Raw genomic sequence first — 60,948 nt, forward strand, 5'->3', positions numbered from 1 at the left:
AGCGGCCCTGCGGGTTGGTGCAGCACTAACAGTTCCCTGAACACTGCAGGAGGAGTTCACATGCAGGTGTTCTTCTGGCGTCGCGTGTGAAATATCTTCATCCCAGGTACAGTCAGTGGCATATGTTTCAGCATGTTATATGAATATAGTTTCATGGGTTTTATTTTTTTCAAGCGCTAAATAATCGCGATGCTCACGTTTACGAGCCAGCATCATTATAGTAGTCTATTGGTTACCGTTTTACAGAATCTATGATACTTTAATTCAATGTTTGAGAGGTAATCACCATAACCAGCAGGACAGCATCGGTCGGGCACGCCTCCTTCAGCTCACGCCAACGAGCAAACGCTGGTCCAATATTAATCCTCGTCCTGCCTTTAATCCCATCACTTTTTAGTTTCCTCTTATTGTTTTCCTCCAACAAAACCTTTTCTTTCTTATGTGTCTGTGCTGCTTCGGACATGACTATATTATCCGACGAACAAAGTTGGGCTCGCACGTCCGAATTTAAGGAAGTGCGAGTGTCGGTGGAAGTGACGTATATGCCGTAAAGCAGTCGAATTTTGTAGTTCTTTTTGTTCTCGGGTTACTACCCAAAACCCAAAGTTTAAAAGTACGATTAAAAACGATACAGACCCCATCAAGCTATGGCAGACGTGTCATTCAACCTATTGTAAGTCGATGTATCATCACAAGAGTCTAGAAAATATATTATGAAGGTTGAAACGTTACCTAGTGCTGCTTAATGTTAATCAAAGAACAAAGAAAATCACTCACTGCTCTTGACTGAAATAATATTTGAAGACAAATGTATAATTTATGCAGTGAAAACTGAAGTGATATATTTATTACATTTCTGTATATAATTATTCCTGTCAGAACTATCTGAAAATATTAAAGCACTGTTTATGGTTAAAAAAAAATGAAAACAACTTTTTGTCCATTTTTACAGAGCAAGTATATCTTAATTGGTCTGACTGGGCCAATAGAAGAAAATCAAGCCCTGCTATACTGAAGGGCAGGTAAATGTGAGATTTATCATATTGTGTTTATGTGATGATTGTTTTAAAGGTGCACTATGTAGTAGTTTTGCAGTAAAGTATCCAAAGACCACTAGGCCAGTGTTATATATTTTGTTCATGTTCTTACAATATCTCAAATGGCTCCAGCGGCCTTGCTCAGCTCCATAACACTCGGCCCTGCTCTGCTTCATACTACAGTAACTTTAATAATCTCATCCATGAACATGATTTCTGATTTTCCGAGACCTATCCTGATTTCCCGACCTATCACATTTCCCAAAATGTGTGAAATTAGCCTGGATGCCAGCCGAATTTACCCCCGCCCACAATTTTTTTAGGTCGGGCGGTTCGGTCTGGGCTTGATCCATAGAGGAGTGATTATCCCCGAACAGAAACTGTTGGGACCAATGAAATCATCAGGGCGGGCTTTAGACGATGACGGACAGATGATCAACAGTAACGTAATCATGCACGTCATCAAAGGGGCTTGGATTATATTTGTTCAAATCCTAAACGGAGAGCTTGTTTGTATATGCATTCACCTTCACAATTTCTCTCAGAAATGATGATCATGTTGGGTAAGTACTCTGTGTATCATTAAATTATTTTTTTTTACAACACCGGCAAAGATCGTTTATTCCAGCGTGCGTGCAGACAGGGTCGCCAAGTTTTTACAACAAAATCCGCCAACTACTAGCCCTAAACAATAGCTTCTCTGGGGGTTCTCTGGTAAAAAATGGCGTTTGGGGGGTAAAATGTGTGTTATTGTGGCAAGGTTGTCTGCTAATATTCACACTCATGGGTCTATATATCACACAATAGTCGCTTCAACTCGCGGATATAGAAAACAACCCGTGGGAAAAAAACACGGGCTTGACAACACAGTGCAGTTGAACTCTGTTGACATTTGACAACTACCGTAATGCGTCGCTTCGTTGCTCTGATTGGTTGTTGGTCTATCCAATCGAGGTCTTTCCTGGTTCGGTTGAAACACGCCCCATAATCACAGCCCAATGGAGCAGTTTCAGACTCATATTCTGACTAGAACTGAGTATGACCACGTCAGGCTAGTGTGAAATGTGAAAGCACAGTGAGCTTGTGTGGCTTCTGTACAGCACACTAAAATACACAAAATAAGTATGTGTGAAAGTACATGACAAACGGTTGTGAACACATGCACAGGCATGTTTATCTTTCAGGCTAATCAGAATAAAACATTCTGCACATGCATAAAGTAAAAAAGAGGGTACAAATACCTAACTGTGTTTTTAAGCAACAGAAAAGGCCTGGAGAACAAAAACACCTGCCTGTGGTTACCGCAGGACATGCTGCGGTAGGCCTATATGTTGTTTAGTTATACTGTCAGTGCCAGCTACTAAAATTACTTAAACCTGGTAGTCAGTCACAATGTATACACTACAATTTTTTTTTTTTTGATAATGATAAAGACAAAAATAACACTGTAGTCCTTGATGAAGCCGCATAGTTTAAACAAAGCTACTGAAGTCTGTGTGTTTGCTTTGCATCCACCGTGTTGCTCAGACTACAACCTTGACCATGATGCTGCTTTACTCAACCTGGGACAAAGCTAGTAATAGAACGAGAAGCTTGAAAGGGACATTTGGACAGTTGTATATGGTTTATGTGAATCATTGTGCTATATTTTATTTTCAATTTTGCGAAAATTGTTTAGTTGTTCTCATAGTGTTTTGTCATGCGTTTGGGTTTAGATTGAGTCTTCTTCCTTCTATGACCAGCAGATGGCGCCAGAGTAACATTGTTATTTTAACATCCGTGAGAAACAAATAATTCATTATTTTGAGGACAAACTTGGAAGGGTAATGATAAATGTCAACAATAATAATAACAAAATTAATAGAAATGATAATTAAAATATTAAATATAATATAAATATAAAGTACATTCATAATATATGTATTATAATGATATAATATGCAATATTTCATACTGTATGTTTGTGTGTGTATATATATAGTCTTATGGTGAACATCTTAATTCTGAATTTTATTTTATTCATTTAAATAATAATGAATATATATATATTTAACCAAACCAAACTCTGTTCATCATATAAGGTGATTGTCTCTCTTCAGAAAAATTTGGACTAAACTGTTGAATTCAAATTTTTACAATCTCTTTTTGAAATTTTTGAAGCCTCAAAATGGTATTATTGTAGCTGTGAATTTTCGCGTAGTGTTAGTGTTTAGATACTCACTGTTAATTGTCAAATATCTTTACCTGCAGTAGTCGTTCACAAGCTGCACAGCACAACTGAAGTCCCTTCGACCTTAAAGGGATAGTTCACCCAAAAATGTTTATCTGCTTACACCCAGGGCATTCAAGATGAAGGTGTGTTTGTTTCTTCAGTAGAACACAAACTAAGATTTTTAACTCCAACCGTTGCTTGTATAATGCATGTCAATGGGGTCTAATTCTAATTCTCGCTTTTATTCACTCAACACTCATGGCCACTCAACTGAGACGGCGTTATTGTCAGTTACTGAAGCCCTGCGGCTGGCTAAAGCTGCATCCAAATCATCAGTCCTCATCCTCCCTGATCTATCTGCTGCCTTTGACACTGTGAATCATCAGATTCTTCTGTCCACCCTCTCATCACTGGGCATCACAGGGACTCCGCTCCACTGGTTTGAGTCCTATCTCACAGGTAGGTCTTTTAAGGTTGCCTGGAGAGGAGAGGTATCCAAAACACATCAACTGACCCCGGGGGTTCCTCAGGGCTCAGTGCTTGGACCTCTCCTCTTCTCCATTTACACTACATCATTGGGACCCCTCATTCAGGCACATGGCCTCTCATATCATTGCTATGCTGATGACACACAGCTCTACCTCTCATTTCAACCAGATGATCCCACAGTAGCTGCACGAATCTCAAGCTGTCTGGCGGACATCTCGGCATGGATGAAAAAACATCACCTGCAGCTCAATTTAGCAAAAACTGAGCAGCACGTCTTCCCTGCTAATCCCACCATACAACACGATTTTACCATCCAGCTAGGTTCATCTTTGATTACTCCTTCAGGGTCGGTCAGAAATCTTGGAGTAATCTTTGATGACCAGCTGTCCTTTAAAGACCACATCTCGTGTTTCATGAGAAAGACCACTCGTGAATGAGTCATTTCATTTCATGAGAAATCTCATTTCATGAGAAAGACCACTCATGTCTGTCCTTCAAAGACCACATCTCATGCTGATTCATTCATGAATAGAGGTGGTATTTCTCACCTCTGTTCATCTCTCTGCATTGGCTACCACTCGCTGCCCAGATCAAATTCAAAGCTCTGACTCTTGCTTATGGATCTTCCACAAGCTCAGGCACTTGCTTAGCACCCGCACACTTCTACTTACTCCTACGAGTCTACACATCCACCAGAAGCCTTCGCTCAGCTAACGAGTGAAGGCTTGTGGTATCATCACATAGAGGCTTGAAATCCCTCTCCAGAACTTTTTCATTCAATGTTCCTGGTTGGTGGAACGATCTTCCGTCTTCCATGCGCACGACATAATCACTTGCTTCAGTCAAAAGACAAGTAAAAACTCATCTCTTCCGTGAGCACTTAACTTATCATAAAAAAAATAATAAATAAAAACACCCTCTAAACTCTTCCTCCTCTATTTTACTTTTTCTGGTGTTTGCTACTCTGAGTAGTATACAAAAAATATTGGTATTTGGGGCACTTTTTGCGTTTCTTTGCCTCTTCTTGACAGATCGCTTCCTGTACTCCTGAGTCGCTTTGGATAAAAGCGTCTGCTAAATGCATAAATGTAAATGTAAAATGTAAATGTTTACGTGCCTGCAGCTGCTGAAGTTACTGTAAAACACAATTTGGTGGCTCTCAAGTACAAGACGTTCTTGCCGAGTATACATTGATAAGAAGACCAAGAAGAAGATGCAATGAGGCAAGATAAATGTAGAGCTGCAGCAGCTAAAAAAATGCTGATTCATTCATGAATGAAGCAAGTGGCTGTCTACGGGACTTTGAATCATTCACTCAACCGATTCGTTCAAAGAATCAGATTCATTCAGGAATAGCACTTTTTTATATATATATTTAAATATACTACTTTGTCAGTGATGTGTAACAGGCTTGTCAGTGATGTGTAACGTTATCTAGGCTGTGCAGTGTTAGGTACAACTGACAGGGCTGAAGCACTGACATTAGGTCAGCACAGGAATGTTTTAATAGACACCGTTTTAAACCATCTACAAAATTAAAGGTGCACTATGCAACTTTCCGTCCACTGGAGGGCGCCTATTCAAAACAAATACGTAGTTTGATGACGCAAAGTGTGAGCGCAGCATCTTAGGAGATGTGGTCTTCTCATCACAGCCGGTGGAAAATAGGACTCGGGCAGAAATCACGTTCATGCATGCGGTTATTAACGTTACTGTAGTCTAAAGCAGAGCAGGACCGAGTGTTGTGGACCTGAGCACAGCTGCTGGAGCGATTGTTAAACAAATACCCGCCTCACGAATACCGGGACTTTTATTATGACGGGACGGGACACAGTCGCCGGTCGCCTGCACAGATCCGCTCTTCCGGTTATGATTTTGAGGTAATGCAGCTCTGTTTATCATATTAGATACATTTAAGTGTGTTTAAAACGATGTTATGACGTTACTCCGTGCGTTCACTTGTTCACACTGCTAAGAGTAAAGCGCTCCTGCCAAATAAAAGCCGAAACCGAGGGTAACGCAGATATGACGCAATTGACAGCAAATGCAATGCTGAAACGTCCCGGTCCTTAGTTAAAATAGCAATTTTCTCACAATTTACAAATAGTTAGAAACTTCTGGGATATTGTAGGTACTCAACTGAACAAAATATATAACATTGGCCTATTGGTTTTTGGATATTTTACTGCAAAAATACTACATAGTGCACCTTTAAGCTTAGCTTAATGTAGTGTTACCACGTAAATTTTATCACCAGCGTACACAGTTTGTAATAACACATAACGCATTGTTCATTATAAACGTGTGATTATGAATTATATTGAGAACGTCATACATAGAAAGCATGGCATCATTTAACTTGTCCTGTAAACTTTTGCTGCATTTATCATGAAGCATTTAAAATGTTACACTCACTTCTTCTCATTGGCGTAGGCAGAATTTAATTTTTGGTCGGGCCTGGGCAAAAGTGAGCAGGCCTGGGCACTTTCACGCGAGGGGGGTGGGGGGTAGCTACAAAATAGTATCTGTCCACATACAAAACAAGAACAGTGGTTACAACAAATGTTAGACACACTTTATTTCCACTTTTCAAATATGTTCTTCATTTTTATTGAAAATAAACACATTTCCGATCTGATATATGACGAGAAAAGAAAGTACATCGAGATCGTCAAAAGGCGGATTCGAACCGCAGGTTGAATTGCGTCAAAACATTGTGCCACGCACCTTACCCCTACACTATCATGACTGGTCGAGAATAATGGCGTGTTCCCGGCTTTACGGAATGAACATGCGCTTGCAATTGAAATCTCAACGTTACCTGCGTCCTGATGAATGGGTTATTTTTTTAGGATTTTTTTTTCTTTCCTTTTTATAAAATTTTGCATCGCTGCTGTTTCTCTATCACACAACTGCAAACTATAAGCTAAGTGAATAGTTAAACACACTTCATGAAATCAGAGGCGCGAGCCGCTTCACACATGAGACAGCCTGACACAGCTGTCAATCAAATTCATCAAGCATTATGCAAAAACCATACACTGTAAAAAACACATTTTATTTATTTCAGTATTTGAGATGTTATAAGTTTGTAATCACGTTAAAATAATTTAAAGAACTGTTATTTAACAAATATTATTATATTTGTATAACAAACTGGGGGGCCTATCATTATAGTGGGCGGGCCTGTGCCCATCAGGCCCGCCCGCTGGCTACGCTCCTGCTTCTTCTGGAGATGCAACAGGAACACGTATAGTTGGTACCGACCTTTTTTTCAGGAGCAGCTTCTTAGCCAAACCTGCTTTATACTGACCCTCGTTAATAAAGCGGTCTGGTGAGAAATTGTTGGCACGGCGCAAACATGAAAACATGTCGACATTGATCGGGGTAATATTCTCTTCAAAAACAAAAAAAGCTGTTCGGATTTAGGTACATCAAAATGACTGCTGTGTTCTTAATAACACCCAAGAACAGAACACCACAATCGCTTAGACGCAGTCCAGCGTATCAACAATGGCGGACTATGATGAGCTCGCTCAGGGCGGGTCTGTGTTGAAACGGTGCTGTCAATCAACAATCGTGGGCGGGACATCTGACAATGTGTGACGTCACATGGTCAAAAGGCTTGATGTGAGTCAAGATAAAATATATAAGGAGATAAAAAAAACACTGGATGGATTTTTATCATTATAAGATGGTTGTGTACAGGCACTGCCAACACACATTTCCATACAATCAACTTGTAAAAGTCCATGTACCATAATATAACCCCTTTAATGGGAGGTTTCGCAAGCCTGCATTAGCTTACTGAATAAAAACCCTGCCATTTTGAACGGTGAAAATCTAATAGTGTTCAAGAGATCAAAAAACTATCTGTGATTGGGTACATTAGGCCTACTCACCGCTGCAAAAACACACTGTAAATAGATGCATTCGACGCTCTCCAGAGCTCGGACCCTGCTGCTGGTTATCAACTGAGGGTGCTTTTGGTGCTTTAATGGTGCTGCTTAGCACCCTCTTTTGAACCGCGGTCCTGATTTGAATGTGAGTAAATATACTATTCATATAGCACTTTTTATGTTCTTCGTCTTCTAAAGTATCTCGACTGTTTTACTGAGGAGAAACCATATAGAGGGAGAACCCGCTCCAAACGATTCAGTGCGCATGTCCTAATGAGAATCGACCTCTGTGCAACTGCAACATCGACCTTTAGGTGGCGCCACGACAACAGAGTCTGTAGTTCAAAAATGGTAGTTAACAACATGACACGTGGTGACAGCGGTATGGGTATGTGACATGCTAAATATTCTAATAAATAAAATATGCGTAGGCCTATAGATATATCCTTAGATTAAATTAAATAAATCATGTAGCATAGTTTTCATTCTTTAATATTAATTGAGTACAGTAAACGTTTAAATAAATAAAAAACAGCAGGAAAGCTAAAAGGTGATTAAAATAAAAAAAAAAATTAAAATACGTGTATATATAGCCTAATATCTATTTGTATGTTTTGCAGTGATGTTGGCATTGAGCTCCTACCAACCACAAGACAAGCTGTCACGCCTGTACTTGCCTTGCATTGCTTAATTGACCTTTACACGACTGCCTACTGTGGTTAGGCAAGCAAGTTAGTTGTTTTTCTCTGCTCTGACAGCAGATGTAAGATTGTGAGACAGTAGCCTCATAATGTATAAATTCAAAAATAATTTGTACAAACAATTTTAACATTTACTGTATGTTGTTGTTGTGTACTGTATGTTCTGTATATGGCATCACAGCTTAACATACAAAAACACTTCAGGTCTGAATGAAACCGTTCATGCTGACTCTATCAAGCACGCTTTGAGTTTACTTTTGTGTGATTAGGCTAATACCATTAGCTGTTATCTGCAACACAATCACTGCTGACGTGCAGAGATGTTTTACTTGTGCTAATGTGCTTGAAATTGAGAGATTTGCTTCAAAGATAAATTGATTTGATTAATTTTAACTTTTGAATGAACTAAAAAATGTACATGCTGAATGTTATGAAATGCTTTTGGAGCTGTAGTAAACAAGCAATCTATAAAGTTTGCATCGGACACAACCTATTTTCAACTGTCTGCGTTTGACCACGTCAGAACATCTTAAACACCCCCCCCCCCCCCCCACACACACACACACACACACACACATACCAAAAAAGTAGTTTTTGCATGCTAACATGCTAACACCTCCCACAGTTTCCTGTTGTTACTAAGTGGAACTTAAAAAAGGTACCACAAAGGAAAAAAATCGTTACAGAGCCCTTGAATACTTCGGCACAGCACTTCTCTCAAATCCGTGCGTCTCTTTGGAAAATGCCAAACAACGCCACAGACTGTAATATGACACACTTTAGGTATCCACTTTTCACCTACACCTACAGCATTGTGCTGCTGTTCGGTTTCCCTCTGAACGCCGTGTCTCTTTGGATACTGCTATGTCGAAATGGTTTGAAGAAATCCGTTCCAGTGATCTACATGGCCAACCTGGCCTTATCGGACCTTCTTTTCACGCTCTCCCTGCCCTTTCGGATCATCTACTTTGCCACAGGTCGATGGACACTGGGAACCACGCTGTGCATGATTCCAGGGACACTCTTCGCCATCAACATCTATTCAAGCTCTTTGTTCATCACGCTCATCAGTGTGGACCGGATGCTGGCCGTGGTGTATCCCATAAGATCTCGAACGGTCCGGACGGCTCCTGTGGCCTGGGTGCTGTGTATGACCGTGTGGCTGCTCATCGCTGGATTGGCAGTGCCAACTGCCCTAAACCACCCTGAAAATAAGGACGAAAAGTGTAACGTTATGCGTTGTTTTGAAAAATACACAAGTGATGAATGGTTTAAAGGCTTCATCATCCTCTGCTGTACCACTTTCTTCTGTATTTTAGTACCTTTCGGGATTATTCTGGGCTGTACGGTGGCAGTCGTGCGACAGTTGAGAGGCTACAGCATGCCGACTTGCTCGAGCAACACCGAGCTGAGCAAAAGCAAGATTATGAATCTCTTTCTGTCCAACTTGCTCATCTATGCCATTTGTTTTATCCCCTTTCACATTGCTTTCATCCTACTTGGCCTTAGCAAAGTGGGCATCTTGCATGGAGAAAAATCTCAGGATTTTTACTTTAACCTGCAAACTGTTACCATGTGCATGGCCAGCACGAACAGCTGCCTGGACCCCTTGATCTACTACTTCAGCTCAAAGAGAATAAAAGGTAGGAGCAGATGCGATTCTTCGTCCAAAAGCATCGGTCTCGGCCTGGTCCAGAGCATGAGTTGGACAGGACAGTGAAGCAACAAATGATCGCAAAACTTGTGTTGTTGGGGGTAAACAAGAGGAAATGATTGTGCAAAAAAACTAAACCTAAAACCACAAAGCTGACTCACCCAAGACAATGTTGCAAATCTCTACTCGTGCGCATTGCGCAGAAAAAGTTTGCAATTCTGATTTGTTCGCTTGGGCACCCTAATGCTCAGTGGTTAAAAAGAGAAGAAAATGCCAGACGTTGAGCTAAGGTGGTACTTCTTGTAGAAATCAGTACCTACCAATTTGGTACATACTTTAATCTGTTTCGGAAAACATGTAGCAAAAAAATCAACAAAGCTGTATAATTGCTTATCACTGAGAGCCAAAGGTTGTAAATAGACTTTTTGATCCATCTATTCATATTTTGCTTCCTTTTTTACCGTATTAGCTGCATTGTCGTTTCTACCAGCATTATCATTTGAGACTTCTTTTTTTTTTACATTTTGTTTTTGTTATCGAGTTGTACTTTTGTCATACATTGTTAGTAGAAATAAATCAAACATACTTCTGCAAGTTCAATCCACAACTTTTATATCTTCTCATATGATAGTATCAGTGCAATGGTTCCTCACTTTTATCTGACTTCTACTGAGATGTATGAGTACAGGTGTGAAAAACAGTTTGCATACTTGCATGAAACTTACAGGCTGGCAAAAGGAAGTGAAAGAAAAAGTGTTTCCACACCCTCTCCTGTTGTTTCACATGAGGAATCTTTTTTTTTTTTTTGGCTTGTGGTGCAAGTGCACTGAAAGGTCTTTTGCAAGCAACCACTTAAAGTAGCTGTAAAGGTCGACAGAACGCGAGTAGGGTTTCAGCAGTTTATTGATGGATTTTACAAGTGATTATTATTTACAAAGCGAGAGCAGCAGAATAGAGTGCATCGAATCAAACGCCTCAGACAAAACTTGCTACACCAGTATGTGGAAGAGGAACAAAATACATATAAAGGTACAATTAGAAAAAAGTGCAAGCATTATGAAACCAGTCCACCTCAGACAAGGTCTAAGGATCTACCATTATTCATAGGTGAATCTTACCTAAAAGAAATACATTTTTGCACGCCTGTGCGAAGAAGATTCACCTTCAATAGAATTCAAATCAATATGAAACAGCCCATTCTGATCGGTATGGACAAGCTCCATTTAGAGATAACAAAACATTTCAAACCAACATCCAGTGGCTAGTTTTTCACATTTTTCTACAAACTTTATTCACATGTATTAAAGAGCAACACACAGAGTATTTGAACATGATAAACTGCTCAGTTAAATCAACATTAATACAAAGAAATGGATGTCAAGTTAGGAAATCCAAGATAAGAAAACTTATATTGCTTAGATCACGTTCAAAAAACCCACGCTATGACTTAAATTACAGGCTTAAAGTCATACATTTCTAAAATATGAGGTATACATCTTTTGGCATTGAAGACAATTTTCTAATACTGGATTTCTTCTATAACGCAAGAGGAAAGAAACATGTTTGGACCGATGAAACAAACCACAGGAACTGCCAGTCTACACAGACTGAGGCTTTACAAAAATAAAAAACGCAAATCATTCGTCAGTGCATGCCAGACTAAAGACAACGTCTGAAAGTAGTCACAGTTATATTTGAGGAAACTTCCCCAATAATAAAAAAAAAAAAAACATAAAAACATAAACCTGAGTGTGAAATAAAACAACAGACTCCAGACAAATGCCAATCAAAACGTCATAATATAATACAGACAAAACAACATACTTGGGTGAAAAAAGTAATTACATCCTTAAAAAAAGAAGGAAAAAAAACAACAACAAATACACAAAGATGGCATTAGGTAACATTTTGTACAGGTTTATCGTGCTGATAAAGTGCTGTTAAGCTGGACAGATGGGGAAGGGTCGCTTTTGGGTTTTGCTCAGTAGAGTTGAGGAGAAAGGAGGGAAACTACAGGAGGAGTCGGTCGCAAATCATCGTCTCTACGACAAACGTGTTCTCGAAGTGCCGGATGCTGTGGCAGTTCCTGGTCTCTCTCTTATCAACGTCTAAAGAAAGAAGCAGATTCAAGTTGGATTAAACAGACAGTTTCCTATAGGACTCACGTGTTGTTGAAAAAAACCCGAAATCAACATTGTTTATCCATCACAGTTTATGGATTTGTGCTGCCCAGTTTGGGAAGTATTTTACATTACCATTCAAAAGTTTGGGTCTTTTTAAAATGTTTTTAAAAGAAGTCTCTTATGCTCACCAAAGCTGCATTTATTTGATAAAAAAGCAATAAAAACAGTAATATTGTGAAATATTACAATTTAAAATAACTTTTCTATTTGAATTTATTTTAAAATGCACTTTATTCCTGTGATGCTAAAGCTGAATTTTCAGCATCATTACTCCAGTCATTATTGTCACACGAGCCTTCAGAAATCATTCTAATATGATTTGCATTTCTTATTATCAATGTTGAAAACAGTATTTTAGTTTGTTTCAGGGATTCTTTGATGTTTACAGTTCATAATGTCAAGTATATATTGGGGGGGAAAAAAAAGAAAAGAAACAAAAAAAAAACTTTAACCCCACCAAAATGATTTGGTTTGAGACCAACAGCTAACTCAGATGAAACAAATGAGTTCAATAAAACTTACTTTAAAATTAATTTAAGTTGTAAATTTAGACAAACTTAAATTTAACTGACACTGGCCTGGGGTTTCTATTTCCCAGCATGCATTGCCATGACACAAGGGTAAATTAAAATGAAGTGCTAGTATAAATGTTTTTGTTTTAGAAGAGTTTCATGTTTTTTGTAGGGTTAACATCATGGTGACGAGTGGAGTGAACTTTTAAGAACAATACATTTACCTTTTAAGAGCTATACATTTAAAGTTTCATAAATCGCCATCAAAGCATTTTGTTACCAATTAGCACGGTAGCATTTATTGAATTAGCTAGTTAAAAACAAGACAAGCTTACACTACTAAAAATACTTACGTTGAAATAACATGATAATTCTAACTTAAATGTACTTACTCAAACATTTAATGTTAAGAGCAAATTAAAATCCATGAGTACAAAATAAAAATGAGCAAGCTCTGCTTACTTAAATTTGATGCACCAATTACACAATTTGAGTTTTGCCAACTTATTCGGGTTTATAGAGGGGCGATCCTTCTGTAAGTACAAACTTCTGTGAACGAGCACCATGCGCATGTGTGGCTAACAGACAGAGCCCAATAGAATAACAGCTCAGTAATTCTTACTAAAACATACATTTAGCTATAATATTTGCTGCTGTTGGTAAGCAAATGTGCTTTTCCGGGTATGTAGAATTTCAAACCTACAAGTGTATTTTTATGACAGCAGGAACTGTAAAGTGACTATTGTAGGGTAATCAAAATAGCACAATTGTTAGTCTGTTCTTGTGTTTTCATTTTTACTGAGTGAATTTAACCTCGGCTTAAAGCATTCTTTTGTTTAAATTCTAATGTTACAATGTTAGCATGTAATGTGACTTGACCCCTTTTTGCACAATAGATAGATTGCAGAGTTTAAATAACTGTTTGGTTTCGTAACCTTCAATGTGAATATTTATTGTAAAACAATATTGGTCAGGATGTGAAATAATTTTATTAAAATGAAATAGAAATTATCATACGTCGCCATTCACCCCAAGAGAGATGTTTTTTTGGCCATATTTCCCAGCCCTACCTTATAGCATGCTTTAAATGCTGAATTTTCCATGTTTTAGCCATGCAGTAATGATCAATTTTTAGATCACTGTAAAAAGGATATTTAACAATTAGCCTACTTTCAGCCATGCATTAACCAAAATTCAGTTTGAACGGTCAGCAAGCACAACCAACCTAGTCTACTAGTCTTCCTAGACTACCCACAATCCTGCAGAGAGTTCCACTATATTAGTTTAAATGGAAATTATGGACTTATAGAAAGAAAAGGTTGTATTGTTTCTGCATATAAATGTTACCCAACTACACAACCAGCACCCACCTAATGTTAGATGATTCTGTCACTTTATACTGTTAAAAAATCAAACATTAAAATTTTTCACAAAAGTTTAAATCACGGGGCTGGTCATTACAGACATGAAGTATTGTGAAAATGCTATGTGACAAAAGGCGTTTCTTGAAGAGGGTGGCGCAAGTTGTAATTAACAAATGTTGCAAGTCACTGAATTTCTATTTCCTGCGGCTTAGTTCCCAGACACCATCTGCGCATAGATGAGTGAAAGGAAGTCCTTATGGAGCCAAACTACTGCTCCCACACTGCATCACTACCCACACCTCAGCCTCTGTATCAAACGAGAGAGATGCCCCTTTGATCCAAACGACAACTCCCACAGTGCATCAGTGCCTGACGTGCATCACATCCCCCTCTGTGTGGTTTCCGAACTGGAGACGTTCTGTGTACTATACAAACGTGAGTCACGCTCACACACCCACGTTAACACGCATTAATCAGGATGAAGATCAGTGTCAGCATGCCACACGCACAAGACTAAAAAGAACACCGCACATGCCCATTTCTATCTGACTGCAATGCTTCCTATTAGGCCAAAGTACTCCAGCTCGCAAAAAGATGTTGCTCCCTCTTACTATCAGCAACAGTTAGTGTGGTTGATTTGCACAAGATAGGGCGTACAGAAAAAAAGAAGAAAAAACAGGAACAAAATGAGCAGACAGACCGCAGTTACATCTGGTTCATGTGCGTGCGCAGGTGCCAGTTATGAATAATGTATGAAACAGAACAGACTTTTACATTTTCTGAACAAAATGTGTATTTGAAAAAATATCAATGGTGCTTAAATATGCTAAATTAATCGATGATGCTAGTATGTTGTTATACATAAGGATGTAATGAAGAAAAATGCAAGACTTTAAAGCAAGCCTTGTGCAGAATTTTCTCCACTCTTTATTTCGCAAATCTGATGTTTTTATTTAAGTCATTAACACAGCTTTTTTGCTCTTCTGCTCAACAAAGTTACTTTTAATAGACCAAAATATAGAAAAGCTGAAATAATTACAATTTAACATACTTTTCTTGTATTTGAATATATTTTAAAAAGCATTTTATTGTTGTAGTGCAAAGCTGAATTTATGGATCACATAATCCTTCAGAAATCATTCTAATATGCTAATATGCTCAAAAAACATTTCGTATTATTTTCAATGTTAAAAACAGGTGTGCTGCTTAATAGTTGGTGGAAACTGATACACTAATAGGTTGAGTATGCAAGATTTAAAAATAAAAATAAAAATTATTCAGCAAGGACACATTAAATTGATCACGAGTGACTGTAAAGACATTTATAGTGTTACAAGACTTCCATTTCAAATAAATGCTGTCCATTGAACATGCTGTTCAAAGTATCCCCCTAAAACAGATCACGCTTCTCAGCCTTGATGAGCATAAGGACTTTTCAATTATCTTAATTATTACAAAATGTGTGTGCAATAGTGCAAGTTAAACACCAAAGTTTAATACTTGGTGTTAAGGGTTTGCTCAAATAACTAACACAAAGTATAAGCAATGGTAATAATGATAATAAATTGCAATGATAATTTTTTTTATTGCAAATAAAAAAAGTAATGAAACTCACGTCTTTGGCTACTACGGCGTCTCAGCCTGTAAGTCTCTTTTCCATAACAGAGCCGGTGGATGAAGGGTCCCAGCTGGCGCATGTTCCTAACGCGTCCCGTCACCACCATCTCTTCCTGAATGATGTAGGTCTGGGGCAAATACATCCCCCGCTGCAGACACACAAATGCATACAAACGGTCACATGGGATTCCACCAACATTGACACATTGGCTATGACGAATCCAAAATTAGAAATCTGTGTCGCCTCTGCAAGGGAAGTGACAAGTTCCATTTAAGGGTTGTGCACATTTTGAAAAATTAAATTCCATTATTAAAAATAATAATAATAAAAATCCCTGAAATTTGAGGTATTCAATCACCATGGAAACAGTCCTTGTGAATTAAAAAAAAATATATATTTTTTTAATAATTTCATTTCAGATTTTATGTTTCACATATCAAGTCTGCACAGCCAATGTGTGACTCACAAACATAGACCTTTTATTCGAGAGTTACATAAAACTTTATGCAATCCGTTACCTTGACATTGACAAGCAGCTCCCACAGGTTCCTGGGCGGCATGACAATTGTCGTGTTGAGCTCAATGACGTAGCACTTATCCAACGCAATGTCGTAGTAAGCTGTGAGTCCCTGTGTTAATGAGAAACACCTACGTTAAAAACGGCTCTAGATATCGCAAAATGATTTCAAACATTCATGTTTAAGTTTAATACTTCTTACTCAACAAGGACACATTAAATTGATTAAGTGGCCATATATATAATAATGTAATGTTTCTTGAGCAGAAAATCATCATTAGATTTCTGAAGGATCGTGTGACACTGAAGACTGGGTTACAGAATTACATCTTAAAATATATGAATTAGCCATTTCAAATAGTACAAATGTTTCACAATATCACAGTTTTTATTGAGTTTTTGATCAATTAAACCCATATGGGTGAACAAAATGCTGGGGAACTTGGGAATGTGGCTTTCACAGAAACATTTGCATGTACTTCTGTGCCTGGCACATTGCGCTGCATATTAAACAATGATTTCAACAGACAAAAGGTTTCCTTAGAGATGGTTCACAGTCCATCTGGGGAAGCAGCGATGACTAACGGCATCTTTTGTACAGCCAAAGAAATAGAAGGAACTGTACCAAAGCTAAATGGGAAGAACTTCACCAAGTGCTTCTCAGAAAGATCCTCACCCTGTGAAAGTCGTGAATGATGTCAGCCGGGTCACTGCTCCCAAAGTCGGGCACAGGCACGCTGATCTGCTCGTAGTTATCATCCAGGTAGATGCCCACGTTTTCCTCGATCTCCTGCCGTCCGAGTAACGGGGCGAACAGGGGGTCCTCGTACATCACCCGACAGTGAAACAAGCTGTCCTCTGGGATCTGGAGGAAAGAAAGCAAAGCGGTTTAATAGAGGGCACTTGAACAAGTTTAGAGAACTGAAGACTGAGTAAAAGATCTAGCGAGGTGTTGCTATGGTGATCGCTATGGCAATGAACTTTAATAGGCTTGTTTCGTGAATAAAAGATGATTAACGGATCTGATGACGTCTCTCACCTGAGGGCTGAAGTAGTATCGGTACAGGCATACAGACGCCATGATCAAGCCTGACAGGAAGATCACAAGGCCGAGCACGACGCACCAAAGGCCACTAAAGGGAGACTTCTTCGATCTTACCGGAAGCACCAACTCATCCTTCTGGAAAACAAAAATTTACAATTTTTATAGGGTTTTTGGGTCTGGACTGGTTTGTACTTGACAAAACGAGTCAAATATACCATGCATGCTTACTGAATGTTTCATTTGAAAATTATAGGCACAGATCAGGATTAGAGTTTATCCACATATATTATTATAATTTTTTTAAACCAAAATCTGTATGTGCGAGCCGCCACGAATCACTTTTCAAAAGATGATTTTCTAACTCATTATTTTTGTCTTGTTTTTCAGTATAACTACCTCAATATTCTTATGCAAAATTACTAAAGATTATACAATTTTTAATTGTTTCTTTTTGGCTGCAACCATCATGTCGTTCCAAGACCATAATACTTCGGTGACTCTGAAACGCAAATTTAGATATTTTCATTTGTGTCCCCCTATTGAAAATCCAGGTGACCCAAACAGATAAGATATGACAAGATATGTAATGCACAGTATTTGTGTTTATACGAGAACAAAACAAACTATCATCATATAAAAATGTAATGCATTTATCATAAAGAGATCACAATGCTCGGATTAAAATGGATATTAATATTCCCTTTACATTTTTCATTTGCATTTCAAATGTTTAACCTGAGTCTTATGGATTTGGAATGACGTGGGTGAGTAACTGATGACAATTTTCATTTTGAGTGAACTCAAAAGTGAAGTGGGTTTATGCTTAAAAGAAAAAAAAAAAAGGATAAAAGGGAAAACAAGATTATTTTGACACATTGATTCTGACCCAAATCAATCACCCATTTTGATTGATTCTGACCCAAATGACAAATATTGTCCTTGTATTAAGCAAAAACTCAATTAAAAAAATTCCATTCATTTCTCTTATGTAAATGCATCTTGATTTAAGAATCAAATCTTGATTCAAGAATACACGGCATGTTCCAAAATAATTATGCGAGTGAAATTTCTGTAAAATAAGCTTTTTTTAAGTATAAGTGTTTGCTTTTTGTCATATCTTTTGTTTTTAGATAATTGGTATCAAATCTCAGACAGGATTATTAAAGGGATTCACCCAAAAGTAAAAATTCTGTCATTGAACACAAAGGAAGACATTTGGAAAAATGTTGGAAACCAAACAGATATCGGGCCCCATTGACTTCCATAGTAGGAAAAATAATAATAAAATACTATGGTAGTCAAAGGGGCTTTCATTGAAAACCTAAAATGTGAATGATTATTGAAACGAAAGCCTACTGATATGTGCATAATAATTTGGAACACAGGGTATATCTCAAATGAAAAACTAGACAAAAGTACGTTAGAAAATCATTTTTTTGCAGTCCTTTACTTTCAGCACTCAACTGCGCCACAAAAATTAGTCACGGCAACGTCTCAAGACGTCAGGTGGCGTGAGCAATCCATCCGCCTCCAGTCTCTCAGAGACGCTGGTGCCGAGGACACCAGCTCGGATCAGCCCACGCAAGCTCTGGATCATCGTGAATCAACAGACTGCTGACAGAGCTACTATCTCCGCCTGGCAGGGCGATATTTTTAGGTACGTACTGTACTTCCAGGCTCCTTATTTGTACAGGAGTTCCTCTCTACGTAGGGAGGACACACAGTAGCAGCGGGTAGGAGACAGTGTGTGGGTACCAGGCTGAAAATAACAGCACTAGTATCAGATTAGATGAATCCACGTCATTCTCACTCTAGTAGAGAAAATGAATGCAGGCAGATGAGGTCAAACTGAAAATGTGACGTACTAGAGCCTCAAGAAGGGAGTGTTCTGTCACCCACAAATGTCCCAGTTTATTAATGCATTTAGATTTCTGCTACTCTGAGCCGAATTCTAATAAATAGTACTTTATTTGGGGTATAAGCTTTGTAGTTACAACCCCAAAGATTTGATGCACATTAACAGACATATATGCAGTCTCAGAAATGAGAGAAGTGTGAAATCTGCTGTAAGCATCCTATCCCCATTAGCCTCAATCCATAAAGAAAAGGATGTCAGGCATCCATTTTGTGTAGGCAAAGAATCTACTGGCAGGATCAAGCGTGTGCCTATCCGGGTTGGAGTGAGTACTGAGCGTTCCAGGCACATAAACACAAAAGGCTGCGGTTATCTGCACTGTTACAGCTCAAGTCAAGTGGTGATAAAAGGATTTACAGTTAAATAACTACTATCATGGGAACAAACAGTGAAGAACAGACACACACACACACACACAAGCCGATTTGTTCGGCACTAATCTGCAGTGGCCGCCACACGGCGAAGGATGATGTAATGTCATCCTGTTGTGCATCTCAATATTGGCTCGCATCCAATAGATGTAAACCAATGCAGAACTGAATGTCTAAGCCGGTCAAAGGGTTTAATAATGTATACTTTTAAAGGAATATATTCATGAAACTCAGCTGTTAAGTTTGAAATAAGACATTTGATGCACATTTTCAGACTGTAATAACAGAATAAAGACAGAAACTCATGCACTCTCACAAATTCTAACAATTCTGAAATCTGCTGTCAGGATCATTCCCTCTGTGATAAAAAAAGAGAGAAGGTTTTCCTGTGGCTCTTAATACTGGCTCACATCTATCAAGTGCAGTTACATTACATTATCTCAAATTCTTGCTTTAAACATGCACAAGCCTGACAAAGTAAGTAATAGTATATAATTGCATTAATTTGATCATAATAATAGTTAGTGCTGTTATTATTATAAACAATACAACTAATCGTATAGTATATACCATTACAGTTGTCTACTAATCGCCTAATTTGTTAAGTGACATAATAAAAGCAATAACAAAGACTAATTATTAAAAATGCAGTCTTGTGTTTTTCTTTTAAGCAAATAATTAAAAAAAAAGATAAATTCTTGCTGCTATTTTGATATCCTTTTGCTGAGAAGAACATGACAAAACAAAGGACGGGTTCACAGCAGACAACAAAACAAAGACAATAATGTGTATTTAAATGGGAAGCTGTAACTCACGTGAGAGTATGGCATTTGAATTTCCTCTTTGTCTTTGTCATCGTTCTCCTTTTCCGGCTTCTGCACAGTTACTTGTTGAAACGATATCTTCACCATGTTGACGTTTCTTCCTAGTTTTCTGCGGTTAGGACGTCCAATGATTGAACCACCAAGGACGGTTCTGAGCTGTGAATGAATCGCTCGACAGAGGGCGAACTTAAAGAGGATTCCCTCGCTTCCGGTGCACTTCAAAGTAAGAGTCCACCAATCGGTGTCTGTTTTCTAAAATTAGCATCAATCACAATTACCACACACAAAATAAAATAAAAAACGCTCTCGTCTATTAACTCTTTTAGATCCGAACTATGCAGCAAGGGCCAAAAATGTATGCTTTATTTTAGCCTAAATGCAACCATAAATCATAATCATAATCATTTGGGGAAAAAATCTGTTTAATATTTTAATTATTATTTCTAATGTCTATTACAAAAAAAAAAAAGGTTAAAACGAAAGATTTTTTATCGTATGAATGTGTTGTATTATTTAAAATAAATAAATAAATACTGGGTTATATCTTGCAGCCTACAGCCTAAATCGCAGTTTTTCCACACAGTGCCACACCAACTTGTTTCCAAGGAAAAACGCTTTGAGTGGCCATTCATAAGCATTATCCATCTATCAATCCCTCCTTTCTTTTAAGATTTTCATTCTTCATATTCCTATAAGATTTTTTATTGGATCACATATAGCAAGTTTTCTGTAGTAGATTATACAGCATATAATTTTTTAAGTTTTGCTTAAAAATGTTATATTAATAATACAATTAAATGTGACTCTCCAATATGATACAGCTTAAAGATTCAACTGTTACATTAATATACATGATAAAATACAATGCATTGTATCATATGTATTAATGTAGCCTACTGATTATTAATATTGATACATTTTTGAGAGATACATTTCTTCTGCACTTTGCATTAACAGTGAAAGTGAGAAATCGTAATGTACTACGTTTATTTTGCAAATTAATAATCTTGAATAAATTATATAGCAAAAAAGTATAATATAATATAATATTTATATAAATATAAAAAATATTATTTACACAGATTTAAAATTAAATCAAAAGTACCTGGAAAAAAAAGAAAAAAAGAAGAAGATCCAGACCGCCTGGTCACGTCTTGGACTTCTATTGTGAAAATGTTCCACAAATGGATGTCCATTCCGGTTCTATTTTAGCCGTTTACGGTGCTCTACTACGCGCTCTGATTTGCATCAGACTGCCGGAAGTTAATAAATAACTTGACACTGCTTAATATGGCTATGATGCAGGTTATAATCTATAAATTATAATCTACAAACAGCGCAAATAAAAAAATAAGCAAGAAGGCCTATTAACAAGGACTGAATGAGAATCATTTGAATTTCATGTTTTATCTCAGCACTTGTGGTTATCATTTTAAAATACTGATTTAGTGGCATTAAACGGGATTCTATTAAAAGTCCACTGAATTTACAAATGAAGACAACTGTATGCATGTTGTCAAATCTTAATGTAATATAATATAAAATATAGCTAATAATATGTTTCTTTTAAAGACAATGCGATTTGCTGTCTGCATGGGTAATAGCCTCATAGGCTATACATATTAGGCCTATTTATGTAAATATGATAATGACACATGTAACGTTAGTTTAGTTTTCAGAAGTCTTACTGTTAAATTTCAATACAACATGCTTTGCATGTAGCCTAGCTCCATAGGTGACTACGCATTGACGGTGTCATACGCACACTGGTGCTAAAGCAGGCCGTCGTGAATTAGATCAACTCCGCATTAATGGAAATGGTGCCGTCCGTGTGCACTGAATTCCAATAGAGGGCGAACTTTTGTTCTGTTCGGGAAAATGATTTTAATGCTGAAGCGAAGTTGTCACATTCATTAATTACAAGCCATTTAATTATGTATGCTATTTGCCATGTAGGCAATTTGATTCGCCCAATTTATTCTCTCAGCAAGTTCTGAGTTCAGATAATCCATAGGAAGTTAGTATTTGTAGTAGATGGTAGGCAAATACAATCAGGCTAGCTCACTGTGACAGATATAGTTGCTTAAGGGAATCACCTGTACCATTTGCTTTCCTCTTCTCATTTAGGTCAGTTCTCATTCCATGTTCCTTTACCTATCTAGCATCAAGTTTCAACATTATGGTTTAATTATTAGTATAAATAAATCATAATAATAAATAAATATGCCTAAATAAAATTGTTCCACTGCAGTGAGATCATTGCCATTTTTCCTTTGACCGTATTAAATTTATTAAAAACTATAATCTGCTGTTAAAGTTTCACGAATTTGTTCTCAGTTGACAGTAATACATTGGTTAATCTCTATAGACACAATTTACTGAACTATGATACATAATTAGCCTACTACTATTATACTTGCAGTTGCTTCATATAAGAAAGGATTTACCATTAAACCTTAAACCATTAACAGATCATCAGATTGGAAGGCGAATAGATGTCACTGAAAAGAAACGGTGTCCCTGAAAGATATCTATCTATCTATCTAAGCTTAATTTAATTCAGTTATTGTCCTTTGGTCTATCTACACAGGTTCACAGGGTGGGTTGGTTTACAGTGCACAGACAAAGGCACGGCTGTTGATTGGTTGCCAGTCAGTCCATTCACATGTAAATCAGACCTCATAAATGTCCCTCTTCAGTCGCCCACTGGCACAGTATATGTAGTGCTTGTTAGCACAGACTTTTGTCTCGAATTGAACCCGCCGACCATCTGCCCCTCATTCAGGCGTCCTCTCAGCGGTCTCAACTGCAGCAATATGGCCCCTGCGTCCCGCAGCAACAGCCACGAGGAGGATTATTACGGAATAAAAGACAGAAAGGTACGCAACATATCTCTTTAATAGCACAAGGCAAAGTTTATCAACGTTTTCCCGCAACTTAAACGCATTTCCCCTTCCCCCTCTTCAGACGAGGAAACCGCTGGTGGAGAAAAAGAGACGCGCCCGCATAAATGAAAGTTTACAGGAGCTGAGGCTACTGCTAGCCGACCCGGATGTAAGTTCATTTATCACTCCTTTATAAAGCATCTGTATCCACCGCCAGCACACAGTGCGAAGAGAGTCTTAACAATCATTTGTGTTTAGGCGCAGGTAAAAATGGAGAATGCCGAGGTGTTGGAAATGACCGTGAAGCGCGTGGAAAGTATTCTACAAAACAAAGCGAAGGGTAAGAGCTCTGTTTCAAGATCAAGTTTCACACAGGCCGCATTTAAAATGATCACAAGTCGCATGTAGCCTATTTGGGTCGTGACGTCACACCGCTTTTCTCCTCCGCAGAGGCTGACTGCGTGAACCGCGAAGCTAACGAGCGATTCGCCGCGGGTTACATCCAGTGCATGCATGAGGTGCACACCTTCGTGTCCAGCTGTCCTGGAATCGACGCGACCATTGCCGCCGACCTACTGAACCACCTCCTGGAGTGCATGCCTCTGAACGACGAGGATCGCTTTCAGGACATCCTGTCAGATCTCATTACGGACTCTAGCAACGGTGGCACTTGGCCTGGCGAGGCGACGTACGCCGCGCTGTCCCCCGGAGACAGGAGCGTGGCCAGCAGCGCCTCCTCGGCATTGTCCCCGGCCCCTTCAACCACCTCCAGCGATGACCTTTGCTCTGACCTGGATGACACGGACACGGAGCACAGCCGAATCTCGGTGGATGCAACGGATCAAGCGCCAAGCATGCACCTCTCCAAGTCCGTTTGGAGACCCTGGTAGACAGATGCGCTTCCCTGTCGATTCATGAACATTTGAGTGTATTTTTTTTAGTTTAGAGCTATTAAAACCTGCATTAGTCCAGGATTGAGCAACTTTGTGAACTGACAGTTCTACAGTTGGATTTCAACGTTGCTTTTTTTGTCATTTGTCATCGACCTGTGGATACCCCTCAGTAAGCTCTTCTTGGTGCAACAATGTGCATTTCAATCCAGTTTCACACAGTTAGTAATGTTATTTAATTGTTTTCTTTTGTATAAGCTAAGTTAAAACAACACTGTAAGGATAAATAATATTTCTAGGGAGATCTTCCCATCTCTAATTATTGTTCACTCTAAAAAATAAAGGTTCTTTATTGGCATTATTGGTTCCATGAAGAACTTTTGACGTCCATTGCACAAGAGGTTCTTTATATATATATATATATATATATATATATATATATATATATATATATATATATTTTAGATCATTAAAATGTTCTTAACACAAAAAAAAGGTTATTGAACTTTTCACTGAAATGTTCTTTGGGAAACCCCCAAATAGTTTTTTTATGGCATCACTGTGAAAACCTTTATTTTTTAAGAGTGTGTAGGGTAGGATGTAAATATTTCAATGTTGTGGCTGTAGCTATATAGCTCTCTGGCATTTAAGCGTGTATGTAATAGTTGTGATAAAGAAATTTAAATAAATAAAAGTCAGATGTAATGCATTTAATGTGTTTTATATGTGCTTGTGACTTCACCCTTCATTAAAATATCATTTTGATTTTATAACTGTAAAGAGTGTCATATTTCCCATAGTAGGCCTAACTTGAATTTGTGGATGTTTTTAAGCAGATGTTGGAGTTTGTAGGCAGCTGCAGTTGCTTTGATGAAATAACCAGAGTATATAACCTGATTTCACACCTCTACAAGTCTGAAAGTGTGAATGGGTACTTTAGGTATTTTGATTCTTCATAAGTGTTAAACTTAACACTCCATTGCCGATTAGCCACAGTATTGCAGCCCTATGGCTAAAATGTGTCGTGCTGCGGATCATGTCAACTGTAGACTACGTGTTGCTGGCCAAGTATGTCATCAAAAATAAGTAAAGCAAAAATAGCTGTCTGCAACCATCATATATACCTTATTCAGTGCAGCACCAGGACTGGAAGCGGTTTCGAAGCATCCACCGTGTTTTCAATGGCATCCGTGTGTTTAGCTCCTAGATAGTTTTTTCTTTCGTAATTTTTTGTCAACTGAAATTTCTTGGAAATATATTTTTGCAGTGTTTCGTCAATAGAACAACCCCAAAACACACTAAATAAAAGTCCAACCAACTGAAGAGAAGCCCTCACTTTCATTGCCGTCCTTTACAAAAAAAAAAAAAAAAACTAATATGGCGCTCGTCTCGACCGCCAAAGCTTGCAGATTTCCCATAACTTTTAGTCGATGTTACGGCTTTTTATTTCGTTCCTGATTAACAGAAGATAGACATATTAGTCTATTGAAAGTAGTAGCCTACAAATCTCCTAGAACTTAGGACAAAAATGATACTCACTAATGTCCATAATAATGTTGTCCATGCTAATTTCTGTGACTTTTCCATGGGTTGGGGGCTTTGAACTTCTTCAAATGAAGTCTAAATATACGTTATAAACTTTTTTTTCTTCTTCTAAAAACAGCTACCAAAGCAAAAATTAGCCAGGCTATAGCACGACAAATGCACGTAAATTCATGCTAGGAGATCGTAGGACCTTGGTCTTCACCTGAGAATCAACTCTTGCGGTTTCTCATACATCTACCAAACAGCAGTGACACTTTAAGCCTAAGTTATACACATATCAAAAATAGTGCCTACCACAAACCAGTGTTGTATTTGTTGAGAGGCAGGAGAATTCGCGAGAGTAAACCGCAACTGATAGCCAAAATACCTTTGTAAAACCGACTGAAGATGCTGCTAAACCACAGAATAGCCTAACAGACTTAGTCCAAATGAATGACCTTCAAGATCAGTCTTAGTTTATATAAACCATTAACTGCAGTTTCCCACAACCCAAGATTTAAGCACGTTTGATGTAAATACGTATTAACTCTTTTAAATCCACACAAGGTTCACAGACTGTTGACAGGTATTAGCACTGCTTTCATCGGATCAAGGCCGGATTTTCGGCGTCTGAAGTTAGTTGTCTTGGTAGGAGGCCTGAAGGAGCCATTGACACCTTGTCCTCAAATTGGCGCAGGTGTGAAAGAGAGAGGAACTAGCGCGCCTTTCATGTGCAGTGACACAAACCCCTGTCTGGGCGCACAGCGAGGAGAGTCTGATACATGAAGGGAAGCTGTGCGTCGGATGTGCGCTGTATAATAATAAAAACTGTTTTAACGGTCGTCTCGTCTGACTTTGAACATATGGCGCAGAATGAGGCCCCTCTGTTCCAACGGTCCGTTTGCGCAAGACTGGGCTGTACTGTACACTGACAGGCAAAGACGTCTCAACAAAACACTGGAAATAGGCATTTTATGCACACACAAATACGTGTTACAAAGTGACCCGGAATGTTTTATTTATTTAGTAACCCCCATGTCCTTATAAAAAAAAAACTAAATTAACTAAACTAAAAACTAAAAAAAAACTTTTATTCATATGCATATGGACACAATGGACTTAAAAAGAAATATAAATAATTAAAACATCCGCAAAAAACTGTTGTCTAGGTAATTACAAAGGTAATTCTCTTAACGAAATGAACTGATATACCATTTTTCTTTATGCATATATGTGGGTAAAATGGCCATGGATACATGGTTTTCCCATTCAATACAATGTATATAAACGTGTATTCTATTTTGTGTTCTTAGGGCAACACATATAATACAAAAAGAAGTGTAATACTGGAGATGCAGAATTTTTATATCTAATATTTCATAGAAATATTAATGATTTATTCCCCTATTCACTTTTTGAATCTCCCAAAATGCCCGATAAACATGATTAAAATGTTTTAAGTGCTAAATTTGATCACTAAGTTAATGTCAGACATTTTTAAAGACCAGTAAGAAGTTGTCTTATCCTCCGAAGACCTGTAGTATGTTTAGAGCATAAGAAACAAATGGAATTTTGTTTTTCAAAAAATATTTTTTTATTCACGTTATGCTGTGTGCTCATAACACCAGGACTTATTTAAAAAGCAAAATGACATTAAATGGCATGTATATATAGGCAAAAACAATGGAATTTTATGACAATGGGAAGTCAAATTTTGATTAGAAACCACATAACATTTTCTTGAGATGTTGAGTTATGACAAACAATTTGAAAATGTGTCATTTAAATAATTACAAAAGATGGCCTGGTTTCACAGATAGGGCTTAGATTAAGACAGGATTAGGCTTTAGCTCAATTAGGACCAATTCAATTTAAATACCTTTTAAAAACCATGCCGTAGAAAAACATTAATAGTGTGCATCTTGAGATATATTCTAAGATATGCCATTGCAAGTTTCTTTTTAGCTCAAAAATGCATTTTAGAACAGGTTTAAGCCCGGTCTGTGAAACCGGGGGATTATCATATTTCCATAGAGTGCTAATATTGATCACTAAATTAATGTCAGACCAAGAAGTTGTTGTCATAATGAAACCTCCAAACATTTGGTATCTCTGAAAATCCCTGAATGTGCTCTTTACAGGACACCCAGACTTAAAACGGTGACATGTATATGGTGTCAGAGAAATTCACTAAAATATAATCTCCTCGACCGTAGACAAAAGCCTATTCCTTGGTCCCAGGAGGATATGTATAATATATATTTGAGGACTGAAAAAAATAAAAAATAAAAAAAATCTCACCATTCATTTAATTCCACGTAAGACTATCTAAAAATGTATCCTGTACACTGTATTTTAAATCTTGATAATCTTGAACATGAACAAAGACACAGCCAAGTGTACTTCATTTCTAAAAAATAGACTTTATTTAAAATTATTAAACCACAAAAAGAGACAGCATAAAGGAACACAACAAGTATGAAAGTGACAGAATGAAAGGACATTCATTTACAAAGTTTCCACAATACTAAAAACTTGCTAAATTGACCTCCACATGGAATTTTAAATTTGATATTTAAACCTCATTCTGCCCATATGTCCCGTGTTTTTGAGCTGTAATTGGAGATTTATGGTAAATGGAAATGGACTGCATTCATATAGCGCTTTTATCCAAAGCGCTTTACATTTTGCCTCACATTCACCCATTCATACACCGACGGCGATGTCTGCCATGTAAGGTGCCATCCAGCTCGTCGGGAGCAGCTGGGGTTAGGTGTCTTGCTCAAGGACACCTCGACACTTGGTCAGGTGGACCCGGGGATTGAACCACCAACCTTCTGGTTTGCAGACAACCTACATGAACCACTGAGCCACTGCCGCCCATGCCGAAATTTATGGTAATTGTGTTGTACAGCAGGATTCGGTGGAGACGGTCAGAAAGATCAGAGTTGGTCCTCAGTCTCAACTTGTGTTTGAGCTTATAAAAGTGGAGAAGTGTAACACTGAGGCTCTATACAGCAACAGACCATCAGACAGACAAGCAGTCTGAACAAAACAATAGCACCTAAACTCTTTAGCCCGAAACCCTTCTCTGATAAAATCACCAAATGCTACTAATGCATTGCACTTGAGGTCTTACATTCACTATCTGATCAAATAAGTGCTAAAGTTATCGCGGTTCGTGCCAAACATGTGAAGCACATTTTAACTGCGCTAGTTTAATAAATAATATTCCAGCTCATAAACTTTAAGTCCTCAGTGTAGAATTGTGAATTTGAAAGGATATCAGAAATCTATCCCACAACACAACCATCAAACACCAGAAGAACTGTGTCAAATGATTTAAACGTCTATTCAGAAAAAAACTAATAATAGGTTTATAAAAAAGAGAAAATAAGTTAGTTTGTATATTTACACAGGGAAAAACTGTCCGGGGAATACTGAAAAGGAATCACCATTCCTTTAAGTCCAACAGTAATGGTCACTGAACAGCACAGAGTCTGGCTTTAAAGACAGTTTAGACTGTCTGGAAATAATAGGTTTACTTTGATATGCTCTCACTCACTCACACACTCACTCGTGTATTTACACATCAGTTCACACTCACACTAACTAGTCTTCTGGCGAGTCTTCTTGACTTCTGTGGCCACGGCAGAAGCGTTTTCTCAATGCTAAAACGTCCAGATCTTCCTGTCAGATGAGGTCTGTATTCTTACAGGTGGAAACAGTTCTGAGAGGAAGGGTTTACGTGACAGGACCCGGACAGCCATGTGCTTCTGAGCGTGCAGGGTCTTCACTGCTATTGGCCGAGGGAGCCGTGACGTCGCTGCTTTCTGATTCCCCCATGTGCAGATCTGGCCGATCTTCCTCTGGCAGGGTTTCACTGACTTCTTCACAGCTGACACACGCCTGCAAATAAACACTTTTATTAGTCTACATGGATATGTTGAATGTATATCCTCCATGCAACAAAATATGCATTAAAAACAGACATGAATAGATATTAGATAAAATATCAATGCATACAGACCTTGACGTCGATGGCTTTGGGCAGTCCGCCTCTTCTCATCCAGGGATGCACTTCCGCCAGCTCTCTCTTCTGCTCTTCTGTAAATCGCGGCTGACTTTTCTGCATCTGCCGTAACTTCTCCCTGTCCTCTCTCAGAACCTTCTGGATGTCGCTGCAAAAGGGAAGAATTTGTTTGTTATTTAATGCCATGGCAGCTTCTGTTGTTATTTTCATGGCAGAAAACAATACAAGATTAAAACCTATCCACCTTTTTCCTAACGAGCCGACTGCGTTTTAGATTATGGGAGGAGCTTCCAGTTTTAGGACGTTCCACTCAAAAAGACTAAAGAAATCATTTCAAATCATGAGGTTGTGCTACAAATAATCCTCATCCGTCAGTTTGACTGCGTGTTCTATTTTCAGACGCAAGGAGAATAACGAAACGCCTGGTATTTTTCAGGAGTTCGAAACAGCCGACAAAAAAAACCCTTTTCCTTTAAACAACCATTGCTCCTGGCGATTACGTAATAAGTGGGTGTGGCACAGAGGCTCCGACTTCTTTGACGTGAAAATCTATTTCTTATGTCAAGGTTAGATGGCAGTTAAAACAGTCACAATGGAGACAGTGACAATTTTTTTAATGTTTAATACTAAAGGCCCTGATTTAACGATCTAAGCGCATGGTCTAAAGCACACTGTGCAAGTGCATTTAGTAAGTAATGGGTGTTTTTTGTGCGTAATATTCAATAAACCAATCAGAGTCTCATCTCCCATTCCCTTTTTGCGCTCGTGCCATAGCGGATTTGCTATTTACACGGTGGAATTTGCAAGCGGAAAAATTGAACGCTTCTCTAGTGAGGAATTGGATCTGCTCGTCCTGCTTGGTCGTCATTACTGCAAATAGGTCACTGACTTTAGACCAAGTTTTTGTTGGTAAAGGGTGCAGTCTATTTCAGTTGCCTCAAAATAGCGATGCGTCAAAAATGCGCCTGAACACACCGCGTTTTCAGACCAGATGGGCGTAAATGCACTTTCCTGTAGCTCAACAAGTAGAGTGTAGCGCTAGCAACGCCAAGGTCATGGGTTCGATTCCCAGGGAAAGCAAGAACTGACAATAATTTAAAATGTGTACCTTGAATGCAATATAAGTCGCTTTGGATAAAAGTGTCTGCCAAATGCATAAATGTAAATGTAAATTTGCTATTTAAACAATGTGAAAATCATAACTGTGTTGGGCTGAAACTAGCACGTCTGGTGTCGGGTGTATGATAGGGTCCTATAAAGCAGCTTATTTTAAAACATTCTATTGTATAAAGAGCTATATAAATAAATGTGACGACTGGAGTGCCTAATTGCAGAGCTTGTGCAAACATATTCACATTGCTACGATCAGATGCTTCCTTAACTGCTGTTTTCTCATCGCTGTCATTTTTGTTATTGAGAGATAAGCATGCAGCACATATTTACATTTAAATTCATCTAAACATTGCTCTCAGCAGATGTTCGCTAACAATATATGCTGAAAAGGTATTTTAAACTTCTTTTTAACCCTAACAGGAGAATGAAAAAGAACTTTGCTGTGAGTATATCGTGCCTTAAAGGTTTAAAGAAGAAGGGCAGGAAAGCAGAGGTTGGGGATGGGGGTGGGTTACTGGTAAACGGGCATAACTGGTAGTGGATGGAGGGGGTGGGAGGGGTCTATTTCTTTTTTTCCACCCACTCACCGAGATGGTAACTGGTATGACATCATAACATCTTCGTCTACGTTAGCCATGAGCAGCCACGGTGGGTCCTGTAGTACATACTTGATCAGGTTTGCACTCCCATCCAGCGCCATAGAGCGCGAACCAGAGCCTTGCCCCTTGGCCTTATGGGATTTCTGGGAGGAATCAACACTGCCGAAGTAGTTACTGCTGTTGTTGCTTGTGTTGCTGCTTCCTGAGGAACAAAATAAAACAGCAAAAAGGGGTGGTGAGAGAAGTGAATCTTATGAAAAGCACCATTTTATAATGAAAAGTCTGTACTGGAGAAATCAAACGCAATACAAAAATAAGTTAAAGGAAGTGGGAAAACTTTGATTATTGTGGGCTTAGAATTTGCGATTCTTCCACTTTTTAGGATTGCTTTCATATTAGGATGTAAAAAAGGGTGATTTCAAAATTGTTTTAATTGAAGTAAAAAAAACACAATTTATTTGATCAAAAATACAGTAAAACGGTAATATTGCGAAACATTATTATAATTTAAATAAATTGTGCAACCCTGCACTACGATCTGCACGCTGTAAAGGACACTACAGATCAGCAATTAAAAGGACACAAGTGCCATATCAGGTCGATCACCGAAACATCAATTCTCACCAGTTCTGCTGGCAGATCCGCCACTGGCAGACGTTCCACAACCGTTAGAACCAGAGCGCATGGAGCCTGAGGTGGCAGAGCCGGTGCCGGACCGCGAGTCCTCTGGGAGACTGTCCAGCAGGTCACTAGATGATGAGAACTCATCGCTATGTTGACCGTCGATAGGTGACTCTTCCTCCTAGAAAAACAACATTATATACCATTAACAGATTTCTACACAACATTATGTAAAGCAAATTGGAAATACGTCACAGCACTGAAGAAAACTCGCTTGCGACTTCCGGTTCACTGGGACTTTAACTATTCACACATTTAGAACTATAGCTGCATAGTTGTTTACTTGCTCATTTCTATCCCTGTGGATCAGTTGTAAAGAAATGATGTACCAAATGTTTCAATTGTCTAAGAATAACCTCTGGGCTCAATGTGAAGAAACGACATTTTATTCCTGCAGCATTATAGGAAAGTGTATATTTTCATTTATTTTTAATTAATTATTAAATGTTTTAATGCAGAGGCACTTGGGTGTGACATCATATAATGTGGGGAGATCCTAAATAATTTTGTATGCTTAAAGGCTATTGTGAAAAATATAAACTTTTAAGCTGCATGGTTTATTGCATATATGAAAAGTGGAGTAGATGGCATAACATTTTTAAATGTATTTATTTATAATTTATTATAATATGTTAAAAAAAAAAACAGATGCATGCATGCTTTAAGCCTAATGTAACTACAACATGATGCAAGTATCCTCATTTTTTTTTTTGGATTGCCTTGCTTAAAAAAAAAAAGATAGAATTATATAGCTCTGGAAAAAATTAAGAGACATATATATATGCCTCTTAATTTTTTCCAGAGCTATATAATTTTTTCCAGAGCTATATAATATATATATATATATATATATATATATATATATATATATATATACACTGCCACCTATTGGTCAATCCAAAGTTTTGCATGTGAGATTTTCTGGGATTTTTTTATTGTGCATGTTACTTGAGAAGGAAAAAATGTGAAAAGAGCACCTTGGTATTATCATATAACCAAAACGTAACTGTAATATGATGATACACGAAAGTGAGAAAAAGAAGAGTCCCAACCTGTGGCACTTCCTTGTCAGGTCTGGTTTGCCCAGTTGCACTCCCTGCTTTCTCCACACTACTACTGCGGTTCCCCTGCTGTACAACAGATGGCACCGTGCTCTCCTGCCTCTCAGCAGAGCGTTGGGTCTCCTCTAACTGCAGCAGGTTGAGCTGCAAAGGCGAGCTACAGCGTGACTGGAACAAAGGCGGGGAGGGCGGGCCACTTCCTCCTACAGACTGTGGAGTGGGGCTTCGCAACAGCTCCTCCCTTAGCTCAGGCTCAGGTGGTTTTGGGGGTTCCTCAGGGCTAGCAAACTGGAATGGCTGCGGCTGAAATGGAGCCTGTGAGGTAAAGGGGTTCTGGGAGGTGAACTGAGTCTGTATGTTAAAGGTCGACTGCGGAGGGAATGGTGCCTGTGTGGTGAAACTAGGCTGAGGTTGAAAGGAAGGTTGTGCAGGGAAAGTTCCCTCCTTGGGGTAGAATGGCTGCTGCGGAGGGCTGCCCATCTGTGGGAACATGTAATTGGGCAGTACGAGTGCCACCATGGGTGTGACCAGAGGAGCCGAGTACGGCGTTTGGATGGGCTGCATCGGGATGCGTGGGTCCTGGCTGCACTGACTCTCCCTGAAGCCTGACATCTGAGGTTCCACCCTGGGCTGCATGCCGCCCGCTCCTGGGTACATCTGCAGGGGATACGCAGGCATCACAGCTGGATAGGCCATGGGGAAGGTGGATTGGGATGTGTCCGAGGGAGACCAGGAGGTCTGGTTAAGGCCCTGTAACTGAGGTCTGTGTGGCGCCCTACGGCCTGAAGGAGTGCTGTCGGAGGACTCATTCGGCTTGATTCGCTTGGATTTGGTCTTCTTGTTGCGACCCCGGCGGTTTCCGGTGGTCTCCAGTGCGCTGCCACCACCGTGCTTAAATGAGCGAGGAGCGGGAATAGCTGGAGAGAAAGATTAGAGAATTCACATGATTTGCATTCACATGATTATATGACTGTCACACAGCAACGGTTGGAGTTAAAAATCTTAATTTGTGTTCTACTGAAGAAACAAAGACACCTACATGTTGGATGCAATGGGGGTAAGCAGATAAACATCTAATTTTAATTTTGGGGTGAACCATCCCTTTAATTACACAAGCAACTGGAACATTTCTGTAAACACAAGAACCTTCCTTACCCTCAGTTGCAACTTGTCCTTTCTGTCTCTCCAGATAGAGGGAGCAGTCTGCTTTAAAAGCATGCACGCCTCGCAGCTCTCTGAAACGGCTGAGGAACGTCTGTTCTTCCTTCTGGGTGTGTGCCGCCAGAACCTGCTTGGTTAGGCCCAGTTTCTTGTAAGCCTCTCGCTCCGGATTGTGCGGTGAGAGTGCAGCCGGAGGGACAGCGAGACCCAGACCTTCAGTGCCTTCAGCGCTGGGGACATCTTCAATGATCTCTACAAAGAACAAAAAAAAAAGACGTTTAACTCAACAATGAGTGCAGTGTTCTATCAGAGGTGACACGACCAGCACTTGTTTACGCGCTGCATCAAAGACTTCTCAAGTGTATCTCATGCATGATGGGATGGGAACCAGGGGAAAATGCAAGTAGGATGCACCAATTTTTGCAGTCCTACACGGCTGATTTGCTCCTTTATTTTACCCATCAACTCAATCAAAAGTCTTTCCAATCAATTTTTTTTCCCCATGTTGTGGTAAGATTTTACTAACTTTGCAAGTGTAGTTTGGAAGAGAATTCTTGCTTTGGAGAGATGGGTCTTGTTGAAGATACAACTAAAACAAAAAAGGTGTTTTACCAAGGAACATAGAAAACACATACAGCTCTAATGCAGATAAGCGTATACCAAAACCTAGTGAGCTGCATCACAATATATGCAATTTCCTACATAGGCAGCAGACATCACGGCAGCTCACTAGATTTTGGAATAGGAACATTATTTTTAAGAACAGATAAACAGGGAAGACAAAGAGTCACAGACAGCCTAGACAGACTGAGACAGACCGACAGACAGACAGACAGACAGACAGACAGACAGACAGACAGACAGACAGACAAAAAAATTCCATTTACCTTTCTTGTCTCCCACGTGTACAATTGTGCTGCTGTAGCTGCACTGGCTGGTAATGGACACAACGCTTTCAGGTTTACTGGGCAACGGGAGTGGGGTCAGAGACGGAGTCACTACACCAGAGCCTGGAGGCTTCTTAGATACATCTAATGACGAAAGACCTGGTTGGTCCTTTAGATGGCTTGTTGCTGAAAGCAGAGAAAATGCAGAATAAACAGAAAGTCAGCGGTCACTCAACAACCCTCATACAGAACTGTTGTATATACAGGATTAACACCAAAAATGGCCTGATAATGCATTGATAATGCAATGTATTATTCTTGTTTAAGCTTTGCAAACTTAAAAATTTAGTTTTGCGTGAAAGTATCTTCTTATTAAACTTTTTTTACACTTACAAAGTTCCCAATTCTTCGGTTTGCATGTAGGAATCCTCATTATGCTACCTTGTGTGAGGCTATTTTGAGCCTTGTTAGTGGTATTAACTAGCAATTTCATTTGACTTACTCTGTGACCCATATGCGTTATACGCGAATCTGTTTTTAGAGATAAAACTCTTTACATACAGTTTTCATGAAAACGCATCCCAGAGAATTATCTACTCGGTAACCATGTGTTAATTACCATTAGGATCATTTTTCACTGGAGTTGTCTTTTAATGAATATTTAAAAATTAAATATAAAATTTTGTATACTACTTTAAAATCTCAAATATCATGGTAGGCATGTTTTAAATGTTTTATCTGTTATTGTTTAAAAAATTGTCTCTGGAGAAAATATTTTTACTTTGTGAACCTGTTCACAAAAAATTCTGTGTTTGTTCTTCATGCAAACTAGACCTCTCCATTACCTTCAGAGACTTGCATGGAGCTCTCGACAACTCTCTGCCTGTCCTCATCTGAGTTTGAGGATGTGGTGTTTGAGGAGGATTGGCACTTTCTCTTCACTGTTATTGGCACGTTGCAGCTCTCCAAATATCTGGCGGAAAAAGAAAGACATCATCGATGGAAACAAGGTTTACAAATGACTAACCAGGATGAATGTAAAACAAGATCATGTCTGATCTGCTCCGTTTTGTCTTTATTACATTGTTTTGTACCATTAAGCCCCTAAAATAATTTGTTTACTGTGGTTTGCATGTACAACAGACGTGCAGTAATCCTATTAATTTTGATCTCTCTCTGAAACCCCACAATGAAACTACAGGTCTTCGATTACCCTACACAAGATGGACAAATCACCACTGAAAATCTCAGGTATATAATTGTAGAAAATATTTGACTTGAGTGAATTTGATAAACTTTAAAGGGGTGGTTGCATGCAATTTCACTTTTTAAACTTTAATTAGTGTGTAATGTTGCTGCTTGAGCATAAACAGTATCTGCAAAGTTACAGCACTGAAAGTTCAATGCAAACGGAGATATTGTTTTTTAAAGTTATGGCAGTTTATTGCTTACAAAAACGGCCAGTTTGGACTACAACAAGCTTCTTCCTGCGTTGGTGACATCTTAAACCCTTGCTATTTACTGCAGATGTGATTTCTGTGCCGTGCCGTTTCCACCTGTGCTACCTGTGCTTGGCGCTTCAGCCAATAAAAATACATGAAAACTACATTTGGCCATCTAACCAATCTAAGACCATTGCGTTTTTCGGAGGGATGAGCTTCATAGAAGCAGGAAGCAAACGAGCCGTTCAAAAAGACAGTGGAGACAGCAGTGTGGAATAAAGTTAAAATATAAGAAAATACTGCGTTAAAAAAAGAAGAAGAAGTATTAAGACATGTTTTACTGAGCCCCATAAACACAACCAAGCCTAGAAAAAAACATGGAACCACCCCTTTAAAAAACACAACCTAGCCAAATGCATTAAAACTGAGCATGTTTTTTATTTTTATTTTTCTGGCTGAATTATTATGCTGATGTGAAAAAGTGCTAATGAGATTTCATCAGATAAACCTAATGTTCTCAAGTTCTCATTCTTCTTCACAACATGCTTAATTCAGCTGCTCATACTCTCTTTGCATCACAAGATCAATACTTTGATTAAATTTGCAGAGACCATGCCCCATCAGTTCTCACATTGTCGTGACTTTACGTCTTTGTACCTGATTACGCTGTCCAGGCAACTGATCTGCTGATAGGAGTAGACGGTCTGGTCTTTGAAGGCTAGCTCTTCTTGCACAGTGGCACGCTGCACCTCAGGAGACTCTTTACAGGTGGAGAGAGAGGCTGAGTCTTTGGGTCGAACCACTGGATTTTTCTGTTGAAACTCTGCAGGAAAGAATGTATGGTTTAAAAAATTGCTCTATGGCCAACAGTAATTATTAACAATTGCAATTTAATTAAACAAATGTTACATTATATTAAAGAAAATAAATTAATAATATATCACAACATTTGTGTGTGAAAATATATATTTTTTAATGTTTTTGAAAGAAGTCTCAAGATACAGTAAAACATTATTATTGTGAAATATTATTACAATTTAAAATTCTATTTTAATATATAATAAAATAAAATAAATTTCTGTGATGGCATAGCTGAATTTCCAGCATCCTCACTCAGGTCCTTCAGAAATCATTCTAATATGCTGATTTAGCTTGCTGATAAATATTTTTGCGGACATGTGATGCACATCTATTCAGGATAATTTAATTAATAGAAAAGTTCAAAAAACTTAAAAAAAAAATGCATTTAAATAAAAAATAAAAATGCATGCTTGCTGAATAAAAATATTAATTTCTTAAAAGATCTTAAAGACCTCAAACTTTTGAATGGTAGTGTATAATTTAAATGATAAAATTATATAATATATTCTTTTATTCAAGTTAAAATCATTAAAATGCATGTGACAACAGATGTTGGAAGTTTTTCACTTATTTTGGGGTCAACTGAAAATTTGATTCTTTTTAGTGTGAAAGGTTTTAACATAAAGTGTGCTGTTTTAATGTGATTTGATGCAATTTTGTTCCACAGTTCGAATCACAATTGCAATACTTGTTGATATAATCTCACTATAATTCTTTGATATCATATCGTGGAGCCATAGTCTTCAGATACATTTCTGTTGCACACAAACAGATGTTGTGCACAAATGGTTGTGGATATTGGTACATACTTGTAGGGCTCCTCTTCAACTGCAGCTCTTGGTTTTTCTGCATGTGAACTCCTTTGCAGATCTCCTGAAAGCTCCTCTGTGAAAACACATGCATACAAACATTTTGGTTCTTGTTGCATAAAAAAAGAAGAAGCTATTTCTAAGTACAATTGGGTGACTGTGTGAAAGCATTTGGTTCGAACCACTTATTTAGAATTCATCATGTGACTCACGGGCTTGGCTCTCCTGCCGTCCTCTTCCTCTTGTCGCTGACGTGTTCCGTTACCGTTACTTTCACTGGATGAGGCCACGCTCATCAGGTGATCGTTACTGCCCAAACTCCCATAGCCACTAGAGCTGTTGTTGTGCACCGGCTACAACACACAAAAACAAGATTCAACCAGTGACTTTAATTTCACTCATTCTAAAGACTGTAATACACAACACAAGGAGATTTTAAAAACACTAGGCATCATACACTAAACGACACACACTACCAGACTTTTAAGTCGTTCCAGACACAACAAACTCACGGCGAAACATGCATATAGTATAAAACTTTTTGTTTTCCAGTCTGTTAAACCGTCTATTCCACTGTCTTTTTTACGGAGAAGGACGTTAAACCAATTGAACTCATTCAATTGGATTTAGACCATTTTGTCAATTAAATCCATTAATCTGCCTCTTTCAACTGTGAATGAGTTTCCGCACCTGCACCAGGAGTCGGTGAATTTGCTCCGTGATTTCCTGGATGTCTGAGTCTATGGATTTGCCCTCAGCTGTGGCCGGGGCTGCAAACACATCTTCATTCACTGGACCCCTGGTAGTATAGAAGAAAAATACAGTTACACTGCTATTCAAATTCTGCCACCTTAAGTTTCAGTATTACAGTATTGTTAACAAATATTAAGCTAATCTTGGGACTTTCAGACACATTCCCCTATTGACCCTGTGCACTCACATGCGAACTTTGTGTCTGCCAATGATGAAGGACATTTTGCGGCTCCAGGGATTGACAAAGCTAGACCAGCTGGTGTCTATGGTGATGTACTCTCCATTACGAGCACAGAAGCGGATCGAGTGATCAAATGGCTGGCCAGCATACTGTAGGACTGATGAGACAAAAAAAAAAAAAAGATTTTATTCGCAAATAAGATATTTCAAGGTACACAATGGATCTTTTTTGTTCAAAATGTATATAATGAGGAAGTACATTATGAATCCATCTTCCAAACGGTGTTCTGTCTTATCCTGAATCTCTACGGTACACCTATAGTAAATGTTTATATTCAGATGAATTTAGGGATGAAAACCACTACGGAATAGCTCAGTACCTCTGTGACTTGCCATATACATCAACAGAGAAAAGTAGCTCCGGCTACAACGATCATTCACAAGAAGCATGCTGTTTTTTATTAACTGCCAAAAGTTATATAGTGTACCTTTAAAACCCATTTTACTAATAAACAAATGGATCTGCCCCCAATTTGTTCCAAAGAACTGGATTAAGATGCATTAGGAGAAAGTACTTTCCAATAAATATATAACCTTCAGTGAACTAAATGGAGACATTTTTTGGTTTCATGACTTTAAAAGATGTCTCTGCCTTTTCTTTTTGTATATATAAAAACATAAAAAAAGCCCTCACTCTTCTTGTGGATGCCGAGCATGGCTGGTCGATCATCGGGATGCAGGTGCAGAAGGACAGGTGTGCCGATCAAATCCTGTGGAAGATATCCTAGTAATGGAACAGCCCTACGGGGGAAAAACACCACATAATAAATACTGATTAGTCTGCACAACAACAGTTATCGCCTTTAATATGCATGATTATGAGAAATGGAAAAAAGCAGGTGCTCAGGTACAGCTGTTGTATGAAAAACCCAGTGCTTAAAATGTCCAGCTAATCTTCATATAGTTCGTCAACAATGCATTAACACACACACACACCTCTCATCCACATCCTGGAACACACAGCTGGGTGTGTGCGTTGTGGTGAAGATTCGTTTGTCCGTGGGGATCCTTGGAGCTGAGGAATTAATATAAAGCTTTAGACTATTTTTTACATGGAAAAGTACATTTCCTTATATATACCCAATGCAGAGGATGCAACTTTAAAACTGGGACTTGCCAACATAAAAGCTAATCGGAATTTTATGTAGTTAAACTTAGTCAACCTTTTTGTAAAGCAGTTCAATATAAAACAAGTAAACAGAATGTAGTTGGCTTTGGATATATATTTGGTATCTATTTAATTATATACTACCATTCAAAACTTTGGGCTCAGTATATTTTTCTTGTTTTGTTTTAGAAAGAAATTTATACTTTTATTCAACACAATGCAGAATGCAACAGATCAAAAGTGGCAGTAAAGTGATTTAGAGTGTTAAGAAAAGATTTATATTTGAAATAAATGCTGTTTTTTTTGTGTTCTATTTAAATAGAATCATAAAAAATATGAATCATGGTTTCCACAAAAACATATCAGGCAGCACAACTGTTTTCAACACTGATAATAATATGAAATGATTATTGAGCAGCAAATCAGCATATTACACTGATTGTTGAAGGAAATGTTGAAATGCTCCTGTGTCATTACAAGAACAAAATACTTTAAATTAAATAAAAACATATGAAGATAAACTAAACATTTTAAAGTGTAAAAATATTACAGAGCTTTACTGTTTTGACATTTCTTTGTTCAAATAAACACAGCCTTGGTGGGTATGAAAGACCCCTTTCAAAAACTGAAAAAATATATTGTTCCTAAACTTTTGAATGATAGTATAAAAAAAAACTTTTTTTAGTTTTAGTATAGTAATTTAATTTTTATTTAATTTTAGTTAAAGTATAGTAAATACAACTAATAAAAATAACCTCCTTTATTTAAATAACTACATTTAAAACATATTTATTTGGAACCAAAAAAAAAAGATGCACTTTTTGAGACATTACAGCACAAAGAAATCAGTAAAACAAATCAATAAATAAATTAATTATTTTTTTAACCATTGTTCAAATAAATCAATTTGCTAAAATCATTGTTAGATTGTAAGCCTGCTTGTGCATTATAATATGATATTAATAAAAATGAATCACTACTTGAAATATATGTTCTACATAAGGAGAACGTGTAAAGGAACAGACCTTCGTAGCCGGAGTGCACTCTCTCGGCCAGCAGGAGGCAGCAGAACTGATCTTCAGAGTGCTCTGTATCCTGAACCTTCATCAGATAAGGAGTCATTCTGAAGGGATAGTACTGAAGATCTCCTTCACACTCTTTACCACCACTGGAGAAGAGGACGAGAGAAAGAGCGTTCCACACACATTCAACAAAAACATTTTTCTACTTTTTGAAAAGCAACTTATATATAGGTACATTTTATATGTCTGCAAAACTAATTGTAAGTCCTGTTTTACCACCCAAGTGCTCAATCCCAGGTTTCATTAGTAATTTTCTGCACTACGCTGCTTAACAGTTGTTTACTGAATGCATGTTTTCCATGTTAATGTTAAATGCAGTATTAATCAAATCTTCTTATTTACAGAGAACCAGAATTAACTTCCCCAGACTGATTAAAAAAGGAAAATCTATGAATAAAATCATGCTGAGCAGATGGTGTACAGGATGCAGTCAGTATAAATTTACTTCTAACCCTCCAACACACACATACACTCACCTAATACGACAGAAGAAGGATTTCTCCTGCATGCAGTCTGACGGTGACGACTCTTTAAGGAGGGAAAAATAAGAATGAGATGAGTTTAGGTTTAATTCAACAGCGTGTTGTATTTTAGATGTGACAAGATCAGCTGTAGATTTTAACTAATACTGGTTGTCGCATCAAGGATTCAAGAACCATAAAGAAGCCTCATTAATTAACACTGGTTTTGTTTATGAATAAGAAACAGCCAGTTTTGTCTATTTATTAAGCTAATTCTGAGAACTTCCTTGGTACATCAGAGGACTATACTGTATTCGCAGTGTGGTTTATGAGACAGATTAAAGGGTTTGTTCAGTTGATGGTAGCCATTTACTTCCATAGTATATTTTTCCTACTATAGAAGTCAATAGCTACCGTCAACTGTCTGGAAACCAATATTTTAAAAAATTCTGTTCAACAGAAGAAAAATTTGGAACAACATGAGTATGAGTAAATGATGACAGGATTTTTAATTTTGGGTGAACTATCCCTTTAAGGCGATTTGACGTCTGTGTTCAGATCAGTTGGTTGGTGTGGCAGTGTTTTTAAAGATGCTTAACTTATCTGTTGATATTGCCACTGATCGTGTAAAGGTATGGCATACCTGCGCCAGTGCACATGCTCCAGGAAGGCAGTCTGTACGGTGTGGTGAAGCTATAAAACACGCTAACATCCTGCGGTGTAAGAAACTCCACAAACTTGGCGTTCTTGAACACATCTCGTTTGCAATTCAAGATGGAGGCGGCCTGGTCTGAAATGTAGACGATCTTCCCAGTGATGAGAGACACCGCCACTGCAAAGATATCCTGCGCAACACAGATTGCATAAGCAAACTACTTAAATATCAAATCAAGCAAATGTCTCTGGAAAATAATTTGATATAAATTTGATCATAACTTATCACAGCAAATTAACTGGAACACAAGTAATACATTAATGGACCCTAAAATAAATTAATAAAATGAAAACGAGATAATAAATAAATGAATAAAATGGATAATACAAGCATACATACATACATACGTACACACACAAACAAACTTACTGTGTTTTTGAGGGTGTATTCAGAGGTGATGCTGTCTATCTCCTCTATGGTATATGATGAGACATCAAGCCCTGATGGCTGACTGTCATTAATCATAAGCAGCTGATAGTATTCTTCATTTGCTGAAATAGAAATGTAGAAAAAAAACTCCAAGATAAATCCACCATGCAAATCTAATTCATATAGCTGGTGTAGTGTAGTACAGATTAAGTATGTGCCTTATAATGAATAAAAAACACTGCAGTGCATGTACATTTGACTCAAAAATTACTGTATGAAAACTAAGCTTTGATTGGTTGCCTGTGTGTTCTATCCACTAATTAACACGTAACAAAACGCCTCTAAGAAAAACAATCCTTCAGTATATAAGGTTTATTATAATACAGTCCTTTGCAATAATTGATTATTATTAATTGAAATAAATAGGAACAATCTAAAAATGGGCAGACACTATATAGAATGCATCAGCATATTAATCACATGATTAATAGTAGTTCTACCCAATTTGTTGAAATATTGCTTGCACTGCTTCCATGTTGCAATGTATTGCAGTTTTATGTGCCTGGCTACATTTTCACACATTGATAATTTACCAGAAAGTAGGACTATGTCCCCTGTGGCCAGGCAAGTGCTCTTTTGCATTATGGATGACTTATGTACTGATAATTTAAAGGTACTGCTCACCCTCCACCTGTCTGACGCAGCGCAGGGCATATTTCAGAGTGTTGAGCGTTGTCGACTTGCTGCCCTTGTTCCGCTTCTCTTGCGGCAAATGAAGCTTCAGCTCTTTCAAAGTTTTGATCAACTCTTTCTGGGTCTTTGCCTTGGCAGACTCTTCGCTGCTGCAGGTGCACAAAACACACACATGCACAAACATGTCAGCAATAAAACCCATTTGAAAAAGCATTAAAATCAAACATTTACACATGCATACAAATGATTTACAAAATACATAACTCCTCATTCTACCAGTCCACCATCTACACATGATTCTGCTCTACTGCTAAATATAACTGGGATTGATAATATGCAATGTACAATGCACATCGATTTTTAAAGGTCCCGTTCTTTCCATCTTTCCATAATTCCATCTTTCAAACTTTAGTTAGTGTGAAATGTTGCTGTTAGAGCATAAATAATACCTGTAAAATTATAAAGCTCAAAGTTCAATGCCAAGCGAGATATTTTATTTAACAGAAGTTCCCTTTCAAAGCCTACAGCGAACGGCCGGTTTGGACTACAGCAGGAAGTGCAGGGATGTAATGACGTCACTAGAACCGTTTGTTGACTAACGCTCCGCCCACAAGAACACGCAAAAAAGGGGGCGTGGTCTTGTTGCTCTCCCACGTGGAGAAGACATTCAGCGCTTGCATCTCCCCGTTATGGTAAGAGGCGGGACCTCTCCGGGCAAAGTGCGCTAAGCTGCTGTCCAATCACAACACGGGAAGCGCTGGCCAAATCAGAACTCGTTACGTGTTTCTGAAGGAGGGACTTCATAGAACAAGGAAATCATCAGGCCGTTTTTAGGACAGAGAAAACAGCGGTGTTCAGATTGTGTGAAATTGTGTGTAAATTGTGTGAAAAATACTGTTTTTTACACACGAAACATGAACTCATGTTATATTGCACACTGTAAACACAATCAAGGCTTCGAAAACACGTGAAGAACGGGACCTTTAAATAAAAATGTGTATATTTTTTGTAAACATATTGAAAATAAAAAAATATATACAATTAATATATTAATATTTAATATTAATATTTTTTATCGTTCTGTGAAAATTATGGCAGAAAAAGCAAAAAAAAAAAGATAAATACATATATGGTCATATATTACAAATAAAACAAAATACATTTAAAATGAATAAATAAAATATAATATAATATAAAAACTATATATAATATATATATATATATATATATATATATATATATATATATATATATATATATATATATTATAATAAATATAGTATAATAAAATTAAAAAAACTATAAATAGATAAAACAATCAGATCTACTGCATTCAATGGTAGAAGGTCTGTCTGGTGTGCTCGTTTCTAACCTGCAGCCGCTGGTAGACGGGTTGTCTTGCTCTGAGCTGGCACTCAGAAGGCTGAAGGCATTCGTGCTGCTGGGGGGTGAGGGACTGTGAGAGTTGGAGCTGTAAAAAGAGCACACACACAAGAAGCCATCATAAAACAAGTCATAAACTACAGACTCCCTTTATGACTAGTAATCAGGCAGATATTATTTTAACAGATAAGTCTACCTTTGATTGCTTTACAAATGTGATTGGGGTATATTAAACTGTGCATATTGAATAATGAATTGTTTAGCCCTCAAAGCAACGAGGAATTGCACTGAATATCTTTGCAGGGGAATATTAATTGCAAACTGTTCGACATCATATCCAGCACTTGGAAACCCTGTGTGCCATTGTGACAAATATGATGGCGTTATTGAGAAATGATTCATTCAGTATACCAGCTGAAGCCAGTCAGGACCGTCTGTTGCAAGAGAATAAAGTGACAAGAACATTTTCAATCACTGTGGACAATCAAACCAGAATTAGGTGCTCCTCTCTTATATGGAGGTCACTTGGACGTTGACGTCCATCTAGGTTACATAATCTTCAAGTGTCTTCACTTTACCTATAAACCACCATGCGCCATTCCGAGCCACGCCATGCCAACATTAGCACAGCTAAGAAGGGCTTGTATTGCAGGCTTCTTGTAACTGAGACAGACCGAGACGGATTAAACTGCTCAATTTAGCGCGCTGATACTATTGCAAGCCCAAAGTCCAGCTGCAGGTGACATGCTGAGGGGCATGAATTCACAAGGAGTGATTACAAATAGTCCACTAAGTAGCTTAGAATAGAAACAAGCTTCACATGTTGCAGCTATTAGCTGTAGGTGAGTTAATTATATAAAGCACATCTGTGTTAATCTTGCAGGCCAATGTGTTTCGATGCTATTGATACACTCAGTCATTTCAGGACACTAATGAGATCGGAGAATTTGGAAGATTATTATTTATACAACAGCACATGCAGGGAAGTGTGGCATCATTAAATGCTGACTTTGTGTTAAAGCGTGAGACATGTACCTGTCCACACTTCTACAGGTAGACTACAGGAATATAATGTCACATAATATAACCACACGTAACGATTATGGGTTCAACCACCAATGCAATGTCTAGAGAAAATGATGGCTGAATGCAATAAATTGATTGTAAAAATAAGTCTAAACGTATCTCACAATCACAATTACAATTGTGACTTTATATCTTAAATTTGAATTCTAAACTTTAACTCACAATAAGTTTTTTATTTATTTTTTACTTAGGCTTCAATATTTGTCAACCAATGAAGGTATTATCCTTCATAGTTGATATTATCACAATATATCTAATAGAAATATATGGTATATTTTATGACCGGAAGACATTACAAATGCCATATTTCTTCATCAAAAATCACTGATTTTAAATATTTATTTGTCTTAAACTTTCAAAACTGAAAAATGCACTCTATGAAGATATTTAACTGGCCAATAATTTGCCAATTGTCTATAAACTCAAAAAGGCCCATTAATTGTCTTAGCAAATATATATTTTAAATAATATGTTAATTTATGTATATGTGTGTTTGTACACAATATGAAAAAAATACATTAATGCAAATATATAATATTAAAGAATATAATATAATTTCTGTTCTCCAAATATAATAAGAGAGTGGGACTGTAACAGGGAAAACCGGACAGTTTTGAGTGAGAAAGAAAATGAGACACAAAAAGAGAACAAACAGTTCCAGGCTTCTCACAAAGCCTCACCCATCTAGTGTATACAGAAACAAAGCACAGTTTGTCATAAGAAATGCATGAATCGCAGAGCGACTAAGTGTAAAGAGCACTTCTTTTGACGTAGTGACGCTCTTAGACTGACTTCTAGCCAAATGAAAAAAACCTCCAAAAACAACAGAATGAAGGAAAGGCAGAAACTCCAGACCAGACCTCTCATTTGGCCGCACCCATCACGTGCAAAGGGAAAACAGTGGGAAAACAGTGTGCTGTTGTCAATGGAAACCGTCATGGTGTAAATGTCTGGTGAAATACATTCATTAACATAGTGACGCTTACCAGACTCTCCCCTTGTTTTCCTAATCCAAGCGAATAGCACTATACTAGATGTCTGAAGAAACCATGATGACAATATGCCAAGCAAAGGAAAATATGCTATAAAAGACTATAAGAGATTATTAATTCATAGATGCCAACTTGAATGCCAGCAATAGTAGTGCAAGAGCTATAACGCAGTCTATGAAAGTGTCTAGATGTCTAGGTCAATTTTTAACCTCTGTGAAAATAATACTGTATTACTATCATGTATTCTACTATATAGAGCAAGATTTAGCAAGGTGCTGTTTACAGAATTTCTTTTTATTATTGTTTTGTTTCAATCATTTCTTGAACTGAATGGGCTCTACAAAACAGCTCTCATATTTGAATCCACAGTATCCAGTCATAATGATTATTCACAATATCCTGAGAGTCATTACACTCTTCTGACGCATAATGCTGCCTGAATGAAAACAGAATTCTGCCATTTTGGCTCATGAGAAGGACATACCTAATATTTCAGTCATAGTTACACTATATGCCAAAAAAGAAATGAATGACTGATGCTGTCATGCCATGTGAAACAGATGTTTAATGATGATTCGAGATGATTCTCAATGTTTAAATGAAGAGTAAGAGTTTTTGAATGTTAGTGGATTTAAAAAAACAAACAAACTAAAAAAATAGCTCTGCCAGATAAACAACACAATCCAATGAAAATACCACAGAATATTGTTGACTATTTAATGTCCTGAATGAATCAGCATTCTACATGTGGAGCAACAGGTGACAGAATCACTTGCTTGATAAACAGTAATTCTCCTATTTACTCAATTCACTGTATTTTAAAAAGTTTCTCTGTACCAATACTTCAATTTACCATAAATTATTTTCCACATTTATTTATTATTATACCTTTATAGAAACTGCACATTATTGCATTCAATTTTGTATCTCAGTTACATCTTTACAAAGAATAGGTCTTTACTTTGAAGAGGATAATTTTAGCAGCCGAAATGGTTAAGCCCAATGCAAACTACCATATTTTGGAAGTTATTATATCCATTTAAGACATTTTAATATGTTTAAATCTATCCATTTCCAAAAATCAGTGCAGAAAAAGTGAAGGAAGTCTGTAAATCCAGTCTGGGCCTGACAACTGAAGAATTCAAATACATACAGAACCAAATGCCAAATGTCACCACATCTAGTTACATCAGTACACAATAGTTGCCAGTGACCTTACTGTCACCCCAAAAGTACTAGGTGAAAACTGAAGCTAGAAATGACGTCATAGGTCTTCCTTAGACATGCGAGGACATACCGACAGGAATTAATGCTGTCTATTGCCAAACCAAAATAATTCCAGAGGGCTTTAATCTTTAAACAAATCGCACAAGTGTCTGCATGCAACCTCTTGGCCTAAAGTTTCCATGTGTACTATTACAGTCAACATTGTCATACAAACAACCTGTCTCCATGGTGGTGAATTTAACCAATCAATTATTTTAAAGTGTAATGTTCAAAAAAATATTTTATTTAACGTCAACAAGATTTTATGTTAAAATCAAATTAATTGTTTTCACAGTATACATTTCCGTCACTGTTTCCAAAATTTTTTTTTCCAAAAAATAATATTATAAAAAATAAGAATAATATTAAAATTATTTCTGAAGGATTATGTGACACTGAAGACTGGAGAAATGGCTGCTGAAAAAAATTGGATGACCAAGTAATATCCTACTGCTTGATTACGAAAAAAACTGAGTTTTTAATTATTGGAACAAAAACCTCTGCACATAATACCAATACAGACTAACATTTGATGGATACACTGTCAAGTCTTCTTCGTCAGCTAGGAACCTGGGTATGCTCTTTGATACCAATCTTTTGATTTCAAATTTCTAGCATATGTAAAACTATACTTTTCCATCTCAAAAATATATCTAAATTCAGACATATGCTCTCAAAGACAAATGCAGAAAGGTTAGTTAATGTGTCCATAACCTCAAGGCTAGATTATTTTAATGCTCTACTGGGTGGTTGCCCTGCACGCTTAATAAACAGGTCCAAAGTTAGCTGGTCCAAAACGCAGCAGTGTAGTATCTTTCTAGAACCATGACCACAATAACCCGGTACTGTCAACACTGCATTGGCTGCCTATTAAACATTGCACTCATTTTATCTACATTTAAATCTTGCTCATTATTCACAAAACACTGAATGGTTTAGCTCCTCAGTACTTGAGCGAGCTCTTAACACATAAAAGTCCTTTGTGTCCGTTGATAATACCTAGAATATCAAAACCAACTACAGGCGGTCGATTCTTTTCCTATTTTGCCCCCAAACTCTAGAACAGTCTTCCTAGCATTGTTCTGGAAGCAGACACACTCTGTTAGTTTAAAGCTAGACTAAAAACACATCTCTTTAACCTAAAAATACATGTTTGAGATGTTTTAACTGAAAGCAACTAGCACTAACATATCTTAAAATATGTCAGTTCCATTGTTTTGTCTTAATATGCACAATGGTAATGTTTTGTCTAAGTATGTTTAAAGGCCTAACTAACCCTGGCTTAGTCTAAGTCCTGTCTGTGAAACCACATTAAAGAATTGTTAGGCTGCCTAAACTAGGTCAACCTGAACCGGGAACACTTCCCATAACACCCGATGTACTTGTTACATCGTAAGAAGAATGGCATCTACCTATGCTAATATTAGTCTCTCTGTTTATCCCGAGGTTACCGTAGTCAGCCGTATCCGGTCCATATCCAGAGCAGATGGTGGACCTGCACCTAGACACGACCACAACGAAGCCCTGAATGTCAGCAGAGATCTTGTCAACTAGACAACGACAGTCATCGGCACAGATCCTCAGCAAAGACCACGAGAACCAGACAGGTCCTCCGCACAGACCCTATGACCAGCTTCGACTCCACACTGGTGTGATGAATCCAATCTTCAAGAAAAAGGAACTGGATGAAACAATGAATGCTACAATCCACAGTTTGATTTATGACTTATGATGTAGCCTAAATCATAATTGACACCGTGTTCGTTCACTCATTGGCCTGAGGAAAACGAAAACGAGTCTGGTTTCTCCCAAGGTTTTTTCTTCTTCATTCTGTCACCTGATGGAGTTTGGGTTCCTTGCCACGTTCACCTCTGGCTTGATTAGTTGGAGACACTTAATATTCAACATTATTATTAATTTGACTGCACTATTGACACTATTGGATGAGAATTTAACTGAGTTGGATGATGACATCATTGTTTTCAGTAGAGCTGCTTTATAGATGAAATTAACTAATAAATAAAAACATTGGCGATCTTTACAACTGAACTGAATCAATACTGGATTGACTTCAGTTGAACAATGACACGATTTTATTTTACTGCTGCTATACAGCTGAAATTATCTCTGTTTGCATCATCAAATAATGTAAATTTGCTTTGAATTGTATTTTATAAAGCTATATCAGAATAAATATTGAAAAAGGTTATTTTAAATTGTTAAGAATATTTCACAATATTACTATTTCTATTTTGATCAAATAAATGCAGCCTTGATTAGCTTAAGATGACTGGTTCATAAACATTTGAACTGACCACAACCTTTTGAAAGATAATGTATGTAGATCCAGAAGAAACAGCTCTAGGGACATATAGTGCCCCTAAAATAATTTGGAAACTTAAGCACTTGCTTATAAAGGCATTAGATTACTAAATCAGGTAGCACAGACACACTTTTTTTATAGTTATACTGTGCAAAAAAGACAAAGTATAATGCCACTTTGTCAAATGTTTTTAGGTCCAAATATTTTTTGGGACCATTGCATGTCACAGACAAACAAAATACAACTAAATTACCTTTTGTTACTCCCCAGTGACTCTAATAGTGCAGAGTCCTTGCTTCGGCTATTGGAACTTCCAGAAGACTCGTTGCCATGGGACTCGTTTCCGTGGGACTCATTTCCGTGGGACTCGTTACCGTGGGACTCTGTTCCACTTCCACTGGATCCACTACTCTTCATGTCCACATCCTCATGGAGGGAATGTTTCATCTTCCGTTTGTTATGGGGCGAGGTAGGAGGGTCTTGGCTACTGTCACTTCCTTCAGATGCAAGGCCAAGTTCTGCGCCCTCCGCGAAACTGCCCATGCGATGCAACGTTGCCATAGAACTACAGCCGGCTGCCTCGTTCTGTCCCTCCCGGGAGGAGAACATGTAGCGTTTGGAATCAGAGTCCTCAGACATCAGGCTGGGTTTGAAGATATGAAGGGGTTTGAAGGCCAAGGCAAGTAGATTACCCCATCTTCATGGTGGTGCGTTAAGAGGGAATTCAGATGAGCGCAGGTTTGCTATGGGAATAAAAAAAACAGACAGAACATGAGTCTTTTCATTTTTTATCTGAAAAGATCTGGAATTCTTGTCCATAAATCACAGTCAAACATTTTTTACAGACATCGGTTGCAAAAAGATGGCGTCTTGTTTAAAAACATAACTCAACATGTAACACATCCAAAATATAAATATAGGAAATCTACCCCACTTTACTGAAATGCTGCAATTAAAGTTTGCGCTCTTTTAATTCAGATGAAAGATCATGCCATGGCTTATCAGTCTTCTATTGGCCACGTTTTATGTGATCCAAATTCGTAGGGCTGAGTACACTGAACTTTGGAAGGCAGCAAAATGTACTGCAAACCTTGCATGAGCTTGTGTTGCCTGTCTTCCACATTGGCATACATACTAGATGTCAATGGAACGAGAAAACAAAAAGAATAGTGTAGTGTGACCACAACTTTAGACAAAGGTACATGATGATGCACTTAAACATGTCAAAAGAATCAAGGGCAAGATGTGACAGAAATCCCTCTACAGGAGATACAATCATGTCTTTAGTTGCACAATCTTCACCTGTATCAGATAAAGTTAAAGTCAAATGTATGACTGTTCATCACAAAGCCAGATGGTACATCAAAATGAAGCATGCAAAACACTATCTGATCAAATTCTGGTGTAAAATCTATACACAGGTTGGCCTTTGTCTGGAACCAAAGAGCTTAAACTTCGCGTTCAAAGGTGGCCAACGCTGGTGTCCCCTCATTGTGTCTGTACCATGTCCTTTAACCAAACAGATGTGGCATTTCAGGTTGTAAACACGGCCTCCTTCAAAGGATTAATCCCAGCAAGTGCACATCAAAGGTGTTAGACAACTGTCTGGACCAACACTGGACCTGACTGGTTTTTATACCTTCATGTTGCCATGTAAATGGCAGGGGAAAAAATAAACTCTTATCCCTTTGCTCTAGAGAAATAAATAGTCGTCTGACTAGAGTAGAGAAGACTGAGCCAAATTTCCTGGTCAGGACCTGAGATGGGCCGAAATAAGGAAAGACACCTTCAAGACTCTTTTACCCAAGAGCTGAAAATACACCTGTATGATTGCCAGAGAGTAGAGTACGTTAAAGGATTACCTGTGTGACCAAGTCACTAAGACATGGATAGATTTACTATGCATGCCTGATATATTGTGTCAGGTAGACCCAAGCACAAAAAATGACTTTGGGGCAAGATTATCCTCATTTGCAAAAATGATTCTGAAAAGGTATCATATGTCGAATAATTAAAATAAATATAGTCTTTTTGAATAATACAGTGAACTAAACTTTAAAAATTAATAATTTTAACTTTAAACTCAGATTGGATTAGCCACTTATAGCAAATAATTTAGCCATATCTATTCATTTCCATTGCATGTTGCATGGTTGCTTGCCATCTCTGCCTCTTAACCTTTTCATCATTACATCTCTACCATAAGACCTGCCCTTCCGGCATATGCCAATTACTTTTCAATGCATATAATTTGGTGCCCTACCCAAATCACACCTGTATGACTTATTAGCACCAATGAGATGTTAATATGTCTACTGTGCCTACTGTAACCTAGTAACCCACAGGCGATGACACAACAATGTTAACCTTTGGACTTTCGGTTGCATAGTGACATACTGGCCAGGCACTGTGACACAGTTGACTGAGAAAGAAAATTAAGTCAACATTTACAGAATCATTGATTATGCTATATATGGCCATATATGTGACCCAAGCCAATAAGCTTGTGTAAATCTCAGCACGATCTCAGCAGCAAGTTGAAACGTGACTTTCAGACTTTTACTACCAATCTTTAACTAGAAGCTTTTAATCTACAGAGAAAATGACAGAGCCAATTCTCCAGATCTTTCTTAAAGTCATAGAGTAAATCAGATGTTCTATAGATGTTATGTGATGTACAAATTACATTTGGACTTTATTCAAACCCTAGGGGTGTCTTAATGTGATATTAGTTGCCTGGGGGCCATGAAGCAGAACACTGCATTTTAATATAATTACAGCTGACATACCTATAGTGATATCTCTTTCTAATACAATCATAGGTGCTCATGGCAAAAGCACATTGGGTATCACATGGGCTCAGACCTTAAAATCAATGATTAGTAAAGATAAGGTGTTAATAGGGGTGTGTCATTTAACACTCACACAACGAATCATTCACCATGGTCCAGTCAGTTTTTTCGTCACATGATCGGTGTTGATCAGTGATCAGTGTGCACTATGTAAGACTCGAACAGCTCGTATTGGATGAGCTGATGGAATTCAAGCGACTTTTATCCACCTGAATTAAATTGTTTTTATTTCCATAAAAAGCAAAACTACAGTGGAGGCGTAATGTGAATGTAGCTTTGAGATATTCTGTCCAAACTTCACCCTCACACTCCGTCATGACCAGGTCATGACGATATGACGCGAGAGCTTTTCACCTCAACGAGTAATCTCGTCACAGTTTAGTCATTGCAAGCCTTTGCAATGTCAATTATATCCATTAGGCTTAGATGTAAAAAATACATCTGAACTAATGTGGCATTGTTAAAAGAAAAGACACAAAGATAAATGATGCAATGACATTCAAAGCATTCAAGCCAATACTATTCAAAATCTTTACTTCATGAGGCAAATTCATGTACCTTCCTGTCCTCTTAAGTAAACGTACCCCGCTAAAGTGATCATGTCCAAGTCCACTGCCAGCACTGCGCAACAAGTCTAAAGTCACAAACCCAATGCTGATTTAGCACTTTTATTCCAAGTCACTATGCTCAAAGACCAATGACTACTACTCAATATATTGTACAAAAACTTAGCGTAATAATTAATGGATTAGTTGAATGATGAAAGACACATGAAAGACAAAAAGTTTCACTAGTAAAACAAGTAGCCTTGTCATCAATTGTTTATTTTGGTAAGTTAGCATGATTAATGACACAATAATGGCTTCTTACCCAAACAACAACTCAATAATATTTTTTTTCTTAATTATAATATGACTAACTTAAATAAGCATTGCAATTGATTCAGTTAATTGCTAATTTTAACCATTTGTCAGCAAGAAAGATAAATAGGAAAAAACAACTTTCTATAAGCTCAGTCTATCTGCTCTTAAGCATCTTTCATTGCATTCTGAAAGACTGACATCAGACACATTTGAGTGCAATATTCCACTCAACACCAAAAACAATAATCTACTGTAATGTTCACTAAGTAAAGATTAGACAAACAAAGCCTAAACGTAATGACATATAACATTAACCACACAACCAACCAACTTGCAGACAGTTTTATAACTCAGTATCAAGTTAGAGACATTTATGTAATTGAATGTGTAGCAATGGCACATGGGCTACTACCTGCTTTACATAAGGACTTACATAAGTTTACAGACAGCTCTGAATGAAAATAATTACTATTCAGATGCTTCCTTACATTTTAACACATTTATACACAAATAGCACATATTAAAGTAGGTGGTGACACAAAAACTATGAATCGTTTATGCTGAAAATACTTCTTAGACAAGAAAACTCGATTTAGACAAGAATATCCATTTATATCCAAACCCTCTGACACACTTCAGTACTTGCATTTTGCATCAAATTTATTATAATGTAAAATTCAATGTATAAGTAATCAAATGTAAATAAGACTTTTACCAATCAAACCTACAGGGCTTGGATTTCCCTTGGTTTACAGTCAGGGTTTAAAGTTATAGGGTTAGTTAAAATGTGTGTTCATATTAGCTATCCTTTTGTATAGACAAAATTCAATGTACACACTGTAAAAGACTGCACACTAATGTGATATTTCATCAAATATACCAGAAGATCAAAACAATTCAACACACAATAAGTCTTAATTTCATAGATTTAAATGTATTAGCATGTTTTGACTCTAAATGAAACCTTACATTTGATATTTAAACATTTAGTTCAACAGTCATGAAAGGATTAGACACAGGGATTGATGTCTGTGTTCCATGATGTCATGATGTCAATCCTCTGCCATCAGGTCACGGCTTAGAACACCCTCTTCCGGAGTAGTGTGGCGGGAAAATGGTTGGTAGGCTGTACTACCCAATCAGCTGACACACATTTGTGCATTTTGAATGGATAGAATCCAAATGTACCAATTTTGAAACGGTACAGATTCATGACCTTACAGTCTTGCAATGCAATGCAATACGGCGGCACGATTAATCGAAATTAATCTCCGCGCGATTTGGGAAATCCATGATTTCAGATGGAGCAGCATTTACTGATCATAGAGCCGCGCTTCACTGACAAGCTGCACATAAAATAAATAAATAATAATAAATAAAAAAAAATCGCAGCCATTTCGATTTCATGATTGCCATAAGTGAGTTATTTTATGTTATTTGCATTTATTTTTGCAGCCCTACAATGCAATACCACAAGACATATCCTAGTTTTTGTATAGTTTTTAGTTAGAGAATCAAACAAAAGTTTGATAGTATAAATTTTAGCATTGAGCCCTTGTATATGCTGGGGAAATTGTATTATTAACTACAAGATTGCGGCCTATTTCAGTCAGTAAATACATTTGTTTATGAATATGCTGTTGTTGCTCTAAAGATGTGGCTTATTTTGGAGAAACAGAAAGAGAAAACCTTTGTCAATACTTGTGCTAAATAACTTACAACAAATTCAAACCATTCACTACAATGTGACTCACCAAAATTGATGTAATGATGTAGCTGCTTGAGTGTCGTCTGCCCTTACATAATACTAAAGTCTTTCAGGTAGTCATATTCCAAAGTGCCCTTGTAAACAGCTGTTTGGTAACAATGCTGGGAGCAGGTACCTAGCTTACCAAATCTTTCCAAGAAGACACGTGCGATTGTGGTTACACAAGGGCGGGTGAGACCACCAGATTAGGTTGTGTAAGTGTCTCATCCTTCTGCCAAACCTAAATTCAGCATGTTTTCTTTACTTTGTGCATTTTTGCAATACATAGTTGAGAATTTGGGACTTTAGGAAGTATTTCTTATGGTTTCTGGTGATCGCCAAAGAAAAAGCAAAGCCAAGAAAGCACAAGTATTTAACCTGGTATCCATTTTGCTACAGAATGCAATAAGAGTATCCAGCTGTGACTGGTTTTAACCAACATAGGACGACCTTACAGCTATATCTTTACCACTCTCTCCGCCTATAAAAAGCACTGTTAATCAATTCCTTATCTACACTCATGCTTGTCTGTAAGGATGGCCAAGGTAAAAGCAGCAGGGCCAGGTCAGCTGGAAAACCCCTCCAAGGAAACCAAAGCACATATTTGCACTGGTTTTACATGCTGTTTGTGGGTCAGGCCCATTTCTGGAAGGGAAGGCTTTTCACAAGTTACACACTAATAAAATCCAATGAGTGCAGTGTATGAGATCTATGTCTATATGAGATTGCATGCTAAATGCTTTGAATAGTTGAAAGTTTGCCACAAATGAAACAGCACTTGCTCTGACTGTAATTATTCTTCACATGGAACTACTTACAGAAAAACACTTTTCACAATTAAAATTGTGCAAATAACATAATTGTGCACTCAATAATTTTGCATCATGCATCGCGCAACAGCCAATTATCTAGTTTCAAATGCCAATGATAAAAATGATAGTCAGCCATTGTTATTTTATTCCATGATCAAAACGGTCCTATATTAAATTAAACCAAAACCAAATATCACATAAACAAACAGGAAAACAGGTTTAAAAAAAGCAGGATAAATGTGATATATGGACTTTTAAGGTAATTAGCCTAGTTTTAATAACCCAATGTTAGTGTGAAGAAGAAAACTAAAAGCAACTTTTAGATATTAATCTGCAAATGCGATGGACATTGGTGCTCATCTAGTTAGTATACCATAGCTCTTTAAAGGCATCTTGAGTAAAACAACTCATGAAGCACAAGCACATACAAAAGGATAAAAACAAAGCAACCTGTTTTACAGAATACAGAAGTTTGTTTTTCATAACCCTTTCTTATAGTTAGTTAGTGGTCTTGGTTCTCTCAATTATGTCTTCCCTCATAAGGCGAACTGAATGTAGAATAAAAAGACTTTTATAAGCTGCCACTCATGAATGTGCATAATTGTAAACATAATACTATACGTTTCTTCAGAGGTAGAATGATTTATGCAGAAAAAAAGACTTTTAAAGCCAACTAATAAACCTAACTAAAACTGGTTATAAAACTCGTTTAAAACATAAATCACACCCTCAGTGTAATCTAATTCCATGGTTTTGCTGTTTCTCATCTAATTTCCATTGATTCACTCAACAAAATAAAGTTGCAACTTAGAAAGATAGCATCAATGAAAGCTTTAGCTTGATGGACTGTTCCGCCTGTTCGTGTGGCTCTGTGCCAGGAATAATCTCTAAATACATAAAAATGCACCCGAGGACACTCTTCGTGCGTCATCACTTCCTACCCTCCTACTGCCTACTCTGCCCTAGTAGCCAATCCCATCGCAACTGTCAGCGCTTTCAGCCTATCTTGTTGAGCAAGCCCTGATATTAAACACATCACCAATGCTCACCCACACTTTCTCTTTTATAGCCATGCAAGGTGAGAAGTTCAACAACAACCCATGTGTCCGTGCAGCATGCATCTGAAACAGCTTTATTTGAAGAAAGATAATGTTTCCTTTTACCAACAGATCATACGAAACACATCATTTTTTTTGCTTGTTAAAGAATCTATTAATGCATTTATCTTTAACAGTGCCCACCCACTGTTAGAAGATGATATTTCCTGGATTACGCCAATGCTGAATGTGCAACCATTATTCCAACATCGACAGCATCACCAAAAATAGATCTAACAATTACTTGTCTCTAGGTTCTCATTTGGATCTGTCTTCACTAAGAAAATAGATTAAATATGAGACAAAATGATGCCATTTAAACAATGTAGCAAAGGGCAAATCAAAACAGATGTTGAATGAAAACACTTACAACAATATAAATTCTCACAATGTTTTACTTTTAAATGTTTTATGCTTTATCTGTACATTTTAAACTGAATAAATTATGACATATGCAAACGAAAAAGCGAATTATAGCTTATAGCAACATTACACAAAAAAAATTAGGGAAATCAAATTGTAATGTGTGGGTCAGAGTTGAGAAAAAGACCAGTTAAACAAAGACCAGGGAGACACATCTGCTGCACTTTCTCTGCATATATATATCACATGTAAATACAAAATAGAAAATATCAAATTGCTTGTAGAGTCGCAAAATGTAAACTATAGTATTATCGCCCAGCACAAATCTGTTAAATGCAGCAATAAGGGATTAAGATATTCTAAAAATGAACATCATGATTTTCCATACAGCTGCTTTGAAACAAAAAGTGCTTTAAAAACAGTTTATGCTACGAAATACATGGTTTGCTGTATCAATGCAGAGTTTACGTGTTCGATACATAAGAGGCAGATTAAGGTATTTGGAGCACCTCTTGCAGGAGTAGGTCAGATTTAATAGCCTACCTCTGCGTATCCGAGTTCAAGCTCAACTACAGTATACACTGTGACTTAAGTGGACAACAGCCAACTTCAAGGTTATATTTGCTCTTTTAAAATCAAATTAAATTCAAAGCTGCTATCATTTGCCACCCAAACCTTTAAGCCATTCTTACTTTCCTGGTAACTAAAAGGAGATGTAAGGCAAAATGAAGTCTCAGTCACCATAGACACTCCTTGTATGGGAAAAAAAATCTAGTGAATGGTTACGGAGACTATAATTCTACCTAACATTTTTCTTTGTGCTCTAAAGATGATATAACTACAGAATGTCCATATACTGGCAGTACAATTTATTAAGTTTGATTAATTTAAAATATAACTTATGCAATAAGTACCTCATTGTCTTAAGCATAAGTCTGATGTGAGTGTGTCCATCAGTGGAATGTGTTACAGCCAGATATTATCTAACAAACATGACTCTACCCGTGACAATTATATATACAGCCTGCAATGACATAATGTTCACATCAAGACCCATATAGCAAAGGTTAAGATACATTCATTCATTTTGGAAGGGAAACCTGTGGCAAGCTAACTTGGCAATTATTCTTTTATTACTAGTTTATATTGTTGTTATTACTCTTTTTTAATTACTAGTAAGTAATTTATGGTAACTGGTAACTTTTTACTAGTAACTATTCACTGGCATTCATTCATTGGTATTGGTATTTATTCACTAGAAACCATTGCTTAATCCTTACATAACTATTTGTTAGGAAATATAAAACAGTTCTTAGTATTAGAAAGTGTAATACACAATGAATACTGTTGATTATGCTACTGTTGATTATTATTCACTGCTGGATTTGTTACTAAAATGTAAGCATAAGAACTAGTAACAAAATAGATACTAGTGAGTTTTAAGGAATAAATGTTATATTGGCTTGCCATGACAAAAGAGGCTAGTAGGCGGTCTCATAACTAAAAGTTCACTTGTTAGCAAAATATATTGCACTTTCATATAGTCTCAGTAACTAAGGTGCATTTAATAAAAAAAGTTGTATAGTTTTCTTCATTTAGGTAAACAATGAAGACACAACCTGCGATTTAAAGGGCTGTGGGGCACTGACCGGTGATGACCTAATCACTGACACAGTTATGCAACGCGTAAGTTTAACACATATAAAACATACACATTTGACATATATATGACTGAAACTATGTAAATCACATAGTTTGTGACAGTGTATCTGTATGAACCACCACTTTGTGTGACACAAACTTGTTTAAGACTAACGTTATTGGTCACATTGCAGTCAATGGAAAGTGTTATACAACCCCTCAACAGCCGACTTTTTTAGATAAAAATGAATGTATCTTACCTGACAACTTAAAAGGTATTTTATTCGTGCAGGTTGGAGGAACTAAAGCAGGTCTCCGTCCTGTCTGGTAACAAAATGATATATATTCCTGAAATCCCAGTCAAGACGCAGCGTCAATTTGACACACTTCACCAGCGAATCTCTCACACCGCTGCCCTGGATCTCTGGAGCTCGCAGCATGACCTGAATTCAAACTCCTCCCATCGCGCACTCCTATTGGCCAAACGCAGCGTATTTGAATGAGAAAAATGCGGAAATGACAAAAACGCGCTGTGATTGGCTGAAAGGCCCGTCAGTCTTTTTACATAAGTATGTCATACGCCTCACGTGGACACCCATGGCCAGTGACGACGTGCGCTGCGTATGGACAAATCAGTAGTAAGAGGAAGCTAGTGAATGGGACGCTGAAGCGTGTGGTTGGTCCGGGAAAGCCGCGTACGCTGAACGTTATACAAACGGTTATACAAGTGTGTGTACAGTCAATGTGTGCTGGCCCTGTTTAAGCGAAACACGGCATGTGATGCTGTTAGAACAGCTTGGATGGACGTGCGTGAT

The 60,948-nt window shown here is 37.6% G+C and overlaps 4 protein-coding genes across 7 annotated transcripts; 2 read left to right on the forward strand and 2 right to left on the reverse strand.

The window, feature by feature from the left end:
* The first annotated feature begins 8,966 nt into the window (after positions 1–8,966).
* lpar5a (lysophosphatidic acid receptor 5a) lies at positions 8,967–10,731 on the forward strand. The gene has a single exon (XM_067452704.1). The coding sequence runs from the start codon at positions 9,081–9,083 to the stop codon at positions 10,056–10,058; it is 978 nt and encodes a 325-aa protein (XP_067308805.1). The 5' UTR covers positions 8,967–9,080; the 3' UTR covers positions 10,059–10,731.
* A 146-nt stretch (positions 10,732–10,877) lies between these two features.
* itm2cb (integral membrane protein 2Cb) lies at positions 10,878–20,511 on the reverse strand. Its single transcript, XM_067452712.1, has 6 exons — positions 20,333–20,511; positions 17,226–17,366; positions 16,863–17,051; positions 16,188–16,298; positions 15,667–15,817; positions 10,878–12,100 (listed from the first exon to the last, which is right to left on the reverse strand). Exons 1-6 carry the CDS (start codon positions 20,426–20,428, stop codon positions 12,003–12,005), a joined length of 786 nt encoding a protein of 261 aa, XP_067308813.1. The 5' UTR covers positions 20,429–20,511; the 3' UTR covers positions 10,878–12,002.
* On the forward strand, positions 20,429–24,532 carry hes6 (hes family bHLH transcription factor 6). Of its 2 annotated transcripts, XM_067452709.1 has the most exons (5): positions 20,429–20,564; positions 23,127–23,220; positions 23,309–23,395; positions 23,485–23,566; positions 23,677–24,532. In XM_067452709.1, exons 2-5 carry the CDS (start codon positions 23,158–23,160, stop codon positions 24,114–24,116), a joined length of 672 nt encoding a protein of 223 aa, XP_067308810.1. In that variant the 5' UTR covers positions 20,429–20,564; positions 23,127–23,157; the 3' UTR covers positions 24,117–24,532. The 2 variants fall into 2 exon arrangements, with proteins under 2 accessions (XP_067308810.1, XP_067308809.1); XM_067452708.1 differs by lacking the exon at positions 20,429–20,564 and having other exon boundaries at positions 22,850–23,220.
* A 3,511-nt stretch (positions 24,533–28,043) lies between these two features.
* Positions 28,044–60,565, reverse strand: per2 (period circadian clock 2). Of its 3 annotated transcripts, none has more exons than XM_067452674.1 (24): positions 60,394–60,565; positions 51,012–51,501; positions 45,081–45,179; positions 43,700–43,857; positions 43,016–43,137; positions 42,575–42,776; positions 41,947–41,998; positions 41,414–41,556; positions 40,217–40,295; positions 39,915–40,021; positions 39,228–39,378; positions 38,978–39,086; positions 38,500–38,640; positions 38,288–38,363; positions 37,275–37,440; positions 36,021–36,148; positions 35,176–35,361; positions 34,815–34,877; positions 34,283–34,540; positions 33,119–34,044; positions 32,010–32,187; positions 31,455–31,587; positions 29,671–29,821; positions 28,044–29,549 (listed from the first exon to the last, which is right to left on the reverse strand). In XM_067452674.1, exons 2-24 carry the CDS (start codon positions 51,395–51,397, stop codon positions 29,385–29,387), a joined length of 4,179 nt encoding a protein of 1,392 aa, XP_067308775.1. In that variant the 5' UTR covers positions 51,398–51,501; positions 60,394–60,565; the 3' UTR covers positions 28,044–29,384. The 3 variants fall into 3 exon arrangements, with proteins under 3 accessions (XP_067308775.1, XP_067308773.1, XP_067308774.1); XM_067452672.1 differs by having other exon boundaries at positions 31,374–31,587; XM_067452673.1 differs by lacking the exon at positions 34,815–34,877 and having other exon boundaries at positions 31,374–31,587.
* Positions 60,566–60,948: the final 383 nt, after the last annotated feature.

This window comes from Pseudorasbora parva, chromosome 9, assembly GCF_024679245.1.
Source record: "Pseudorasbora parva isolate DD20220531a chromosome 9, ASM2467924v1, whole genome shotgun sequence".
Taxonomy (NCBI): Eukaryota; Metazoa; Chordata; class Actinopteri; order Cypriniformes; family Gobionidae; genus Pseudorasbora; species Pseudorasbora parva.

Bases quoted from the DNA above. Each gene is read 5' to 3' on its own strand.
- lpar5a (XM_067452704.1), top strand. From the start codon at position 9,081: ATGCCAAACAACGCCACAGACTGTAATATGACACACTTTAGGTATCCA.
- itm2cb (XM_067452712.1), bottom strand. From the start codon at position 20,428: ATGGTGAAGATATCGTTTCAACAAGTAACTGTGCAGAAGCCGGAAAAG. The intron at 17,052-17,225 runs GTGAGAGACGTC...TCTTTCCTCCAG, and splicing joins GATACTACTTCAGCCCTCAG to ATCCCAGAGGACAGCTTGTT. The intron at 15,818-16,187 runs GTAACGGATTGC...GTGTGTCTGCAG, and splicing joins AGCTGCTTGTCAATGTCAAG to CGGGGGATGTATTTGCCCCA.
- hes6 (XM_067452709.1), top strand. From the start codon at position 23,158: ATGGCCCCTGCGTCCCGCAGCAACAGCCACGAGGAGGATTATTACGGA. The intron at 23,221-23,308 runs GTACGCAACATA...CCCCCTCTTCAG, and splicing joins ACGGAATAAAAGACAGAAAG to ACGAGGAAACCGCTGGTGGA. The intron at 23,396-23,484 runs GTAAGTTCATTT...ATTTGTGTTTAG, and splicing joins TACTGCTAGCCGACCCGGAT to GCGCAGGTAAAAATGGAGAA.
- per2 (XM_067452672.1), bottom strand. From the start codon at position 51,397: ATGTCTGAGGACTCTGATTCCAAACGCTACATGTTCTCCTCCCGGGAG. The intron at 42,777-43,015 runs GTAAGTTTGTTT...TGTGTTGCGCAG, and splicing joins AATACACCCTCAAAAACACA to GATATCTTTGCAGTGGCGGT. The intron at 40,022-40,216 runs GTGTGTGTGTGT...TTTCCCCCGTAG, and splicing joins TTCCAGGATGTGGATGAGAG to GGCTGTTCCATTACTAGGAT.